Source organism: Paramisgurnus dabryanus, chromosome 5 (genome assembly GCF_030506205.2).
Source record: "Paramisgurnus dabryanus chromosome 5, PD_genome_1.1, whole genome shotgun sequence".
NCBI lineage: Eukaryota > Metazoa > Chordata > Actinopteri > Cypriniformes > Cobitidae > Paramisgurnus > Paramisgurnus dabryanus.
The window spans coordinates 8,311,710-8,372,657 of NC_133341.1; the positions used below are offsets into that span (position 1 = coordinate 8,311,710).

Sequence of the window (60,948 nt, forward strand, 5' to 3'; positions counted from 1 at the left end):
TGAACGCTACAAGCACAGCATACACACAGCAAGTAAAGCATAAACACCATCAATCAGTGAAACTCACCCACAGCACTCTTATAAACTTCACGTGGTTTTTAAACCGCCCTTGCCGCCTGGCCACGACGACCTCGAGAGGGTGGTTGGGCAGTAACTGGACCGCCAATGAGAGTAGGAGGTGGGCATTCACAGGCCCGGCGTGTTGATTTCTCTCCCCTGGCTCACCTGTGCTTCCGTTTCCCCACAGGGCCACTGTTCTATTAGCGAACGGTGCTTCCTACCAAGTGCTCCGTCCGTACTTCCGGTCAACCCGCGGCTCACCCACGCTGTCCTCTCCAGTGGGGCCAGGGACCTCAAAAACACAAAGGAACACACCAAAACAATTCTTCGTACAAGTATTGCTCAGCTAAGTACCGCATCTGTCACTCACGCTTAGTTGTCCACCTGTTATCCGCTACGATCTTGATGGCACTGTGTTCGCTCCTTCTCTGATGAAACTCCTCAATATTCCTTCGTCAACTGACTGTCCCTTTCTGCTCTCTTCCCCAATAGCACGATCCAACCAGCCTGGTCCGTCTGCAAAGCAGCAACACAGCGTAGACAAAGTACACCACAAGCACCCCGTTTGATGTCTACAAAGGTCCTTTTATGCACTGACTCTTCTCCTCGTCAGCCTGTCAGCGACCGCTGTGCAAATTATCCCCACCTGCGCGCAATCAGGCTTAATTTTGACTTCGGGGAAACCCCGGAAATGAAATGTGGAAGACGGGTTCCGCCTGTCGTTCATTCAAAACGTCACCTGTGACATATACCTTACAAAAAAAGATAAAACAATGGCACTAGTATACAGCATGTTAAGATATGTCAGAACAATATGTTTTTTTAATTAAAGCAGCTTTAAAAAAATGCATTTTAGCTTGGGACTAGGATAAGCCCTGTTCAGAAAACCACCCCTAAATGTAAGCATGAACAGCACTAGGCAGGAAATATATTTAGAACAATTGTGATCCTGATTTTTATATTACTAATATTTATTTTATATCTTGCCTTGTTGTTTAAAAGACTCTTACATGACAGGTGCTTTGTAGAAAACATGATTTTTATCTAGGCCAGAGAAAGTTGTAACACTACTAATGTAAAGATCATATATATTTAAAGGGCCTATATTTCGTGGCTAAAAAGCACATTACTTTGTGTATTTGGTGTAATACAATGTGTTTGCATGGTTTGTGGTTAAAAAAAAGCATTATTTTCCACATACCATACATTTTTGTAGCACCTCTTAGTCCTGCCCCACATGGAAAGAACCTATATGTGGATATATGTGCATATATGAAACCTATATGCAGCTTATATGCACATATATGCTGCATATATACAGGATATATGCACATATATAAAAATATATATGCGCATATATGAAACATATATGCAGCTAATATGCGCATATATGCAGCACATATACAGCATATTTGCACATATATAATAATATATATGCACATATATGAAACCTATATGCAGCTAATATGCACATATATGCTGCACATATACAGCATATATGCCCATATATGATAATATATATGCTGCATATATGCGAAATTGAGGTGCATATATGTGCATATACAGGCCATATAGGTCTCCTGTATTGCTTCTTTATATCCACATATGAGCCCTATAAGTTATGTCTCCTATAAAGCAGGATCTTGTCATTTTGTAGCTCATATCTCACTTTGGCAAATGTCATACATGCCCAGCTCATATTTTCTATTATCAAGGCAATAACTTAGAACTAACAAAAAAAAATGCAAGAACTTAAGTATGTGCTAACACATTAAATTTGGGTCACATGTAATTGGCATTTTATGGAATTTAACTACACTCTATGAAAGGATGTGTTAATCCTATTTAACACACTATGTGTCATTCCATCTTGATTTTGAGTTTAAATAAAGAAAAGGGACAAGATGTGTTAAAACAACACAAAGTGTGTTGTCACAAAAATAACACAGAGTTGTGTTAAGTTAAGGACAACACATTAGATGTGTTATTTTAACACATTTGTTTTAGTATGGCAATTACAGGGTGAAAAGTTATGATGTCTGCACGTTTAAAACATTTACAAGGTCTGTCTAGGACATGTATAACAAACTGGTTTACAATTTAACAGCTACTGTTCCAAGCTCTTTAACAGCGACAGTAGCGCAGATGGTAGAGTGAGTTGTCTAATGATCAGAAGGTTGGGTGTTTGAATCCCAACAGTGGCACATGAGATTGCATTTTGTTTTGTGATCGGAAGGTTGGAGGTTTGAATCATGGCTCCTGCAGGTGCAGACTGTCATTGGTTGGACCTTTATTTATGTTTAATTTATTAGCAGCTACAGATTTTAATAATTTTACCAATATATAGGTTAACATACATAATATATATATGTACATATAATATAGGAAAACGGCCAATTTTATATATGTCACATATATGTAAAACCTATATCAAAACCTATATTAAAACATATGTTTATATATGTTTTTTCCATGTGCTTCTGTAACAGGTCGATTTGTGCAAAGCTCATTGTTCTGAGAAAGCGAAGTGTGAACTGATTGGCCAGCTATCCAGTGCGTTGTGATTGGCCAAATACCTCAATTATGTAAATGGAAATGTGACACTCCTTACCATGTTTTGAAAGATAAGCGCCCAAAGCAAAGTGAAAGCAAGGAGATTATATCGTCTTTACTACCCTATCAATACGAGCCTAAATCTGACCCAGAAAACACAGATGGCTAAGCTGATCGATCAACTTTACCAGCCCAATGTGAGCAGAACATTACAGATTGGTAAGGTAAGGATACTAAAAAATAAAACCATGTCTGAATTTGTGATCATAAAAACAACAAACAAGAGCTACTCTGCACTGCACAAAACTCACATTTGAATCATCAGTTGGAAATTCATTAAAAATGAAAACATTGGCTACTTGCTGTGCGTTCACATCGCCATCGGCGACAGCATCAAAGTGGCCGGAAGTCATTCATTTTCAATGAGAGGAAGCCAATCAGAAGGCGGAAACCTCTACTTGAGAGCATCCACTACACTTTTTCTATACATGGATATCAGCTGACGTCACTCACTTGTCATCCGCCATTTTGAGGACCTGAAGTGGTCGCAAAAGAACTAGAAGCTATATATGCTGTGAGCATCAAAATTGCTATTTTAACAACACTAAGAAGGCTCAACACAACATGCTTTTTTGCTCGAAGTATCGCCTGTGTCTCTACATGTGAACTCAAGCATCCTTTCGCAACGAAACACACAGCGTCTACTGGACATGGCGGAAACAACAATACTTCAGCGCGATTGAAAGTTGCACCATCTATCTTTGCGTATACATTAGGGTGTTATACAAATGTTCAAGCCAGTATGACGTCTAACTGCAAGGGCGTGTTTAAACGAGCTCTTATAGGTAGGCTTGTAGGCTTCCCTTTAAAAAGATCACTTTGGATTTGAAACTTTAATTTTTAAAACTTTACAGATCTTTTATGTGCACAGACATCTTTTAACAGTCCAAAATCAAAGGAAAACATAAAATAAGTCATGTTGATGTTAGTCTCACTTTTGATTTTAAAACAGTTATCCTTTCAGGTAAAAATAGTTAAATATACAGAAAACATTTTCAATATTTTTTTTTTAAACATTTTCAACAAACACAATATTAATATTATAGTTTAAAAACACATAAGAGTATAACTCAATATTAAATAGTTAAACAATATTACTATGTTAATTATATAATTCATTTTCAAATGTTTGTGTATCTTTATATGCTTAAGAGCTTGTTATCTATCCTGCCATTGTGTTAAATATTTCAATAGTAAAGAAAGCCTGTTTTCTATTAAAGTAGAACAATAAACCCACTCCATGTCACACCCTAAATCAATGGAACTGATGGTTCAGGAATTAACCGGTCATGAGCAAGCAGACAGATTGCCTTAATTGCCATGACTGTTTCAACGAAAGTGTTGCCGTTTGGAATTAAATGGTAAGCAAGCAATGACATAATTTAGGGCAATCAAACATTAATAAGTGAAGTAGCCACTTAATGGTACAATTCAGTATGTATATGCCAATTCGTGAACCATAAATTAAATTGAGTCATCCTTTCTGAGATGAGATTTCCAGTCAGTCATGCTTCAAACCAGAGACCCTTTCTCATTTTCCATACTCTGTGTAATTCAGTCACCATCATGATTCTGGCTTGTGCAACATCTCCGGTCTACTTTCTTGGCTCTTTTGAGGTTTAGTCTATACCAGCGTTTTTCAAAGTGTGGGGCGTGTGTAGAAATAAGCAGCAGGTGCAGGGCACAGCTTTACAGTGAGGATCCGAGGCGGTTACCCGGCCCCTCAGTGGTGGTAACACAACCATGGCGATAGAATATGGCCTCTCCATTCCATTTTTTTTAGGAAATTAGGTTTACGCAAGAAACCAAGACGCTCCCTTTCAGTCTGTCACTTCAATATCACTTCAAGGACCGACAAAATAGGAATCCTTCCCAAAGTGCGACTGGTGCTGCCCCTTCCAGTGCCCTGTAAGCCTCCCAGTCTCCTGCTATTAGAAGAAGATGGGACAGGGCTTTATGCAGAGAGAGTCGGTCATTGTTGTTGCTTCACAACCTACTTAATGACATTTAGATAAAACTGGGAAACATATCAATTCCAGCAAAAAAAGGGGACACTGTGGAAGAGGCAGCATGGCCAGATCATTGTCCCCAGAGAGGGCAGGTCACCCTCCGATGCAGCAATCGGTATTTGGTCATTGCAGAGAGAGCCAAAGGAAATGACTGGTACACATCGCAATGGTCCAGCCGGTTCCTCCGGTGTCTTTACTGGCTGAGGAGTGTGTGAGGGTCCTTGGAGAGTTGATTCCCTGCAGAAGAAAGCCCTCCCCCCAAGTCACTTCAGTTACTGCCCAAAGCAGTGCGCCCTTGAGAGGGAACAAAGGAACAAGGCAGCAGCACGGGAAACAATAATTTCTTTTAGCCAAACCCATTTCAAACAAAAGTTATCTTGTTATATTATTGTTACCTTATAGTCTCAAGAATACATTCATTCCAGACATGGAAGATACTCTGATTTGAATTTACAAGATATTTATTTTACTAACCTCTGAGTGAGTGACTTGACTGTTTGTAAAAGAGTAAAAGTTACATAAAAGTCTACATAATCAAAACAAAAGTAGTCTAAGCAAAAACACACACCGCTGCTGGTGAAATTGGTCACAAACAACTATAGTATGTGTGAGAATAGAACTGTATTAAAATGCTATTATTAACATTTATAATTGTATTTTGACAGCAGCACAAACTACAATCAAACAATTATGCAATTATATATTATAGCTTATATTTCTGCATCTGTACCTGTGTAGCTAATGGACTTTGGCTTAGTCTAATGTGACAAAGCTGTTCTTACATGTCAGTATAAATCCAAGCAATTTTGGAGAATTACTAAATGTCTTTCTTGTAAGTAAATTAAAAGTCAGCTTTAAGAAAACAGCAGATGTCTATTAACAAAAGCAAAAGTTGGTATGTATGGTTATGTTCTCAATAATACAGGTGTTTGATTGCTCAAGCATTCAGCTCTCTTCATTCAAATAATAGATAAGTGTAGTTATTAGCATAGGCTATATAACAAATGTCTTTAGCATAGATATCTTTACCATGCTTAAAAACGCAATGCAACACAATGTTATTTAAACAACTAAAGTTACATGATATAAATGTGTACCTTGTAAAGTAACATGATATAAATTTGTACCATGTATACTATTTAAATCACGCAGATGATTTGGTGGTGTCAGCAGTCACAGCTATTAATACAGGCTTGTGAACTAACCTGAAAGTCATGCAGGTTGCGGGGGCGCGGAGATGGAGGATGGCTAAAAAGACGAAATAACGTTATAACATCTCGTCTTGTCTCGTTTTGATTGAAAATGAAGAGATATTTTAGCTTAGTTTTTATTTTGTAAACCACTTTTAGTGTTGTTTTTGTTCGTCAACAATATAACATTATACATTTAATTATAGTCCTCGCCACATGAGCAGCATTTTCGTTGCGTCTAGTTTCGTTTTTGTCACATGATAATGATTCGTTGACGACTATATTTAATCATACTTAACATTGATGAAAGCAACACTACTGGAGTCTCGACTGCAACTCCAAGATGGCTATCCTTCCGCAGTGAGAGCATGACTTATTCAAAACTCTGCCCCAACATGAGAAATGCCCAGACACGTGATTCTGACCATCTGTCCGTGCCAAAAGTAATGACCTTATCCAGAAACACACAGGTGGAATGCAATCTTTAAAAGACGCAACTTCACACGTGCAAACAGTTTTATGGAAATTTGCTCTTGTGAAAGGGTTGAAGCATGTAGAGGAACAACCACTACAAGAGCTGCTGCTGTTATGTCACACCAACACCTGAGAAGACTTCTCTTTAAGGCTCTTTTAAATACACTTTTTGTAAAGAGCAGTAAACAAACACTGTCTCCGAAGCGAAAAGCTGAATATAAGCTGCACCTGCTGCCAAATTATATCTACGCTGCGAGGCATGGCAGACAGATGCAAATGCTGCATGACAATGTGCACTGGCTCTTTGTACTGTAGTAATTCTGCCGAGATTCCCAATTGGTTTGTACATACGTTGGTACAACGTACGTTGGTACTGTATGTGGGCTCCAGCACTTCAGAAAGACACACTTATGAGCCGCTGTCAGTGTCTGACTGTATACCCTCGAGAATAAAATCTGACCTACTAGTTTTTTACAACGCTAAGTAAATAGTGAAAATAAAATTAATATCACCTTTCAGATTTGCGTATGTCACTATGATTATACACATTTGAAAATAAAATATGGGCTTGACTCATGGCAGTAGCCAGCTATGAGGTCACCGTTGTCTGGCCTTTAGTTTACTTTTCATATTCTAAAATTTGCATCTGCGTATATAATTCAGTTGGACATCTGGATAGCTTAGTGTGAAATGATGGAGATTGACTCAAGATGCTGTGAGAGGCTGGCAAAGGGTTGTGAGGGCGTGGGTTCCAGTGTTGCCAACAATTTTTAATGAAAAGTATCTAAAGCTTTCTTTGAACGTCACTAAATTTTGCCAGATAACATCTTTACAAAGTTAGCATATCAGTGACGTAAACATGTCATGTTTGCATTATGACAACATTGGCCTTTCAAATCTGTTTTATGTTTCTTTTACTGAACTGTCACAAATTGCATTGTAATACAGCCGAATGTCTAAAAAAGTTTTCTTGTTTGTATATTAACTACTTCTGTTGTAAAAAAAAATACTAAACGTGACCCATTAAAACTCTTTGTTAACATTATGTACCCTAAGTGTAAAATATGGCAAAAAAAAGTTCAGATAAAATACATTAGATTGCATTTGTCAACTCTAAACATCCCATAACCATATAGAGGCTACCGCGTATATCCTACGCAGAACTATAAATCAAGCTTTAGACTTTGAAAACTTTTGGTTTATAAAATAGAGCCCCTGTGGGGATGGAGTGTGTCTTTCTCACCTAGCATCTGTGAATTATCACAGCCGAGATAAGTGTGATGTGGCTTAATAAGTGAACAGGTTACTACCTTTCATCATTTCCTATTGAGACAGCTAAGAAAACATCCCTGGTGGACCACACATTCTTTATCACATCTCCATCCCTGTTGCCCTCTGTCTATATGTGATAATGAGGATACTTTTAGAGTCTACAAATATATTCCTTAAGTGAAGTGGGCCCTATCTTTGTCTTATCAATAAGCTTCCATTAAGTAATCTGGAAAAAGGGGGTTACTTTACATGAAGAAGAGATTTTGAGAGAGAGGAAGGGAGTTTTGTCAATAATAAGTCAGCAGACATCCACAACAGGCTTTGAATCAATATAATAGGTGTTGTCAAATGCAAAAATAAAAATAAATAAACAAAATCTGTGATGTAATATGATATCATGGGAATACGGGTGTGTTTTGCGTAAAGTGTGGATGTACTGAAATGTATAATATCAACTTGTTGACGGGACAAATACATTATTTTTTATGTATTAACAGCTTTACATACGTGCAGATTTATACCGATCTTGGTACCAGTTCTCAGCAGCGACTATAAATGTAAAATCTCACGTTCGTTATGAATTCAAATTCAAATATTGTGCCTTATTATGAAGCATTTCAACACATTGCCTTACTGCAGTGATATCAAACGCTCATTGGCTCTTGCATGCTACATAACAAGTGTGACATTGCCTTCTTTTAGTCGATTGAAATGCATGCCTTGACATAGAGAAGCTGGATTAACGTTATCAGGGATTAATAATTTAAATACTTCTCTGTACTTCATATATTCCACAGAGGACCCCGGCTGCAGGAAAACATTTCAATCAACCAATCAGATTTCAGAAATGTTTGTTTTAAATTTAAGCTTACAACCAGGATTAGATGTTTCTAGACCATTGCTTTTCACTTATCATGTCCCTCTGATTTTAGGGTTAGGGTTGGGGTTTGGGGTGGGTTTAGGTTTTATTTAGAAAAATGTTGTCCTTGGGTCAACACAATATGTTGCCCTGAGGACATCAACCACTTGGCAAAATCAGTTAGAGTGCAGCGGCAACACATCATCATTTTAACTAAATTTGGTACGGCTTTTGAATGTTTGAAATAAACGTATGTTATGCCTTTTATTTCTAACAGCATGATTTTAATAAACTGTTTTGGGTGCTAACTTTATTAGCAGCATAGAATATCTTTTAAATGTTCTTACTATTGTTTCAAAAAACTTCCTACACATTTCTGTCCATCATGTTCCATAATATAAAAAGATTAATTTTGTATAAAAAGGGTTTGGGTTTTGGGTGAGGGATGTAAATGTAGGATCACAACATTCACAAAACCAAACAATGACTGTACATAAATGTTGTGAACATAGAGCTCTGTGCCAAAATGTTTTTTTTTTTACACTACATGTTAAGTAATATTTAAAGTGATTATTCTGATGCAGTTTTTGTAAACAAATGCATGTAACAGTTTTACTATATATTCTATTAAGTTCCCTTTATATTCATTTTTTTATTTATTTAAAAATGTTCTTTGCATGATAGGCTTATATAAACATGTCTTATCATAATGCAGTACGGACTCGGAGAAACCACACATTGCAGTCTGCAAAAGCCCTAAATGTACATGGAGCAGAATGAATGGCAGAAAGAGAAGCAGATGAACTGTTCTTAAATGGGGGAGTCCACACCAAAAGTAGGGTGATGGGCTTCATCTCTTTCTCAAATGGGAGGGGGAGTGGCTACATTTGACCAGCTTCAATATAAGCCTTTTGTATGGAGCTCTAAGGAGCCCAAACGTTTTTGTGGCACAACTACCAACACCTACACCTCCTCATCGACCACAAGAGAGAAAAATAATTCTTTATCTGCACTCTCCTGATTTCATTTTTTTTTATTCTGCAATCTTTAAATCGTTTGCTTTTCCAGTAAAGAGGCCTTTAGGCAAAAAACAAAAAACAAAAAAAGATGATCTCTCTGTTCTCATTGATATTGGTTTTCTTTGCATTTGCTGAAGCAGAAGGTAAGAACCATTTATGATCCTATGTGCATTAACAGAATTTGTGCATTTGATGAGTACAGCCTATATATAATCTAATATTACTAGACTAGAATAGAATAGAATAGAATAGAATAGAATAGAATAGAATAGAATAGAATAGAATAGAATAGAATAGAATAGTGTAATGTAATATAATGTAATGTAATGTGATGTGATGTAATATAATTAGCATAACTCTAGAAATGCATAGAAACTGCTCTACAAAAAGTCATAAATCTGGTAAGAATAAAGTATTGTTTAAAATATTAATTATTAGATTACTTACTGTAGATGTATGAATGTAATAACTGTAGAATGTAATAAGGTCTTATGTCCAATTACACTACAGAAAAAATAGGATTTAATTGTAATATTACACTATTCATATGTAAAATTGTGCAAGACTCCGCCCCCCTCCGCACACATACCCCCAAACTTTAAACACTACAAACTTTCAAAGGTCTAAGCCAACAGACACAGATCATTTAAGCATTTTTAGTTGATGACAGTGGGTATGTGAGCTACCAATAAACATTCAAACCTGTACTGCTGACCATATCTGTGTGCAGATGCAATACCCTTTGCTCTAAGCAAAATGTTTTTGGTCTTTTCATCCAGGAGATTAGTGGTGATGACAGCTTGTGCTGAGAAACCACAAAGTGGACCTTTACACCCCACTTACAGCTGTAATTTTGAAACTGTGGCCGTTGCCAGATCCACTGATTTAAAGTCACGGTAGCTACAGTAAGGCCACTTAATGTACTGTACTGTATGTAGTCTGACAGGAACTAGAGTAATATTAACTGCCCCTGACACTGCAAGGAGCCCCTTGCTGATCAGAGTCCAATTACTTTTTTTCCTAATAGGTTGTAAAATCAGCTGTAAAGTCGCTTACATTGGGCTAGGGCTAGGTCTGGGCTGGGGCTGAGGGAGAAGAGGTGTGAAAGGAGTGAAAGTTTTCTATAGTCTGGGGCTTTTAGTGGTTGCTCAAGACAGATCTGATTCATGGGTACTCTGTTAAGGCCATAATGCAACCATTAGTCATCCTTGGCTGAGTATAGGGGTGTGCTTGAGGAAGAGAATGGGTGTGAGTGTGATGGGAGATAGAAAGAAAGACAGAGAGAGGGAAAGAGAGACAGACAACTCTACATTTCAGTGTTATGAGCGTAACGGTTTTGAGATGGGGAGTGAAGCATCTGTGTGCAATAACTCATATTTATGCATCATGCTGACCGCTTACTCAGCAAAGTTTAGGAAGTAGAGTTAAGCCATCAAGATTGCCAGACAAATTTGGTTAAAGGAGTGAATACACAAGGCATGTACAGTATACACAGATGTGGTGGGCTAGTCAATGTTTTGTGTATCTCACACAGAGATACACAAAACATAGTGTTTTTGCATTGACAGTTTTTTTTTTGCAGCACAGACAGTTTTGAAAGATGCACTCAAGATATGAATGGGTGCTAAACATATGTAGTACATTACCTTTTTGAATGAGTTTATGTCAATTTAAAGCAGCCTATCTTTTTGTTTACTTTACAGGTGTTTCTAATCACATTATTACACAATGTTTTCTCCAAAGCACCTTCCAGTGCAGTGCATTCAAGCTGTAAATTTCTTAGCAATGTGTGTGTTCCCTGTGATTTGAACCCATGACTTTTCTGTTACTAACACAATGCTACCGTATACCAACTGAGCTACAGGAACATAAATGTACTGCTGCTTTTCGTCCTTTGAAACCATTTCTTTATTTACAATTGTCCATAATAGATTACAAAATGTACAGAATAATATGAATGTTATCTTGAAATCCTTGTATTAATGTAATCTGTCCTGCCTTACAGCAAATCATTGTCGTTGGTGATAGGGTAAGGGACACTGAAATATTTAAACCACCACGGTGCTACCATTTTCTGAGGCAAGAGCAAACAATTTCTCTTTATTTGCCTAGGAACGGAAATAATGTGTGGGTGGAGATGGGGGAAGGGTACCACTGGGGTTAGTGGGAAAAGAGTATATGGTCAAGGTTACGGCTTTGTGGTTTTTGGGTTGAAATTTAAGAGTTTAAGCCAAACTGATGCAAAATCCCACTGTTCATTTTAGTAAAAAAAATGAATATAATGTAATATATATTTTGCCAGAATAGAGAGCTCTCTCTCCCTTAACCATTTGTCTCTCTCTAAAAACTGCACTGGCTGTCATCACTTTGAGTCTGCTTAATCTTTGAATGAAAGATTTGTCCAATGTTTCCAGTTTGTATCTTTGACTCTCTCCTAGTGAGTTTATTAGGAAGAAAGAGAGTGAGAGAGTATTCATGTTGTTAAGGAATCTATTAGCTTCTTTAAAATTCAAGAGCTTTTAATAGGTCTTGCAAGAGGGGAATTTCACATTAGTTCAGTCTTATTCTAATCCATCTTTAGCAAGGAATTAAAAGTGAAAAGCACTACAGTTTTAACATTGGATACATGGCAGGGAAAGTTATTGAGGAGAAAGTTTTAGTTTCTTTGACTGTGGGATAAGAGGGTACTGAGGTACTGTAAGGTAAGTTTGAAGGAGAAGGCAAATGCCTTGAGTGCTTGCTAATGATTCACATATCAGGTTCAAACATGTGGAAAAGGTTTTCTTAGTTGGCTTTTCAACTTAGATGGTTTTCCTGGTGGGAAAGGCTTTGGTGGGCTTCAGGCAGACTGCGGTTACAGTATTTATCAGTGTAATGTTTAGTTATATAATAAAACACATGCTATTTAAATGCATAACAGAGCTGATTTCTTATTCAAATTATTACTTTACCAGGCTGTCAGGGCATCACTGATTCATGACATTTACAGTACATCAAAAATTAGGATAGTTGAAGAAAATTAGGGGATCCACCGCTGCAAACAAAATTTAGAACAAACAAGAAGAAAACAAAGAAGAGGATTCAAACATTATGGTGACGAAACTGCTTCACAGCTTTTTTGTTCTTGGAAAAAGTGAAAATTAAAGAAGAAAATATGAAAACACCTTACTATTGCCTTGGCATAATTGTTTTTAGTGGAGTGTCATGCACTGTATGCGTACTGTACTGTTTTGGACTGCACGTAAGCAGTTTGTGCAGACAACTGCGGACCCTCCTGATGAAGAAAATGAAGTCATAAAGACCGCGCGTGTACACAAACTGCCCTAGTATCCCCCTGTTTCTTGACCTAAATGTGGGTAATGCCATCTTTGAGCTTTCCGGTTCTGACTTCCGGTGAGCCACTAAAGCTAATGGTAGTCTATTGCGAAACACAAGTGTGCTGTTTTGACTGGCTGTTTAATGTTTATTATGAATTCTATGAAGACTGACATAATTTGTGCAGTTAGGGGTTGCCATAATAGCTAATACAAACGCAGTAAATCTCTACAAAACATTTGTTTTAACCCCATGCACAAGAGTGTGTATGTGGCACACATGCATTAATGATCTGTATTTACAAATCCATCCAGGAAAACCTTTCATTGAAACTACCGGTAAACAATAAATAAAACAATTGTTTAAAAACAACTTATATTATGCTGATAAAAATATGCTGATTTAGAGGATTTATTTATTCTACTACTATATATTATTGCAAAAATGCGATTACAGTACAGAATATATACGACATAATCTGCTTAGTTAATGTTTAAAATAGTTTGTAATATGTTTCGCGTGTATTTTTGTTATGTTTTATATCAAAAAGCAAATACTTACAGTCAGCATATAATGTCTCCACCTGCGTAAGAAGCAATGTAATAATATTTTCATAAAACAAAAACAATAATCAGTACATGGAGTAGTTTCATATGTTTATTAGGGTTTGTTCAAATAACTTACAATGTGTTGAAAGATACTGTTTCAGACCGCGAGAAGCTTGACGTGTCGCCAATCGCCATAAACAAATCCATTCAAAATTGCTGTTTAAAAAAAACTCAAACCAGAGGGACAGCTGTGACATTTTAAACCAGCCCCTGAAAAGTTAAAAGCACAAACTCTTGGTAAAATCCATGTACAAACACTTGACTGACTTTCCAATTGTAAAGATACTGGTATGTCTCTGCTTTTATATTTGCGCATTGAAGACCCGTCACCTCCGATCAACAACACAAAATGATTGAATACATCTTTATATATCAAGCCACTTCTAAATTTCATCCTCAAACACGGTTCATACATGGCAGGTGTAGTAAATATTAACTGTTTAAATCATGTTTTATGCATGCTCCAACTACATCCCTCTACCAGCTGGCTATTAAAACGGAAGTCTTGGACCGGAAAGGAAATACGTCACATCACTTACTTCCGCGTTCAAGAAACAGGTGGATACCTTCGGCTTAAAGGAACAGTATGTAAGAAATTTATATCAATTAATCATAAAATGGCCCTGATATGTCTCTAGACATTAAGAAATCATTTTCATTTCAAATACTTATATCACTGACAACAGTGGTCTGGCCAGGATATTGTCCTTTAAAAAGTGGAGTTGCAGCCCTCAACTGATGTTTATGTTGTCATTTTGTGTGGTTGCCACCAGTTGTGTGATTGCAGTACCAGTTTTAGCCACAAGTTGTGTGATTGCAGTACCAGTTTTAGCCACAAGTTGTGTGATTGCAGTACCAGTTTTGGCCACAATCCTATACTGTTCCTTTAAGGGTCCACTTACACTATCCAATCATGCCCTGGCTGGGCTCAGGCGCGTAATGCAGTGTGATTAAAGAGATGTCAATTGCGTGAACACTTACCTTCATCTGCCTTCATTAAAGCCTTATGATGCACACAGCAAGGTTACGTGAATGTATAAGCTGTATACGCGACAGCTCAGATAAAGTGCTGATTACGCCGTAGGTTACGCGTTAGTTTTCATATATACTTCTGTGTCATCGTCGGCGTCAACGTGCAAACACGCATGCAGACCGCTGGTAGGCAGTTTCCATGCCTGTAACCACAGTAGCAGCCCAACCATCAATGAAGAAGCAATTTGACGAGTTTAACCCACAAACGAAGAAACAGCAACTTGTTGTGTATGTTTTAAGACCAGCAGTGAAGGAAATAAATAAACAGCGACTTATGTTGCAGTTTGAGTTAAATCACTCCTCAACTTGGCCCATCTTTGTTCTCACCATCGGAAACTGAAATACCTATGACACAGTTTTTTTACCTGACAGGAGGGGTCCTAGTGGAAGCACAGCGCTTGCAGTCCGCATAGAACTGACACACTTTAAAAAATTTGGTGAGGTACACGTCAGGCCATGCAGAGCTGTGCTCAGGCTATGAATAACCTACGGCGTAGAGCTTACGCACAACTATAAATCGGGCTGTACACGTCAGGCTACGCAGAGCTAGGCTCAGACTACGGATAACCTATGGCATAGCCACAACATATACTTAAAGGCACACCGGGGAACTTTTTGGCCACTAGGGGGCGCTAGACATGTATTTTTCACGCCTAGCGCCCCTAGAGGCCACAAGTGCCGCAGCACTGTCGCAAAGGAAAAGAACTGGCCAACCTTAAAACTTAAAACTAAACCTTTAAAACGCTAAACCTTTAAAACGCTAAACGATCAACATTTTGAGGCATCAGGGAGAATTGCAGTCATGTTACAACTTTCTGATGAGGAACTCGTGGCAGAAGCCATTTCTCAATCTGAAGGTTGCAGCCTCCGGATGTCGTATTTCTAAGCTGCATAAGTCATCAAGACAAGTCATATTTCAGAATATTAACAATTATAAAGTTGACTATTATACTTAGTTAATCGTAAATTGTTGCAGTATGCTTATGACTTGCGAATGTAATGCTCAGTTTATCTTAATAAACCAGGCTTGATGACGTATGCAGCCTGCATATTTGACCTCAGGAGGCTGCAGCCTTCCAATTGAGAAACGACCAGAAGTATTTCCTTGCCTTTTTCGAAACAAATATTGTGGCATCGCCCCTCTCTCCCTCGCCACCAGGATTTTCCACAATGGCGCTCGTTTTCCTCTCTTTTGTGTGAAAATTGTCGCTCCAAATACAAGTAAACCGATGTGTTTAGGTCTGCCGCTTTGTTATACGTCACGCGAATGACAGCGGAACGCAGCAAATGAGGAAGAGAGAAAGGCTCGGATCTGATTGGTGAATGAATAGGGTTTGGTTTTACACTGTGTGAGTTTGAGCAAGTTTGACTGCAATAGCATCCTGTATTGTAATGTAAATACCATAGACAGTAAAAGAAAGGTAAATACGTGAACACGTGAATGCAGCATCTGAGTACAGGGAAATTTATGCAAGATAATCGCCGTCATTTATAAAGAAGATCGCATTTATGTATGAATCAAGATCGTGAGTTTATATTAAAACTTGCGTTAAAGGAGAATCAAACCTGGGTCACCCATGTCATAGGTCCGTGACACTAACACAGTGCCACAGAGTCACATAAAAGAAGTTGCTCTCTACACTCCTTAAGTAGCCTCCAGCTAAATTCACGTAAAAAAAAATTGTATTGAGGAAGTTGAGGAAGTGACGTATGCCGTAAAGCAGGCGAATTTTGCAGTTTTTTTGTGCTCTGGTTACTACACGAAACCCTAAGTTTTAAAGTACGAGTAAAAGCAGTAGACATGTATGGTAGACATGTCATTCAACCTATTTAAAGTCGATGTACTATCACAAGGGTCTTGAAAATTTATTATGAAGGTTGAAAAACTACATGGTGTCGCTTTAAGCATGAATATAAATTGGACTAGGGGAAAAGGGAGGTGGGACAATCGCGCTGTTGCATGGTTTGGTTGGGTTAGCCCTAATGTAAGTGCAACTTTAAAGACAGTAATTGAATTACAGTGGCACATAATGTGATTTTTTAGACAAATTCTGTACCTCAAAATCAAATGTCAATCAGTAGTTGTTGACTTAGAATCAAAATACATAAGGGAAAAATTATCTTTAAAATTAAAATGTAATGGGACAAATTAGGGAGCACAGACTTTTTAATATTAATGAAGGTGGTAAACATCTTTAATTTTATATGTGAACACACTAGGACATACAATACTAGATCGTCTGTTTATTCTTAATAAGTAAATCTCAACACAAAAACCTTAACAAAAAATGTATGCCTGGACAAACATTTATATAACACTTTTAACAGACCTATGGCCATACAAAGCACTTTACAAGTTTGCCTTACATTCACCCATTCATACACTGACAGCAGCGTCAGCCATGCAAGAAGCCGCAGGGTCAGGTGTCTCGCTCAAGGACACCTCGACACTTGGTCAGGTGGAGCCGGGAATTGAACCACCAACCTTCCGGTTTGTAAGCAATCTACATGGACCACTGAGCCACTGCCGAACCGTTTACACTTAAGCATTTAGTAAACGCTTTTGTCCAAAGCGAATTACAAAGATTAGGAAACAATAAAGCGATGTGTCATAGGGAGGCAATAGCACAAAAGGTGCTTATAACAAGATACAAGTTTTCACTATTTCTAAAAAAAGCAGTGGTGGACGAATTACACAAATCATTTACTTGAGTAAAAGTAAAGATACCCAGGGTAAAATTTTACTCAAGTTAAAGTAGAAGTACTTGCTTAAAATTTTTACTTGAGTAAAAGTACAAAAGTATCTGCCTTAAAATGTACTTAAGTACAAAAGTACTGTGATTTATTATGTCTGTATCATATTGTCACGAAATTTAAATTATGTGAAAAAACTCTCTTGGCTCACTAATCTATTAATAGAAGGACATTAATTATTCAGACACTGATGTCTATTAAAATTATCATAAGCCTAAAACCTTAAAGCCAAACAATTCCTTTAGCACCAAATGAAATAACAGGATTTGAGAGCAGTAAGTCTCATTTCAAGATTTATTTGTTAAATAATTTAACAGTTTAAGTGTAGTAAAAACTTGAATTAAGCACAGGTTCTTTTACTATCTGGAGGTTGATGGAGCTTACTTTCCAGGTTTCTTTTCCTTGATGATGTTACAGTAACATACCTTTTAATGTTGGCTACCATGCTTTCTCTGCAAAAGAAAAGATTCAGACATTAAATACATATCTAGAAACCAGTCTCCCTTCCTTTGGCAAATACAAAAAGCCTTACAGAATATAATTTAATAAACATTTAATGTGCTTTAGCATGTCATATGTATATTGTAATACATAAATAAATGTATTAATATATTTGGAAGCAAAACTTTTGAAAATATTAGTTATAATATGTAGTATAAGGACCACTCCAATCCACCTGCCTGTTTAAGCAAAATACACTGCATGGCTAGTCAAAATGTCATTTATATTTTACAACAGTGTTGATAGCGATTGATTGTCATTTCACAATAACACAGCACTATACGGCTAAAAATAGCTTCAGCCTGCATAGCTTAAAATTCCTTCATGATAACATCGTATATATTTTAACTACACAATGAAACAGTTTTCTGCAAGCTACTGTTAAGATTACTCCTTTAAAAATATAACCAGAATAAAAATGGCTTACCTCTACGCGTTTCCTTAGATTTGAAGGAGTATTCTTGTAAAAAGAAATAGCACAGTTTCGAGGCAGGCTGAGAAGACACGAAGGACTCGTTCTTCTATTTCAAGGACTTAAAAAACTCGCGTAAATAAGGCCATTGTTGTTGTGGCGGGTCAAGTCATTTCCTCCGTTGTTTTTTTAATGCAGTTTTATTCTCCAAACGATACGCTGGCTGCTGCACTCGTTTAGCTTTCGTGAACCCGCGCGGCAACCAAAACAAGTTCAAAGGCGCATGCTGTACCCTGATTGGTGGTTTGACGCATCACGTGTGCGTTTTTTTTTTTTTTTTTTGCAGCTTTATTTTATCCAGTTAAGTTTTTTATCCACTGATAAATAAAAAGGAACGGCCAAATTTTCAAAATGTAGTAGAGTAAAAAGTAAGATATTTGACTTTAAAATGTAGTAAAGTAAAAGTAAAAGTCTCCCAAAATAAAAGTACTTGAGTAAAGTACAGATACGCCAAAAAACTACTTAAGTACAGTAACGAATTACATTTACTTCGTTACTGTCCACCACTGAAAAAAAGAGAAAATAAATGGTTAGTTTAAGTCTTGAAGATACAACGTCCCATATGAGTGGAATGAAAACATTGTGTAAATGGTTGTGTAATAATTAATAAACAATCTTATCCAATAAGACATTCAATACTTAGACACCCTTGTGAGAAATCTCAATTTGCTTCTTTCAGATCATGAATCAAGGGTCACGGTCTATGCCAACAGGGGCGACAACATTACTCTGCCTTGTCACCTGGAAAGCATGACCCCTATATTCGGAAGCAGAATCAGGTGGAGCAAGGTTGAAGATGACAGTTCAGAAGCTGATGTACTTATCGACTTGGGAATCCACTCGAAGACCTATGGAGATTTCCTGGACCGTGTTTACCTGCTGAAGGCAGATGATAGTGATGCATCCTTGGTCATCACTGATTTAGATGTGAAAGATTACGGCACGTACAAATGTGAGATTGAGAACGGCTTGCATGACAAAGTCATTGAAGTTGACCTCAAATTACAAGGTAACTTAATTTTGTTTTTGCACGGTTTCATATATAAGCCTGTTGTAGTAGATTTATTTAGGAGACACTTTAAAATGACGTGCAATTAAATCAAAACCTTTAAATATTGGCTCATCTATATTTCCCGCATGTCTTTGCTCTGGCTGTTTTGAACAGACATCAAAAACACCACACAACATGGTGGTGTGGTGCATTCCAATCCAATGCATGCATTTCAACTGTGAGTTTGGTGTCATATACAAACATATCACAAGCTCAACTCCAATTTAGGGCTTTTAATCTGAAGACAATCTTCTTGTCACTGCCATTTACGTATTCTCCAGTTACATCCTGTAGTTCTTGCTCTTGGCTAAGACCACCATTGTAGACCTGGTTTTAGAAAAAAATGGGAATCTTTATACAGAGAAGTGAGATGCATGAGCATAATAAACAAGGCTGACACAACTGGCTGTTGTAAATATTGAAACATAGAAGTAGAACAAAATCTGCAAGTAGTTTTCTCTTCCTTTGAAAACAGTTACTTATGGAGCTGCACCGTGTAACTTTTAAACTAAGCAAAGAAGCAATGTGAAAAGATAATAGGTTTTTATTAATATCACTCTTTTTTATTTCTTGATGCTTCATAACATGATTCCATTAAAGCAGTGCAATGTTAAACTTTCCTTTACTTTTTTCACAGGGGTTGTTTTCCCATACTCGCCTCGCCTGGGGCGTTACAATCTCAACTTCAGTGATGCCCAGGCTGTGTGTCTGGAGCAGGATGCTGTTTTGGCCTCCTTTGAGCAGCTCTATGAGGCATGGAAAGGTGGTCTGGATTGGTGCAATGCTGGCTGGCTTAGTGATGGAACTGTGCAGTATCCAATCACCAAACCCAGAGAGCCGTGCGGAGGATCGAAGTTAATATCTGGACTGATAAGCTATGGCCGGCAGCACAAGTCCAATAGTCGCTATGATGTGTTCTGCTTCACAGCCGGGCTTACAGGTGAGTTAAACAACTGACCTTTCTAATTTCTACTTGCATATGGTGTGCATTTCACAAATTTAATACCCTTCATGTACCCCCTGCATATCAAAGGAAGATTCTACTACCTGATCCAGCCTCAGAAGTTGACCTATGATGAGGCTGTGGAGGCATGCAAAAAAAATGGAGCCGAGATCGCAAAGGTGGGCCATATGTTTGCTGCCTGGAAGGTGCTGGGATACGACCGTTGCGATGCAGGTTGGCTGGCTGATGGTAGCGTTCGTTACCCTATCTCCAGGCCCCGGAAGAACTGCAGTCCCACGGAGGCTGCAGTTCGGTTTGTTGGTTTTCCTGACAAAAAGCAGAAGCTTTATGGTGTTTACTGCTACAAACCTCAGCAGTGAACTTCTGCACTGCACATCAAAGCTTATGAAGGAAGTTTTGCATGAAATAGCCATAACTGTGACACTTATTAGGGATGTAGTAACGACTAGTTTCATACTGTAACATTCTCTATAGCCATTTGCTTATGTCTCATTTACTTTTTATATACAGTCAATTTATACATCATACATATTAACAACGGAATAACAAAAACTGCATTTGTTAGAGACAGTCAACAAAAATAAGTTACAGTCACAATTTCAATAAAAAATGTGTTAAATGAGTTTGTTATATTTTTTTGTGACTTTGCAATATTATATTTAAATTTTACTAAACAGTAGACAAAAGTTGTTCAGACATGCCCAAAATTAAAAGCGGATGCCATTGTAAATGGACCTGACATTTTTTTTTCTTTCTTAATCTAACTGTTTTTTTTTTTCTTTATGATATCAATATATTTTTATTATGTTTACGATTCATGTTGGCTATACATTAAAGGGGTAGTTCACCCAAAAAGGAGAATTATTTTATCATTTCATCACCCTCATTTCAGTACTAAACCTGTATGAGTTTCTATTTTTTTTTTCAAAATAAGATATTTTGATAAATGATGGTAATCACACAGTTGACAGTTACCACTGGCTGACATATTATTTGTTTTTCCTACTATGGAGGTCAATAGGGACTGTTCATTTCTTAAATACCTTCAGTTGTGTGAAAGTTTTGAAAACCATGAGGGTAAGGAAATGATGACAGAATTTTCCATTTTGGGTAAACTATCCATTTAACCAAATACAACCTTTTTGTAAAGTGTAACTATGACCCTTATTTTATACTTATCTGCTTCATATAGTTTATAACCAGTGTTGGGGAAAGTTACTTTTAAAAGTAATGCATTACAATATTAAGTTACTCCCAAAAAAAGTAACTAATTGCGTTACGTAGTTACTTTTCATGTAAAGTAATGCTTATGTTAATTTTTAGTTACTTTTGCGTTACTTTTTCTTGGCTGAGGCTTGAACTCTTTCAGGCCTTGCAGGTGTTTTTTATGACTGAAAAGTTCTGCATTCAGAAATTGCATATTTTATCACAAAAACGTCGAGCTCTGGCCTGCCATCTTAGTTTCTGACTCAAACTGTTCCCACAGAGGCGTGAACGCATAGATTGCATAATGTCACTACGTTTAGTTTAATTCAGTATTTTTTTTTATCGAATTAATTAAACTTAAAAAGTAACTCAAATATCAATGTTTAAAAAGTAAAGCGTTACTTTACTCGTTTCTTCAGAAAAGTAATATTATTACGTAATGCACGTTACTTGTAATGTGTTACCCCCAACACTGTTTATAACTATGTTTGAACTCATACGATTGTGTTTAAATATGTTCCTCCCTGACCATTTCATCACAGTCAGTGGCTGAATTTGTCAAACTGCTAATGATTCAGTGGAATATACTGTTTGGTAGAGAACTGATACACATGAGAATCTTTCAGATTTTAAGACTATCTTGAGCCTTGTAGTTGCTTAAGTGTAAATTACTCCACATACAAGACAATTGCATCTAATGTCAGGCATAGTGTGATGGACTTAAAAGCATAAAATAGATATCTGTTTACCAATTAGTGCAAAATGTATGTCTTGCCACATTGTTTTGATGTACAGTAGGTTAGGGGAGGAAAGACTGTCCACCTGTAACTGAACTGCAAAACCCACAGTGCACATACCTGAGATTTTGCATGAAATATCTTTATTTCCTATTTAAAATGCAGTGTACCATTTCAAAATCAACTGAAAAATAAAAAACAATAAAAATTGAATGACTTTGGATTTATTCACTAAGCAGTGGTTTTAATCTTTCAGTGCATAGCAGGGATTTTGAAGGTCTTGTTGCTGAATGTGCAATGTGTGCTAGTAAAAATTGCCAGCTTGACTCTGGATGCTCTACATTTTCACACTATTTTGACTGAAATAACTTGAAATTTGCTGCATGGGTAGATCTGACAACAGACAGCTACTTTTGTTAGTCCCAGGAAAACAGAGGAAAAAACTTATCAGCATTTATAACCCTTATCCATTTTTGTCGGAGTAAAAGATAATTTCTAAAGAACATTAGAAATCCTTCATATGTTTTGTGCAGAGGTGTATACTACTAAGTATTTTTACTTTCTACATAAAAGTAAATGTTCAAGTTTTTGTATATTTTTTGTGTTTTTCGTCGGAAAACATACATTCCAAAGCACATGATCATGATTTTTACTCCACTACATTTCATAATTTTAAGATTTTTGTTTATATTAAAAATTTAAGTATATTAAACATCAAGTATTTTTTTTTTACTTTTACTTAAGTAAAAAGTCTTACGTTCTTTTACTCAAGAAAGTAAAAGTACACATTTTTTTATGTAATTATGTATTAAATCAATTTTATTATGCAATATAAAAGGAATACACAGCATGATTCTATGCTTTAGAATGTAGTGAAAATATTTTTGTAAAGTAAAGTAAAAAAACAATTCCAAGACAAACACACGGATAAAGCACAGATGCTTGGAAAATTTGACTAAAATACTTAAGTTGTATACACCTCTGTTTCTGTGAATATATTAACTGCATATGTTTCACTTTATTTTGAATAGTCCCACTAGAACTTCTTTCAGATCTATCAGAACCTAAGAGGTTTGCGAAACATGCAGGAAATGCTCCAGTTACGAATAAAAAATGTTCTGTTACTTGCAAATCAGTTCCATTTGTTTAAAATTGTGTCCAAATAATAAATGGGAAACCTATGTGTTAAATGAAAATCAAGCAACAGTATCCACATGTACTGAATTATAATATGCCAGTGAGACACAAAAACATGATGTACATGATGTCTATCGTCTGTGTTTTTCTTTTTACATTGTGACTTTTAACAAGTTATGCAACTAGTGCAATGTAACAATATGTAGTACAGTAATTTTTGGTTGTTTTTAAACCACAGTTGGATAAAATATGGACAAGTCCAACTGCTGGGTTTGTTTGGAATCATTACTGGGTCACAGCAGCTGGATTTGTTAATTGTTTACACAATCATGGGTTATGATTTTCTGCTGTTTCATTGTTGATCGACTTTGCATTGACCACACATAAAAGATCTAATTGTTTTAAAAAAATATTCTGTCTATATTTCCTCACATTGATGTTTCCAATGGTGTGACAAAGATGACAAAGATTTTCTTTCACATACACTGAAAAAACACTTGATTGTTTTTTGTCATGATTCATGGGGTGTAGAACCAATTGCAGATGTTTTAGACACAAAATTTTATTCACAATAACAAAGCCTGTGAGGAGGCAAAACAACTGACAAATCTCACAAGACAGGAAACATGGCTTCACAGGAACAAAACGTACCAGCACAGGACAGCAAACACAAGGGCACTAAGTAGGGGAGTAAAGGAACTGTGCAGGTGAAATGAATGAAACAATAACAAGATAAGTTAACAAAGACGAGACCGGAAATCACATACGCCTTATTCAACATGACACAATGTTGATTCCAAAATGTGGCTGTGAGGGATGAATGTCCAGAGCGTGCGCTTTAAACCTATTGTTTTGTACTGATGCTGTTCATTAAGCCATCAAAACACAGCAAATACATAATTTTAAACAATTTAAAAATATATATATATTTGTAAACAACTTTGGGGGTTCATATGGTTTTACCTCTAACAAAACTTGTACAATGAACTATCATGTGAATGTTAATAGCTTGTTATATCAAGTTAATCACACATTATTACGTCAATGTACTTAATACATGGGACATACTCGTTCTATACAAACTGGAGATGTATACTTAGTAGTCAAAAATTAATGTATTATTGCACTATATTAATATTTTAAAGAAAAGTAAACATGCTTACAACATAAGAAATTAGCGATTAGCCAACAGGATACCCAACAGGCTAATATCCAAAACAGATATTATGTACAAAATGCACTTTTCTCATCTCAAATATGATCATGTGCCCCTCCTAATTTTCTGTGTTGAATGACCAGCTTTATGAAAAAATACAAAAGGTTGAAAGTGCGCAAAATGGACTTCCATATCTCTTAAAGCCTTGGTTTGAAATCAACATGGCAGTGTACTGAATGGGGCATATGGCCTTGTGAAAACAACCGAGACCACGTGGTACCAAACAAAACACTTAGGGGCTGTAAAGATTCTGTGACAAGGAGCAAAAACTATCACAAGAAGGCAGGACCATGACAGTTTTTAACCCATGCTGTGTTAATATTGTACAGAACACGCATTTGGGTTAAAAATTACACAAATCTGGGTTGTTTCAACCGATCTTCTTGGTTATTACAACCCATTGTTGGCTAACAATAACCCAACATTGGGTCATTTTTAACCCAGCAGTGTTCTGTCTAATATTTACAAAGCATGGGTTAAAACAACCCAGCAATTTTTAGAATGCAGGTAACACTTAAGTCTTATTTCAAAAATGAGTTTTTTTCTTGCAGGATTTCTGCAATTTGATGGTACAAATGCCCGAAATTTCTTCCTGTCACATTGTGACCTTGCAGTTTTCCTACCAGGCCTTCCTAACCCCACAGCTGACTTTTGACTAACTTTTGAAACCTTAACCAGATTTATGATCAACTTTCACATTCAAGAATGGTGGCTGTTGCCTCCTTTTTACGTTCCATGGAATTGTGGCAAAGGCTGAAGCTTTAGCTAACCTTATATTCCCAGATGGTTGAACTGTTTGCATGTGCTAACAACTAAATTGTTATTATGTCAAAAAGTTGATGTCAGAATTGTTAACATTGTTCATCACTGTAACAGAATTATTTATTTATGAGAGAGAACCATTGCATCTGCTAATACAGATGCACTCAACATCATTCAATGGTGTCTGGTAAAATCTTTCAGACATTTGAGTTCTTTTGTTAGTAAAACTCCTCCACCTGGTGGTTCACATTAGGCACAGCTGAAGAATTGCATAAATTCACTAAAAATGGAGCTGGTGCACTGCAATTAATTGCTGTGAATTTGTGTTTTATTTATAATATTATTTACATTATATAGATTTTATATCAGTAAAAAAAAATCAATCAAATTTTATATGATCAATACAAAACATGAATTACAGCCCACAAATGAGTATTGTTAACTAGGAGCATCGTGTAAAACTTTTCCCCAAAGTTGCTGCATATCAAAACTGGAAAAAAATAATTCAAAATTTAATAAACTTTGCATTTATGGTGACACATTTCATAGACAATCACATGTTACAAAAAAAAAACAAGTATACCATAAATATATAAAAAGATATGTGCAGTTTCACAACAAAACAAAAACAACTGAAACAACAAGACAACTTACAAAAAAATTCAAAGAACAAATGCATGGGCCTAAACAAATGGATGATCATTATTAATAATTTATGAAGCACAACAAACTGCAGAACCAAAGCTGTTAATGTAAATATTCCTTTGGTCCACTGATACACCCCAAATTTCACCACAATGTTCATATTTCACAAGTAAGTTGCAATTATACTAGTCACATCAATGAAAGTGAGTGACAAAAATTGTGTTCTAACATAATTCATTCTGACAGTGTGCAGTTTGGCTAAGATACATTATATTCTAAGCACATGAGTAAAGCAACAAGAAGACAGAGAGCAGCATAAGAAATAAATTATAGGCATCTTGTTAAAAAGGCATTTGTTCAAGTCTTTTTAAGCATCTCACAAAGTACATTCTCTTCAAAGTAGTATAAAACCATACAAGGAAATCTGTAATTTTTGTTACTAAATTTAAAAATTGGTGAAACAGGATATTCATTGTAAACACTTAAAACAGACATCAAACAGATAAGATAATAAATAATATAAAATCTACATGGCTTTTCATGTCATTGTCATTTAAGTGTTTAAATGCATTGAAATATACTGCTTTTTATGATATCAAAACATGCTAGTTGCATTATTGTACAGTAATTCAGTTTCAATTATATGTGGATTTTGGATTATAAACGCACTTCCAAGTTAAAAACAGAAAGAGTTGGAAGGTAGATCAAACAGTCTTTTGTTTTTTTCAGAGGCCAGCTGAATGTGTGTCCTTTATGCTTTCTGAAAATCATCTCTATAAAAAACTCTTAAAAATATTTTTAAAGGCACTGTTTGATTCCAGTGATATCCCACTCTATGTTGAATGTTGTGTCATCCTTTTCATTTTCATTTCACCTAGCAAGCAGGTCCGTCATAAGCTATCAAAAATATACTGGGAGGACCCTAACATTAAGGTTTCCAACTGTGGTTGCAACTACTGTTGTGTCCGAGGATGTATTGCACCAAAGTAATGGTGTCGTCAGTGTATATCAGCAGACGTTCCTATAGATCTCTTTTGATGGCGATAAAGGCTGTATGTCTGATATCTTCTCGCATAACTCCTTTGAAAGTTGGATGCTAGAAGGAAAAACATGCATTAAAATCACATGTTTTATTGTTTATAAAAAAATCACAGAATAGTTTCTTCATTATTAAAAATGGAAAAAAAGGATTTTTACAGATACTTACGACTTAAGCAGGAAATTCTGGGGAGATCCCATGAACCATCTCCTCTGCAGCGAATTGTGGGAACGTGTCTCTGGATAAAACCATCTTTGCACTGGTACCTGATCAAGGAGTTGATCTCATAGCTTGGACGTGCCTGTCCAAATGTGCGGGCATTATGGACCACAGGTGGCTGACTGCAAGATACTATTTAGAAAGGCAAGAATATCAAACATTAGTAATAGAGTGATTTTTGTTCATGTGGCTCAATTTGTACACTGTAACAAATTAGGTTAAACAATTTCAACTTGTTTTTAAATGTTACATCAACTTTTTAGGTCAAAACTTAAAATGGTATGTTGAATTGACTTGCCAAACCAAGTTTTTTTTTTTTTTTTGCATTTTTACAGTGCATTGCTATGGCAGTGCTTTTGGTAAGGTTGTGGCTTTAATTCCCAGGAAACACACATATCACACTGTCAGAAATAAATAGACAAAAATGGTCCCTAGCTGTAACTGGGGTGGTATCCTTTCAAAAAGCATACAAATGTATACATATTTTGCACTTATTAGGACCTTTGTAAAGGGTCTTGCCCCAGTGACAGCTAGGGACTATTTTTGGACCATTTTTTCTGATAGTGTATGCAATGCAGTGTAATTTGCTTTGGATGAAAGCATAAATGTTTACTATATTGAAGCTTTTGCTTTCATCTTACACAGCCAAAAATGTGCACTCGCATTTACAGTCAGTTGCACAAGTTTGTGTTTCCTCAGAATTCAACCCATGACCTTGACGTTGTTAGTATCTACAAGTTAAGCTGTCAAAACACAACCAAACCTTCAAATATTCTTTATTTCAACATGCTACTGTCAAATGATACAAATGCAGACCTGCCAACCTTGGAAATTTTTTTTGAGTACAGTAGCATCGGCCGAAAGGACAGAACACGGGTTTTAAACATATAATTTAACACATGCACGCGCACATGCACGCACACACACCTCTTGGTAACTTTCAAGGTAACATGCTGCACATTGCACTCACTTTTTTCCCCATCCTGCCATAATCTGCTTTAAAAATAATTATAAATGTGAATAAAATCATGTTTAACTAAATTTGCCTTACATGGTGATTAATAACATTAATGTTAAATACTGTATTCTCCAAAGTTTAGCATGTCTGCACAAACACTGTTAAAAGTGATATTACTGTTAAATAGTGGGAGATGGTTAACCCACAAATGACATTCTGTTATCATTTACTCAACCTCATATTGTGTCTAACCTTCATGATTTCTTTCTTGAGTGAAACACACACAAAACAAATTGAGAAAAATTTTTTTGTTTTCCCTGACTAGCAAAAATACAATGGAGTGGGGACCAGACACTGTGGTTATCAACACTCTTTAAAATAACTTGTGTATCACACAATAAAGAAACTCATAAATGTTTGGATGGTCTGTTCTGTTATGTAAACTATGACTGAATTACATGTTTTAAGTTAACTATACCTTTAAGACAGTATTTTAGAGTTAACACTGCTTTAAATTCAACCATAACTGTGACAGTAATGCTGTTAACTGTATGTCTGTCTGTAATTTATTGTAGCTTTGTTTACAGTACAGTACAGTACGGCATAGTCACCTATCACGTGGGCGCTCGAGACACGAGATATTCTCCATTTATAAAACTTTATTTGATGTGGTTTGTATATGACGTTTTATTTTATTGGCAATTATCAAGAGCGCGTTATTTCAGAACGCATTTAATCCGCTTCACTCGGATGTCAGGTGGATTTTCTTCACTGAGAGTGAACTTTCCGTTTTTATTTGACTAAAACTGGATGATCTGCCCCATGGTAAAATCATTGTACTTTTTCTTAAGCGCTCAATTATAAATGATGCTCATTTACAAATCAGAAGTAATGTTAGCGCATCTTGCGGTCAAGTGCACGTTATGAAACGGAGCCCGCGCGACCGTCGACTTCAAAGGATTAAGCTAATGCATTATTTCATTATTTGCACATCCACCCTGACCAGTTTACCTTAGCGGGTCAGACGTCTTGACTTTCCGTTGAAAAAGATGGTAAGAAACTGCGGGTGGAGGAATGAGATCACGCTGGATTTTGTGATTCCATCGATAGCAGACTCTTGTTACTGATTGGCCATACGACTTGTCAATCATCGCCACTTTCTATGTGGTGGACGAGCCCAGTGCTATGATTGGACATATTTTTCTTTTTTCTGTTGCTTCTTTTGAGTACTCCGCGCGGCAAAGGGCGTCATCAGGTTTTTGCGTAGTTTAGAGTGACAAATCGTACCACCGTGCTTTGAGGTCAAAATGAGTACCTGTTACGCAAAATGCGTACAGGTTGGCAGGTCTGCAAATGATAAAAATATTCTACATTACTCAGAAACCAATATCACGCTTACCTGTGCCCTTCTTGCAGGTGAAGGTGAGGTGGTAGTTGCAGGGTACGTCATTCCACTGACCGTCCTCATGCCAGATCATTACCACACAGTCTTCACCAGAAGAGAAGAAACTGTCCGGCTGGTTTGGTCTCCAGTTTTCATATTGCTAAAATATATATATAGCAGATTATTATGACATGCACTAGTTTATTGGTTAAACATAGATTTCTGTCACACTTTGTTACAACAGTATATTTTCGAGCACAAAACGTTTAAGGACATAAACTTAAAATATGGTTTGAATACATTAATTTATTTAATATTGTGATGTGCTGTGTGAATAGCTATGCTGGGTTGTTTCAATGCAATTTTTGGTTATGTAATCTGTCCAATATTTATCCATCATTGGATTAAAAATAAACCAGCATAAATTAAAGTGTACAATATGAAGAGAGAGAGAGAGAGAGAGAGAGAGAGAGAGAGAGAGAGAGAGAGAGAGAGAGAGAGAGAGAGAACATGGCCATCAGCCATAGAAGAATGCAATTAAAAAGCATAAAAAAGAACAAACTAGAAGGAATGAAACTAATAAAACCTACAACGATAAACCTTATGCAATATGCTCGAGTTATATCTAAATAGCTTTAAACCATGACACTGTAAGTGCACTGTAAAGAGTACAATGTAAACAACCGTAATATTACTTTTTACAGCACATTGTACAGCTGATGGTTTCTGAAACCTTGAGCTAAGATCATTGCAGCTAAGACTGGTGTCTATGAGCAAAAGTCTTTCAGCAACCCTGTGGATGTTTTCTGTCTTCAAAGCTTGGTTTGCTTAACATGTCCTGTTATTATACTCTCAAAGAAGGAATGCACATTTCCTGCCTGGCAACTTAAATAAAACACTTTTTTGAACTTCTGGATTCTTCAATGGTAGTTTACACAAAAATGAAAATTTAGCTTTATTACATTTTTTGTATGACCTCTCCTTAGTGTGGAGCACAAAAATAAGTTACAGTAGCTACTCTTACATAAAGTATATTTTGAGTTTTTTTTATTTTATGCTTTCATTAATTTTATTGATGTTTACAACTTTATACATCAACAAAACCATAAATGACCCCGAATACAGGAACCTATACACAGGACTGAACTGTCACAGATTAAGAAACAGACTAATTTTAGGTCTAGATTATCTGTAGCGCAGCCTACTCCAGGTGCTGCACATCCTTTTCTTCCATTACCTGTCCATACCTGTCAGCTTCCTCTGGCCTTTTCCCAGATTTTATTTAGATTATTTAGCTCTTAAGAGAACTTCCACAGATGAAAACTCCTGTCTCCTACCCTCAAGGCTTTCCCCGCCACCACACAAGTGCTGTCATTATCTTTGAAGTGAACCCAGTTAGAACCAAATGCCTTAAGGTGTAATTACCCACTTTCCTGTTCAATGGAGGAACACTTCTGAGAACTAACAATGAGCTTTTTATATGTTTCTTTGTTACTGTGTTCTTCACAGCTATAAATCTTAGTTAATATTTCAAATTGTCTTAATAGTTTTAAGATAAGAATCAAAAAATCTCTCTAAAGCACATGATGTTCAAACATCACAGATGGTACACAAACACAAGATTAATAGTACATCATAATACAAGTCTGTATCACTGCCGTGTTTCGAATTTCAATAGATTATACTACATTAGAAAACATTCGGCTTTTGTAAGATGAAAAAAAATTCTTACCACAACACTACCATCTGTCCACCGGAAATCATTCTCAAACATCTTATCATTCAGACCAATCCACTGGTAATCATGACCAAGGCCTAGAGAAAATGAGAGGAAGTTCAGCCATATTAGGAAATCTGCATCAGTGTTTAGTAGTAAGGAGCATTTATTTGTCTTATGCATTATTCTTCCTGAATCTAGAACTTGGCAAGAATTTGGCTTCTTTTTGCATACTGTCAAATTAAAGTAACTTTTTTAATTTCTTCTGATTGATTCTTTTTAGTTGATAAACTGTGATTTTCACTGCAAAATGACAGATTACTCTTAGCACTTCAGTGTTAATGGGAATGTAAGAAACAGAAAAGGGAATTTGAATAAAACACACACATATTTTATTACCAAATTATAATTCTAACCTACTGTATTCTCGTCATAGATTGCATGAAATTACACTCACGGTTGATGTACTGCTGCTCCTCATGGGTCAGGACACTTGCAAGGTGTGCCCCCTGGATGCGACACTCATGCTCTGCTGTTTCCCAGTTACGCCGATTGGGAATGTATTTGTAGCAGTGACCCTGAAACTTGTGCCAGCCGTAGCTGCATGTTTCCGTGTCTGTAGAAAAAACATGTGTGTGCATTACTGCAAATGTACAGACTGACTTTTTTATTCAAAGTGACCTAATGTGCATTCAAGCTATATGATGAATACTGTATGTTCTGAATCAAACCCACAACCTTTGCACTGCTATTGCAATGTTCTACCAGCTGAGCCCCAGGAACAAATGACTAAAAAGACCTAAAAAATTCAGTTGCCACATGTCCTTTACATTTGGCTTTACAGTATCTGCTCTCATCAATTCAATAAATCAAACCGTCTGTTGGTTCGGTAGTGAAGTTACTTTCTTATTTATTTACTTGCTTATTTGACTTCCCATGTAAACTGAACCTTAGGGTTGAAAGGTGGAACTCCCTTTCATCCTGGTTTTCAACTACATGCCAGTCAAACCAAATCTTTGGATCAAGAGTTACACCCATGTATCCATCAAATAAGAAGCCTACTGCTTTTGCATAAGAATGTTTAAAGGAGTGGTTTTCTCTAGGCATTGATTACTACAAAGGAGGACGTATTGGAATAAAGAAGTTTTAAAAAAGACTACACTTTACCCCACAGACTCGTAAGTTTCAAAGAGAGCACATTATTGATCAAACAGGCTATTGGTCCTGTTTACCATGTATATCACCCTTCATATTGTGTATTATAAACTGATCATCATTTCAAACAATGCCAGAATAAAATCTGCAAATGCTATCATTCACACTGGCTGCTTGTGGCCTGGCCCTGGGCTACTTCTAGTAGGGGGGTGGTAGCTTTGAAATCACTGCAAAAAAGCAGACTTCCCCTTTTGCATATTAATAGAACAAAAAGTACTTGATGTGACACTGTGTTACATTCAAGTAATAAATACATTTTTATTAATAAATAATTATTCTTAATATAAATTAAAACATAAGAATTATGACTTTTGACTGTAAATTCTACTTTTCTGCACTTTCTACCTAAAACTCGCTTGGTGATAAAAGCATTTGTCTGCAGTGTAGACACATTTATGCAGAAGACACTTACAGTACTTGTATCTGCATTGTTGATGCAACTTTTAATAAGTTTAGATTAGGAGCACTCAGCGTACTTGAGAGAATAATCCATTTATAAGTTATGACGTCATTTTGAAACAGATGGCCAGATGCGAGATCGCCATAAAACAGTAAAGGTTAAGTCATTTTGTTATTAGAACGTGTTATTTGACATTTTTAGATATTTTGATTTATATATGACCTTACTAATGTAAAGCTACAGATTAATAATTTCAACTTTGAAAAATGAGGAAAAAGTGATGTTCTTAACAGCTGTGCTCAAAAGAGATAAGAGAAAATGTATCCTCTTAAACTGTGAAAAGTATCATGACTGTTACATCTTATGAATAACATTATCATCTATCAGGAACTAATACATTGTGAGTCAGATTTTAAGTTTATGTCTGTCAAGCACAGGTGAGTATTTACAGTATATTAACAGTGACCTCAGTCCATGATTTGAACATTTAAATGCAGAAATGGTGCATCTCCACAGCCATCTCCATTGCTACAGTAGCATACTGTAAATTGAACTTATAGTTGTTTGTTTATAGTGGAAGGTATCTACAACTTGACACTTAAATAGAAGCTCACCTGGTAGAGCACTGTGCTCCCAACACCAATGTTATATGGTTTGATTCCAAATGCACTGTATGCCAAATACTGTACATGAATGTAATTGTAAATCTTACCTTGCTCACACAGTGCTCCTGTATAACTTGGTAGACATAAACAGGTGTAGGAGTTCAGGCCATCAATACATGTTCCACCATTACGACACGGATTTGAGTGACATTCATCAAAATCTAGTCGAAAAAGTAAAAGTAGATGTTTAATGTAATGTTAAATAATATGCTGGAGTGCATTAGGTTATAACAAGGAAGCATATTGTTAGTGTTTTGTGTAATACTGTCATTGCATACCTCTTTCACAGAGTTCCCCACTGTATCCAGATGGACAGCTGCAGATCTGAGCACCACCCATTTTTAAACAAGAGCCACCATTCAAGCAGACATTATCAGAACAGCTGTGAACACCTACAGTAAGAGAGGTAAGATATAAATGTCATTGTGAACACAAAATAAGAAACATTGTTCTTATTGGTCACTTCCTACCTGGAATGTCAAATGGTGAGCCTTCAACCTCAGAATCTTCTGACGACAGAAATGAAATCTTAGCAGTTGGAGTTAAAGCATCCTCAATCTGACCAGCTGCCTCCTGTGTCCTAGAGGCATTTTCCTTACTTAAAGACTCAGATGTCCAAAGCAAGGGTGAAGTCGTTGCAGTCGACATAATCACTGTCTGAACCTCTTCCGATGACGGCATGATAACTGAAGCCTCCTCCAGGCTGCTTTTAGAGCTAGTGGTCATTTCAGAACCCTCATATTCAGGTCGTGCAGTGGTCACGAGACCTGTGTCTGGTTTAGGTGTAGTTATATTTTCAACTCTTTGACCTTCCAGAATTTTTTCTTCATATATCGCAGCAGAACTTGGAGCATGCGTGACATCTGGTAGTGTGTTCTCTAAACTAGTCTCAGTTTCAGTGTCTAGTTTTGTTGTTGATTCAGTTTTTTGAACGAAATCCGGTATAGACTCTACACTAAAAGGTTCTGATGCTGTTCCATAATCCATGTCATCTGTCCTTCTTTCAGAGAAAAGTGTTGTGTAATCTAAACTATCTGGTGTGTTGGTTGGTTGATCTCTTACCACTGGTATTTGTGTAGTGTTAGGAGATCCTGTAAATGTTGCTATCTCTGTACTGTCATTAAACTTTGATGCAGATATAAGGGGTTTTGGTATGATCGTTGAAATCAGTGGTATTTCTCCATCTGTCCTGAAATTTGTCTGGGGCTCATGTGTAACTGTCATATCAGACAAAGCTTGTTCATATGGCTCCCTATCAGTTACTGTTACTGTTTTAGGCAAAGGCGTTGTTGCTAAGTGAATCACAACATCCGTAGCTATAGATGATGACACTGAAATATATGATAAAGTGGACAAATCTTCCTCTGCTGCTGTTAAAGGGGTTAAATTAGTCAGACCTTCTGTAAACAAGTCACCCGAGCCATCATCTATGGATGAATTTAATGGATTTGTAATACCAGATGTGGAGGTTGTATCTGTGCTTGTTAATTCACTCTCCCCAATTGTCTCATCGGTAGAGGGTTCAATGGTATCTACACCTTTGCTGTCTAGCGGTTCCTCAGTTCCAACTGTTAAATCAGCTGTCACTGCTGTTTTGGTATAAGTAGTAGCAGTGGTCTTAAAATGTTCTGTGGATAAAGTAGCTGCTTGAGATGTCTTGGGGGTTAAACTTAACGTTTTTACACTATAATCCACGGTAGATGTACTGGCTTCAGATAAATCTTCAGTCAGTATTTCCATTGTAGCTTCTGTGGATTCTGTGAAGATTTTACCAACTAGTGAAGATTGGAGTAAGTAAGCACTAGTAGCCTCAGGAGATAGTGTTGCTTGCGCTTCTTCATCTACATATGTTGAACTGCTCTGCAGGATGTCTGGTTCTGATGTTGTTTGTTTAACCAATATCTCTCCTGTTTGATATGTCACATGGAGTTGATTTAACTCAGTGCCCTCTATTCCGGAACCATCTGTTTCTTCTGTCATTATACTTGAGGGTTGTGGCGTCATGACAATTTCCGTATCTCCGATGGCTTCTTCTGTTATAATTGTCGGGGCAAAAGGTGAAGACAGCTCAGAAATAGACACAGCATCTGCATCAATGATTATGTCATCTTTAGTGATAACATCAAGTTTGATGCTATGATCTCTCATACTCTCTGTTACTGTTGAAAACAGTTTATCTTCATCTTTTTCATCTTCTGTAAATATTAAGACAGTGCTTGTTGGAGTTACACCTGTTACTTGCTGGTCAGTAATGTCCTTGTAGAAGACTGATGGTGTGGGGACGGACACAGGACCTTGGGATGTCACTGATATAGGCAATGCAGTGAGGCTGCTTACAATATCAGAAGATGTAATATATGTGTTAGGAGCCGTAAAACTAGTGGATTCTGAGGCTGTTATAGAACCAACAGATGGTTTGTACTCTGTCTGTGCTACGACCGGAGTGCTTGAGGAAAATCTCTGCATTTCAGGTGTGATGGTTTTATGTGAAACCGTTTTGTTTGTATTTTCATCTCCAGTGCTGGCTATCCTGAAGGATGTTGGGCTAATGGTTGTCTCTGTCACCACTGACCTTGAAACCAAAGGTGATGATGTTGCAGGAGTTGTGTCAACACCTGAGCCATCTTCTTCTGCTTCATCGCCCTCTGTTGAGTCCTCTGTTGTATCACCACTGCCATCATCTAAAATTGAAGCTTTAACTGTTATAGTTGGCTCGGTGGAGCTCATGAATGAGGGAAATGGGGATAAAGCGGACTGACTTTCTGTAGTACCAGTGACAGATTCAACGCTGGAGAAACTTGTCTCATCAATTTCCGCCTCATCAGTTCTTACATATTCTTCATATGTTTTGGTTGTTGGTGTTTCTGATATCTTACTAGTAGATTCATCTGGTGACGTAATCTCTTGGTCATCATTTGTGGTTAAAAATGCTGAACCCTCTAAGTTAATATCTGCAGTGATTGGCTGTATGGTAATTTGTCTGTCTGAAAATGAGTAAGCTTTAGATGTGCTTGACAATATTGGAGCAGGTGTTGCAGGTTGAGATGAATGTAAAATACTTTTCTCAGTTTGGGTGAATGTGGTTGAAGATGCTGTATCTTCTGATGGTGTAGCTTGAAAAGGAATTGACTCAAGAACATCTGTTGATATTTCATCACCAGAGCCACCATCAACATTTACTTCACTTTCTGTAAATTCAGTAATTCCATCATTAAAGAGGGCTGTCACTGCTGTCTGAACTACTGTGCTGGACAGCAGTGTCGCTTTAGTAGTGAACAATGTTGAATGGGATGAGCGTTGCTCTGGCATTTTTGTGTGGTTAGTTTCAACAATTTCAGCCTCATCAGTGGCCACAGTATAATTATCATATGTTTTAGTTGATAATGTTAACCTGTCATCCTGATCAAAATCTTTTAGTTGAGTGGCATCAAGGTCAGTTTTTACTATAAAGGCAGTACTAGTTGAAGGAACTGTGGGAGAAGAAGACTGAGCTTTGATAGCTGATGATGAAACATGCATGACAGAGGATACCTGTGTAAACTGATCTCCTGATCCCTCAACATCTGCTGTGCCATCCTCTGCATCTACAAAAGTTGTTTTGTCAGATGACATAAACACTTTGCTTGTGCTTAAATGAGATAAACTGATTGTTAGACTGGGAGTGACTGCTTCTGAACCATCAGTTTCTGAGGATGACAAAATGGATGTTACACTTGTTGCCATCTTCTCTGATATTTGCTCTGCTAGACTAGAGTCTAGAGTAGAAATATGGTGTTTTGTATGTGATTCTGTTGTCTGATCGGCTAGGGTTCCAGGACTTGCTGAGCTAAGTATTGAGACTGTATCTGTTATATCAGATGCTGATTTTGTGATCTCTTGGTCTGATGTGGACGTTGTGACCAATAAGGAACTTCTTGTTGTGAACACTTTACTGAACATATCGGAAGTCTCATCTCCTGAACCATCAATTTCTGTGGATGATTTAACTGATACAAAACTTGATGGTGATAGCACATCTTCTTTTGTCATCATCTCTGATGCATCTGTACTTGTGACAGTGCTTTCAGATAATTTATCATCTAAATGTTCTGTCTGTGCAGAGAAGAACAGAGTCTCTGAAACATCAGCAATGGTGGACTCTGATGGCTTTGCTAAAAGTTCTGTTGCCTCTGTAACAGTACTTGTAGTAATTGAGCTGTGAGATATTTTATAATCTTGACTTGTGACTGTGCTTCCTGTGATCATTGACTCAAAGATACTTGCTGTTAGAGTAGCATCTTGTGTGGAAACAGGCTGCTCTGTATGTGTTTCAGTTGTTTGCTTGCCTGCAGTCTGGGCACTTGTTGAGCTAGGCATTGAGACTGAAGCTGTTGCATTAAATGCTGCTTCTGTGAGTTTGTCTGATTTGGTTGTGGTGAACAATGAAGAACTTGTTGTTGTGCTTCCTGTGCTCAATGGCTCAAAGGTATGTGCTGTTAAAATAGACTCTAGTGTGGACACACGCCGTTTAGTATGTGTTTCAGTTGTTTGACTGTCCATAGTCTCAGCACCTGTTGAGCTTTGAATTGAGACTGTACCTGTTACATTGGATGTTGTTTCTGTGAGTTCTTGGTCTGATTTGGTTGTGGTGAACAATAAAGAATCTGTTGTTGTGAATCCTTTGCTCAGCATTTCAGATGTCGCATCTCCTGAACCGTCCATTTCTGTGGATGATAAAGCTGATGCAAAACTTGATGATAACAGCATATCTTTTGATGTTGTCTCTGATGCAACTGTGCTTGTGACAGTGCTTTTAGGTGATTTCTTATCTATATCTTCTGTCTGTGCAGAGGAGAACAGGATCTCTGAAACATCAACACTAGTGGACTCTGATGGCTTTTCTGATAACTCTGTTGCTTCAGTCAAAGAGCCTGTGGAAAGTGAGCTGTGAGATATTTTGTCATCTTGACTTGTGACTGTGCTTCCTGTGCTCATTGACTCAGATGTACTTGCTGTTAGAGTAGAGTCTTGTGTGGAAATGGGCTGCCTTGTATGTGTTTCCGTTGTCTCATCATCTGTTGTCTGATCACTTATTGAGCTAGGCATTAATACTGAACGTGTTGCATCAGATGCTGCATCTGTGAATTCTTTGTCTGATTTGATTGTGGTCAACAATGAAGAACTTGTTGTCGTGAACCCTTTACTAAGCATCTCAGACGTTGCATCTCCCGAACCCTCAATTTCTGTAGAGAATAGAACGGATGTAAAACTTGATGATGATAACAGCATATCTTTTGATGTTGGCTCTGATGCAACTGTGCTTGTGACAGTGCTTTCAGATAATGTATCATCTAAATGTTCTGTCTGTGCAGAGAAGAACATAGTTTCTGAAACATCAACAACGGTGGACTCTGATGGCTTTGCTGATAACTCTGTTGCTTCAGTCAGAGAGCCTATGGTAACTGAACTGTGAGATATTTCATCATCTTGACCTGTGACTGTGCTTCCTGTGCTCAATGTCTCAGAGGTATGTGCTGTTAGAGTAGAGTCTAGTGTGGACACAGGCTGTTTAGTATGTGTTTCAGTTGTCTGATTGTCCATTGTCTCAGCACCTGTTGAGCTTTGAATTGAGACTGTACCTGTTGCATCGGATGTTGTTTCTGTGAGTTCTTGGTCTGACCTGGTTGTGGTAAACAATGAAGAACTTGTTGTTGTAAACCCTTTACTAAGCATCTCAGACGTCGCATCTCCTGAACCATCAATTTCTGTGGATGATAAAGCTGATGCAAAACTTGATGATGATAGCATATCTTTTGTTGTTGTCTCTGATGCAACTGTGCTTGTGACAGTGCTTTTATATAATTTATCATCTAAATGTTCTGTCTGTGCAGAGGAGAACAGAGTCTCTGAAACATCAACAATGGTGGACTCTGATGGCTTTGCTGGAAACTCTGTTGCTTCTGTCAGAGAGCCAGTGGTAATTGAACTGCGAAATATTTTATCATCTTGACTTGTGACTGTTCTTTCAGTGCTCAATGGCTTAGAAGTACCTGCTGTTAGAGTAGAATCTTTTCTGGACACAGGCTGCCTGGTATGTGTTTCAGTTGTCTGATCATCTGTTGTCTCAGCACCTGTTGAGCTTTGAATTGACACTGTACCTGTTGCATCGGATGTTGTTTCTGTGAGTTCTTGGTCTGACCTGGTTGTGCTAGAAAATGAAGAACCTGTTGTCGTGAACCCTTTACTAAGCATCTCAAACGTCACATTCCCCGAACCATCAATTTCTGTAGAGAATATAACGGATGTAAAACTTGATGATGATAACAGCATATCTTTTGATGTTGTCTCTGATGCAACTGTGCTTGTGACAGTGCTTTTAGATAATTTATCATCTAAATGTTCTGTCTGTGCAGAGGAGAACAGAGTCTCTGAAACATCAACAATGGTGGACTCTGATGGCTGTGCTGATAACTCTGTTACTTCACTCAAAGAGCCTGTGGAAAGTGAGCTGTGAGATATTTTGTCATCTTGACTTGTGACTGTGCTTCCTGTGCTCATTGACTCAGAGGTACTTGCTGTTAGAGTAGAATCTTGTGTGGAAACCGGCTGCCTTGTATGTGTTTCAGTTGTCTCATCATCAGTTGTCTGATCACTTATTGAGCTAGGCATTAATACTGAACGTGTTGCATCGGATGTTGCATCTGTGAGTTCTTTGTCTGATTTGATTGTGGTCAACAATGAAGCATTTGTTGTTGTGAACCCTTTACTAAGCATCTCAGACGTTGCATCTCCCGAACCCTCAATTTCTGTAGAGAATAGAACAGATGTAAAACTTGATGATGATAACAGCATATCTTTTGATGTTGGCTCTGATGCAACTGTGCTTGTGACAGTGCTTTCAGATAATTTATCATCTAAATGTTCTGTCTGTGCAGAGAAGAACATAGTTTCTGAAACATCAACAATGGTGGACTCTGATGGCTTTGCTGATAACTCTGTTGCTTCAGTCAGAGAGCCTGTGGTAACTGAACTTTGAGATATTTCATAATCTTGACCTGTGACTGTGCTTCCTGTGCTCAATGTCTCAGAGGAATGTGCTGTTAGAGTAGAGTCTAGTGTGGACACAGGCTGTTTAGTATGTGTTTCAGTTGTCTGATTGTCCATTGTCTCAGCACCTGTTGAGCTTTGAATTGAGACTGTACCTGTTGCATCAGATGTTGTTTCTGTGAGTTCTTGGTCTGACCTGGTTGTGGTAAACAATGAAGAACTTGTTGTTGTAAACCCTTTACTAAGCATCTCAGAAGTCGCATCACCCGAACCATCAATTTCTGTGGATGATAAAGCTGATGCAAAACTTGATGATGATAGCATATCTTTTGTTGTTGTCTCTGATGCAACTGTGCTTGTGACAGTGCTTTTATATAATTTATCATCTAAATGTTCTGTCTGTGCAGTGGAGAACAGAGTCTCTGAAACATCAACAATGGTGGACTCTGATGGCTTTGCTGGAAACTCTGTTGCTTCTGTCAGAGAGCCAGTGGTAATTGAACTGCGAAATATTTTATCATCTTGACTTGTGACTGTTCTTTCAGTGCTCAATGGCTTAGAAGTACCTGCTGTTAGAGTAGAATCCTTTCTGGACACAGGCTGCCTGGTATGTGTTTCAGTTGTCTGATCGTCTGTTGTCTCAGCACCTGTTGAGCTTTGAATTGACACTGTACCTGTTGTATCGGATGTTGTTTCTGCGAGTTCTTGGTCTGATCTAGTTGAGGTGAACAATAAAGAATCTGTTGTTGTGAACCCTTTGCTAAGCATCTCAAATGTCGCATCTCCTGAACCATCCATTTCTGTGGATGATAAAGCTGATGCAAAACTTGATGATGATAGCATATATTCTGTTGTTGGCTCTGATGCAACTGTGCTTGTGACAGCGCTTTCAGATGATTTCTTATCTATATCTTCTGTCTGTGCAGAGAAGAACAGAGTCTCTGAAACATCAACAATGGTGGATTCTGATGGCTTTGCTGATAACTCTGCTGCTTCAGTTAAAGAGCTTGTGGAAAATGAGCTGTGAGATATTTTATCATCTTGACTTGTGACTGTGCTTTCTATGCTTTTTGACTCAGAGGTACTTGCTGTTAGAGTAGAGTCTAGTGTGGACACAGGCTGCCTGGTATGTGTTTCAGTTGTCTGATAGTCTGCAGTCTGGGCACTTGCTGAGCTAGGCATTGATACTGAACCTGTTGCATCGGGTGCTGCATCTGTGAGTTCTTTGTCTGATTTGGTTGTGGTGAACAATGAAGAACTTGTTGTTGTGAACTCTTTACTAAGCATCTCAGATGTTGCATCTCCTGAACCATCAATTTCTGTAGAAAATAGAACTGATGTAAAACTTGATGATGATAGCATATCTTTTGATGTTGTCTCTGATGTAACTGTGTTTGTGGCAGTGATTTTAGATGAAGTATTATCTAATTGTTCTGTCTGTGCAGAAGAGAACAGAGTCTCTGAAACATCAACAATGATGGACTCTGATGGCTTTGCTGATAACTCTGTTGCTTCAGTCAGAGAGCCTGTGGTAATTGAGCTGTGCGATATTTCATCATATTGACTTGTGACTGTGCTTCCTGTGCTCAATGGCTTAGAGGTACCTGCTGTTAGAGTAGAGCCTTGTGTGGACACAGGCTGCCTGGTATGTATTTCATTTGTCTGATCGTATGTTGTCTCAGCACCTGTTGAGCTTTGAATTGAGACTGTACCTGTTGCATCAGATGTTGTTTCTGTGAGTTCTTGGTCTGATCTGGTTGTGGTGAACAATAAAGAATCTGTTGTTGTGAAGCCTTTGCTAAGCATCTCAGACGTCGCATCTCCTGAACCGTCCATTTCTGTGGATGATAAAGCTGATGCAAAACTTGATGATGATAGCATATCATTTGATGTTGTCTCTGATGCAACTGTACTTGTGACAGTGCTTTTAGGTGATTTCTTATCTATATCTTCTGTCTGTGCAGAGGAGAACAGGATCTCTGAAACATCAACAATGGTGGACTCTGATGGCTTTGCTGATAACTCTGTTACTTCAGTCAAAGAGCCTGTGGAAAGTGAGCTGTGAGATATTTTATCATCTTGACTTGTGACTGTGCTTTCTGTGCTTATTGACTCAGAGGTACTTGCTGTTAGAGTAGAGTCTAGTGTGGACACAGGCGGCCTGGTATGTGTTTCAGTTGTCTGATCATCTGCAGTCTGGGCACTTGTTGAGCTAGGCATTGATACTGAACCTGTTGCTTCGGATGCTGCATCTGTGAGTTCTTTGTCTGATTTGGTTGTGGTGAACAATGAAGAACTTGTTGTCGTGAATCCTTTACTAAGCATCTCAGAGGGTGCATCTCCTGAACCGTCAATTTCTGTTGAAATTAGAATTGATGTAAAACTTGATGATGATGATAGCATGTCTTGTGATGTTGTCTCTGATTTGCTTTCAGATAATTTCTCCTCAAAATGTTCTGTCTGTGCAGAGGAGAACAGAGTCTGTGAAACATCAGCAATGGTGGACTCTGATGGCTTTGCTGATAACTCTGTTGCTTCAGTCAGAGAGCCTGTGGTAACTGAGCTGTGAGATATTTCATCATATTGACTTGTGACTGTGCGTCCTGTGCTCAATGGCTTAGAGGTACCTGCTGTTAGAGTAGAGTCTTGTGTTGACACAGGCTGCCTGGTATGTGTCTCAGTTGTCTGATCGTATGTTGTCTCAGCACCTGTTGAGCTTTGAATTGAGACTGTACCTGTTGCATCAGATGTTGTTTCTGTGAGTTCTTGGTCTGATCTGGTTGTGGTGAACAATAAAGAATCTGTTGTTGTGAAGCCTTTGCTAAGCATCTCAGATGTCACATCTCCTGAACCGTCCATTTCTGTGGATGATAAAGCTGATGCAAAACTTGATGATGATAGAATATAATTTGATGTTGTCTCTGATGAAACTGTGCTTGTGACAGTGCTTTTAGTTGATTTCTTATCTATATCGTCTGTCTGTGCAGAGGAGAACAGGATCTCTGAAACATCAACAATGGTGGACTCTGATGGCTTTGCTGATAACTCTGTTACTTCAGTCAAAGAGCCTGTGGAAAGTGAGCTGTGAGATATTTTATCATCTTGACTTGTGACTGTGCTTTCTGTGCTTATTGACTTAGAGGTACTTGCTGTTAGAGTAGAGTCTAGTGTGGACACAGGCTGCCTGGTATGTGTTTCAGTTGTCTGATCGTCTGCAGTCTGGGCACTTCTTGAGCTAGGCATTGATACTGAACCTGTTGCATCGAATGCTGCATCTGTGAGTTCTTTGTCTGATTTGGTTGTGGTGAACAATGAAGAACTTATTGTTGTGAACCCTTTACTAAGCATCTCAGATGTCACATCTCCTGAACCATCAATTTCTGTAGATAATCGAACTGATGTAAAACTTGATGATGAAAGCATATCTTTTGATGTTGTCTCTGATGCAACTGTGCTTGTGACAGTGATTTTAGATATTGTATCATCTAATTGTTCTGTATGTGCTGAGGAGAACAGAGTCTCTGAAACATCAACAATGGTGGACTCTGATGGCTTTGCTGAAAGCTTTGTTGCCTCTATGACAGTACTTGTGGTAATTGAACTGTGAGATATTTTATCATCTTGACTTGTGACTGTGCTTTCTGTCCTTACTGACTCAGAGGTACTTGCTGTAAGAGTAGAGTCTAGTGTGGACACAGGCGGCCTTGTATGTGTTTCAGTTGTCTGATCGTCTGCAGTCTGGGCACTTGTTGAGCTAGGCATTGATACTGAACCTTGTGCATCGGATGCTGCATCTGTGAGTTCTTTTTCTGATTTGGTTGTGGTGAACAATGAAGAACTTGTTGTTGTGAACCCTTTACTAAGCATCTCAGATGTCACATCTCCTGAACCATCAATTTCTGTAGAGAATCGAACTGATGTAAAACTTGATGATGATAGCAAATCTTTTGATGTTGTCTCTGATGCAACTGTGCTTGTGACAGTAATTTTAGATATTGTATCATCTAATTGTTCTGTATGTGCTGAGGAAAACAGAGTCTCTGAAACATCAACAATGGTGGACTCTGATGGCTTTGCTGAAAGCTCTGTTGCCTCTGTGACAGTACTTGTGGTAATTGAACTGTGAGATATTTTATCATCTTGACTTGTGACTGTGCTTCCTGTCCTTACTGACTCAGAGGTACTTGCTGTTTGAGTAGAGTCTAGTGTGGACACAGGCTGCCTGGTATGTGTTTCAGTTGTCTGATCGTCTGCAGTCTGGGCACTTGTTGAGCTAGGCATTGATACTGAACCTGTTGCACCGAATGCTGCATCTGTGAGTTCTTTGTCTGATTTTGTTGTGGTGAACAATAAAGAACTTGTTGTTGTGAACCCTTTACTAAGAATCTCAGATGTCTCATCTCCTGAACCATCCATTTCTGTAGAGAATAGAACTGATTTAAAACTTGATGATGATAGCATATCTTTTGATGTTGCCTCTGATGCAACTGTGCTTGTGACAGTGCTTTTAGATAATTTATCATCTAATTGTTCTGTCTGTGCAGAGGCGAACAGAGTCTCTGAAACATCAACAATGGTGCCATCTGATGTCTTTGCTGATAACTCTGTTGCTTCTATCAGAGAGCCTGTGGTAACTGAGCTGTGAGAAATTTTATAATCTTGACTTGTGACTGTGCTTCCTGTGCTCATTGACTCAGGGGTACTTGCTGTTAGAGTAGAGTCTAGTGTTGACACAGGCTGTCTGGTATATGTTTCAGTTGTCTGATTGTCTGTTGAGCTAAGCATTGAGACTAAATCTTTTGCGTCCGATGCTGTTTCTGTGAGTTTTTGGTCTGATCTGGTTGTGGTGAACAATAAAGAATCTGTTGTCGTGAACCCTTTGCTAAGCATGTCAGTCGTCGCATCTCCTGAACCGTCCATTTCTGTGGATGATAAAGCTGATGCAAAACTTGATGGTAATAAAACATATGTTTTTGTCATCATCTCTGATGTATATGTGGTTGTGACAGCACTTTCAGATGATTTGTTATTTAAATCTGCTGTATGTGCAGAAGAGAACACATTGTCTGAAACATCAGCAATGGTGGACTCTGATGGCTTTGCTAATAACTCTGTTGTTTCTGCCAGAGAGCCTGTGGTAACTGAGCTGTGAGATATTTTATCATCTTGACTTGTGACTGTGCTTCCTGTGATCAATGGCTTAGAGGTACTTGCTGTTAGAGTAGATTCTTGTGTGGACACAGGCTGCCAGGTATGTGTTTCAATTGTCTGATAGTCTGCAGTCTGGGCACTTGTTGAGCTAGGCATTGATACCGAACCTGTTGCATTGGATGTTGTTTTTGTGAAGTCTTGATCTAATTTGGTTGTGGTGAACAATGAAGAACTTGTTGTTGTGAACCCTTTACTAAGCATCTCAGACGTCGCATCTCCCGGACCATCAATTTCTGTAGAGAATAGAACTGATGTAAAACTTGATGATGATAGCATATCTCTTGCTGTCATTTCTGATGTAAATGTGCTTGTGATTGCACTTTCAGATAATTTCTCATCTAAATGTTCTGTCTGTGCAGAGGAAAACAGGGTCTCTGAAACATCAACAATGGTGGACTCTGATGGCTTTGCTGATAGCTCTGTTGCCTCTGTCTCAGTCCCTCTTGTAAATGAACTGGGAGACATTTCATCTAGACTTGTGACTGTGCTTCCTGTGCTCAAGAGTTCAACAGTTTGCACTTTGAGAGTAGAGTCTAGAGTAGAAAAAGGCTGTATGGTATGTGTTTCAGTTGTCTGATCGTCTGGGGTCTGAGCCCTTGTTGAGCTGGGTATCAAGACTGAAACTGTTGCATCAGATTCTGATTTTGTGAGTTCTTTGTCTGATTTGGTTGTAGTCAACAATGAAGAACTTGTTGTGATTTTTTTACTAAATATTTCAGAGGTCTCCTCTGAACTGTCAATTTCTGTGGATGATTGAACTGATGCATAACTTGATGGTGACATCACAGTCTTTGTTGTCATCTCTGATGGAACTGTGCTTGGGACAGTGCTGGCAGATAATTTCTCATCTACATGTTCTGTCTGTGCAGAAGTGAACAAAGTCTCTTTCACAGAGAAGTGTTTTTCGGTAGAGAATGAAATGCTTGGAGTTCCTTTCACTTTGAGAGTCTCTTCCTCACTGATTGCCAAGGGAGTGGATACTGGAGTAGAGTCTACTACTGTTGATCCTTGGCCAAATTTATTTTCTGGATCAAGGGTTGTGGTGAACAAGGGAGAAACCATGTAAAGTCCTGAAACTGATATTCCTTGAGGTGTTTTACCAGCTTCTACTAATGAACTATCAAATTCAAAAGTTGTTTCCTCTTCTTTGGTATGGGTCAAGTTGTGTTTAACATGGGACTCTCTTCCAAATGTATCTCCTCTAACTTCTAACACTACATTTTTGGGCTGAAGTGTCACCTCATAATTTCCATTTATGAATCTCAGATCTGGAGCCATACTGATAGGTAGAGGGGAAATGAAGTCATCATCCTCGGGTACCTCAGGTTCGACCATGCGCTGTGATGACTGAAACTCAAAAGTCACCGGACTTTGACTAACTGTTAAGAAAAAGACAAAAACATTTATTCAAACACATAAATTCTTAATCAAACCACATACAAAGAGAGTCTGTGTGCATTTTAATAACAGCTAAGCAGAGTGATAGGAAATGTCTGAATATTAACTATTTCCAGGGACAATTTTAGCCATTTCTAGAGGAAATCACTCACCCCTCCCCCAGACAAACAAGATCATGCAATATTAGCAATGCAATACGCAGCGCCTGAAAATAGTCCCTTGCTATTTAAAGTAACCAAGAGGACTATTTTCGGGGCAGTGCGTAAAATCACTTCGATTGCTGCAGCCATTTAACAGCAGCAAAGTCCTTGATTAATACCCCAGAATGAGAGTATAGTTCCTAGCCATATCTATCAAGAAAATCACAACTTTTAATTTTCCGTCGCTCTTAGTACATGATGATCAGCTAAATTGATTCCAAAAGGAGTAAAAATCTAATGTTTAACTGTAGGGAAGCTGAAAAAATTAGCATTCTTTAAAAAAAGTGGAGTGTCCCTTTAAGTTTGGATTGCGTTTTCACCCCAAGTTTAAAATTAGGGAAGTCTAAAGATAGCTTTAGTCCGAATATGGATCTTTAATGCATATCTGTATCTGAATATGTGAACTGAACTACAGCCTAAAACTTGAACGAAAATTCTGTTTTGCAAAAAACGCAAGTTTTTAGACCTAGTTCATGTTTAATGAACTAGGTGTAAAAATGTCCTTTGAAGTTGACGAAGCCACAACACTACACTGGGAACAATTAACCTAAAACAATTGGTCTTTTCATTACACGCTACAACAGACTTCTCTTAAACTGATCTTTTACTCTATGTTTCCTTGCTTTAGCTGTGTCAGAGCAAACACAGACATCCTGTTCCTTCATAAACAGGACAGATTGCTGTAAACTAAAGCCGTTCAGATCTACCAAATAATCTACTTACAGCAACATTAGCCATATCAGTTACACATCCCACACAACTACTGATATGCCCAGGACATACAGGCATGTCTGATTCAGGGTTGGACAGGGACCAATACATCCCACATGCTGAATCTATGCAGATTAGTGGCTAAAATCTAAAACACCTCCAGTGGTTCACATAAACTGACACCTGGTTAAGGTAACAGATGTATGGACATGTAAACGTCCTCCACCACCAGTTTACAGGCACAGAATGGCAAAGTTTCCAGTGTCAATTTATGCATCTTTTTAAAATGGCCATCAAATAAAAACGAGCTGGAGCATGCTCAGAAAAATGACAGAGCCAAGGGCTAAAGGCAGGCACAAATATGCTTTTGTGCCTAAATCATAACCGTACCTCATCATGTCATTATCATTATTATACCATTGTCTTTTTCCTATGATTATTTTAAGGTACTCCATTCACTACCAGTATCTGATTGCTCAGCTGGGCTCGAAACAAAATACACTCTGCTTAAGAAATGACATCAGCCATGTTGCAGTGTCCAGACCTCAGTACCCTAGCAGACCTCTATATTTATTCTGGTAAGAGTCCAAGGTTTTATTCTGCCAAGTGTGCACTCACTACAAAGAATAGTGGGAAAATAGATTTGTTAGGGCATTCCCTCATAAACAGGTCATAGAAATGGATTCATATCATCTGTGTTGGGACCAGATGCTGGTTAACAGACCATCATTAACACATCAGACCAGCCAACTAATGCTATGTAGGTAATGATTTCAATATCACAGTGCTAAGCCAATAGTATGTTGTACTTATGTTTTCAAAAGGCTTATCTCTAGGCAAGGTGGACACATCTGTTTCCATTAGAAGAATCTTAAACAGCATGGAAACAGGAATATTTTGGAAAGTGCAAAACAAAAGCTTCGTTCAAAATATAAAAAAACCCATACTTAACATACAATAAAAACATACTTAACAAAATGCATGTGGTTTCATTTTGTGTGTATTACATATACTGCAACAATTTCAAGCAGGTGATTTCATAAATATGTTTGCTCATACATGATGCACAAACTGATGCTGAAATTAGGCTATATGCTTACTGCTGCATACCTTTCTCTATCTTTATGTATATACAGTATATAATGTTCAGGACCCTGGACAGTACTGTAAACACTACTGTGATATATTGAGGTATAGTCAGAATCTAATGGGAACTATGGCCATTATTTTGTTTTCTGTAAAAGAAATACATTTACTTGTCGGACCATGGATGATGTTTTGACAGTTCTGTTTAACTATTAAAAGTGCAATGTATAACTTTTAGAAGGATTTCTTGACAGAAATGTAATATAAAATACATAACTATATTATCAGGCCTGGGTTGTTTCAACTCGAAATGTAGGGTTGTTTTAACCCATTGTTGGGTCAAATATAAAAATGTTCTGGATTCATTTCAACTCAGCTGCTGGGCTCATCCCTTTTGACCCATCGCTGGGTTGAAAATAACCCTTTTTTAGTGTAGTTAAATTAGATTCTCTTACTACTAACGCATGAGTAGTAAAGAATTGATTTGTACTTGTTCCTAAGATACTAACGACTCAAAGGTAAATAATCAAATTAAAATTATCAAATTCTGATTACAATACAGCTCCATTACCTTGTACTACATTTTGTAATATTCAAATAGTCCAAATGTAGTGAAAAAAGTACCTGATTTGAGATGTCTGGCCTCTGTGATGGTGTCCTTGGCCTCTGTTAGTGTCTCCTTGGGTGTCTCTAAAGCGTCTGAAGCCGCTTTCTCGTGTGATGTTGCATGATCAGAAGGCGAAGGTGTTCCTGTCACTGTTCGGTCAGGAACTTCAGATCCATTAGAGGTCACTGTAGGTTCAGTTTCTTGGCTGGTGAATGTCTGTGCGAACAGATGAGGTGAGGGTTCTGCCATAACTTTGCCTTCAATGAAATTGTCGTCATACTCAGAGAACACAGTAGACTTAGCACTCTCAAAAAAAGTTGTCTCTGTCATTATATCCATAACGGCTTCTGTGGTAGCGGGGACAGCAGTTGTAGGTTCTTCGAGGACTACATCGCCACGAACATCTTTTACTACATCTTTTACTTTTTCATCAATCGTCTGAGTTTCAAAATCACTAATATCAAAATCTGAAAGTGTTGATGAGAAACTTTCCTCTGATTTGACACCGACTGTGGGTGTTTTGAAAGATTCCAGATTGTTAGAAACAGGGCTTGTCTTTGGTGGTGCCATGCTTGTAGAAAACATATAAGGGGGATCTGTTGGGGCCTGACCATCAGAAACGTTTGTAAAAAACTGGTCATCATCAGAAGCATCCGTCTGGACTGTGGTCTCTGTAGTGAGGGTGGGCTCCACAGTGGTAGCATTAATGACCGTGACATCCACCCAAGAGGACTGGTTGAATAAAAACTTAAAACCTAAAACAGAAAATATGCTGTTATAGTATGTTCACAATTTTTAGCACTACAGACCCTGAAATATGAGTAGATCAGATGGATGGAAACCATGCAACACATCTAGTAATATAATATAAGAATGATTAAAAAAATAAAATAAACAAAATCTCTTTATTTTTTGTCAAATAGTAAAAGACAAAAAAAATCTTTTAATTTTAAATTTTTAGGTTTAATCAGCTAGGATTAGTCATTTCAACTGTGTTGACTAGTGATGAGTTGCTGTAACTTATCAAATCAAGTTGAATTTGCTTAGGTTAAGTCAATTTTATTTTATAAATTACAATACAGTTAAGTCATTCCCAACCAGCCTTTTTTGTGATTTTTAAAAAAGTTTTAAAAAGCCTTCCAGGAAAGTTTTCTTCTGAAAATATATAAACATACAAATATATCAAATGAAAGAACAGAACCTCTGTTTTCAAACAAACAATAAACAAACAAAACGGGGAAAAAATATTTCGTCATATTTATATTTTTTTCTTTGTTCATAAACTCTTAAATATTGGTATTTTTCTTGAGTAATCTAGAGCGAGGAATGCGATGCTTCACGTTTGGTGGGTACACAGCCTAAGGCATAGTTTAACATTTATAGTATTATTGTGATCAGCCTATTATGACTTTTTTTCCTTGTTGCTAAAGCAAGTGGATGCTTTAAAATGTGCAACTCTCAGATAACAATTGCCGTTACACCCTTGGGTAATAAAGTGTTTTACATTTTTGACTATAAAAAAAAAAACATTTGAAGGAAAATAAGGGCTTGGTCAGTATTAAAAGCTTTGTACAAACAGCTCTTTCATTGTATGCAATGTCTGGCTTTAAAAAAGTAAAGTTTAACTGTTGATAGAACATCCGTTTAACTCATTTGTACCGTCACACTACAGCCAAGCATTATTGTGTTAACTGAATTTCCTTCATATAAACAGCTTACATGATCCTAATGGATGTTTAGCTCTGTCAACCTTATGTGTTCACTAAATAAAAATCTCAAACTAAAAAGCATAATCTTCAAAGGTTTCTGTAATAAAACAGGCCAACAGCCAAAGCTCCAGCTGTTCTGGATTATGCCCTATTTAGCACTGTCAGCCATGAGGTGTCTTTTCCTTTTCGGAAAAAAAAGTGGCTTATCCACGTAATCTATTGTCTGGCTGCTTTGGAACATGAATATGCTTACGTGTGAATTTCTATAGTTTAGCCTTAAGCCGATTCAGACTGGCACACTTATACCAGCAGGGGAAATGCATTTCTATTATGTGTATGTATAACATCATTTGTTTTACTAGCCTTTCTGACTGGCTAATGCAGATATATTACAGTGGCTCAGTCTTAAAACATAGTGGGCGTGCTAGCATTTTAAGAAATGTTATGGTTTCCAACAAATTCGTGTCATAGTTGTTTTACAAAAATCTATTTAAAGGTTTAAAACAAATGATTGAATGGGCTTGTGATACTCAGATTTGCTGTCTAGACATCTCAGTAGGTTAAAATACACACTGTTAACATTCCACTTGTAACATGCAAACAAACATGAGAATCAACCCACTATGTAAGAGAAGATATTTAGGGTATATTTACACAACAACAATTGTACTTAAAAGTTTGCGTGCACACTACAAAACTGTCATCTATTCCCACAGATCTGTCAAAAAAATCGACTTAAAACAATGCATTGTGTGTGCAAGGCCAGTAGTTGGCGATTGTAAAGAAGCACTACACACCCGCACACACATACTTTTACAGAACGATGAATACAAACAAAAAAGATGGTGAAAGCATCAAGAAATTGTATTACTACTTTGTGACCCTAAACTATATAGCGCCAACATTTCGTAAACTTAGTTTTAAAAGTTGTGTCTTGAATAGCACAAACACAGTCCTGTAGGCCGCCCAACAATGTTGTTATGGTTGTCAAATCAAGCATGCCTTTACACTAAACTCTGATAATATACATGCGCATGACGTAACCGTTTTAACAAATTTTTACACAAAAATTATATCCTTTAAAAAACCTGCTTTGCATTTTTAGGACTCCAATACGCCATTGTGGTGTAAAAGAACAGCCAAAACATATAAAGTTACTAGTTTTTGATTGATAACGTTGTCATGTTAACATAGACTAAATGGCCATTTAACGGACGATAACTATAACTAACTTTAAAAAAAAAATTATATTATAAAGAATAACGGAGTTCACACCACAACTATAACTATAAAGATACAAGGAGCGATATTTTTTTGATCACTTTCTAAGCATTTTTTTGACAGCCAAAACTATTTAAATTTAAAGGGGACATATTATGAAAATCATACTTTTTCCATGTTTTAGTGCTATAATTGGGTCCCCAGTGCTTCTATCAACCTAGAAAATGTGAAAAAGATCTACCCAGTAATTTAGTTTTGGTAAATCATTCTCTGCAAGCATGTGAAAAAATAGGTCACTGAAATTTGGCTCCCCCTGTGATGTCACAAGGGGATAATACCGCCCCTTAATCTGCACTATCCAACCATGGCACTGCCATTTAGTGCAGAGATCAGCTCATTCGCATTCTAAAAAGACACACCCAAAACATTTTTGCACACACTTACAAACTGGCAATTTTAATATGATAAAATAATAAATCATCTATATGGTATTTTGAGCTGGAACTTCACATGTGTACTCTGGGGACACCAAAGATTTATTTCACATCTTAAAAAAGTATTGTGAAATGTACTCTTTAAAGTGCACGCGTATTTTAAATGGCAGATGGCACTGTGGAGAAGCTCATTGCTGAGGTCCATAGCATAAAATTACCTCAGGTGTCTAGCGGTGTTGGAGTTGCAGTGAAATTGGCTTCATAATGTGTTTATTCTACTACACTGACTACACTAAAGGTAAGATATTAATAAGTTTTGATAAGTTTTAAGGACGTCTGCTGGTTATAGCCGCTAAAAAATGCAAAAAGAACAGCACATCTAAACATTTAATGACATGTAAACAATTACACACATTTTTAATGTGCAATATTAGTTAATGCCATTGAAGGGAAATGATTTGCGCGAGAACTGTGACTTAAAAGTTATCGTTATTGTCCGGTGGTGCAGACGCTAATAGGCCTGTAGTTATCATTATAGTTAACGTTATGGTTATCGTTAAAGTGTGAATGGCCCTTAACATTCACACTCGTTACAGGCACACAAACGTGATAATCAACCCACCATGTAAGAGAAGCCATTTAAACAGCACTCAATCCCACAAGGATCAGAGAGGATTTACAGAGTTGAAAGTGAACTAAACAAAAAGAGAGGTCACAGTTTTTAGTGTAGAGTGAACCCCAGGTCCATTACTTATCACAGCAGTTGATGGCTGTCATTCTGGGTGAGTGCCCTGACTGGCAGGGGGTAGGTCATCTAAATTAGCCTCAGCTGAAAAGATAACTCCCCATCCGGGTCAGGGGTTAGTGAGACCCACTGAATTTAGAGCTCTCTCCTTTATCCACATGTCTGGTCAGATAAGCGCTGGTGCGAATGACAGGAAGTAAGGAGATGACAGCAGAAAGATGTGGAAAAAAGCAGGTAATACCTACTTTTCTTTCTTTCTATGCTCTAAGAAAACATTTACACCTGGTACTAAGATGTTTTTTGGTCGGTCAGATCACAAGTGGACATTTACACTTGGTGTTTTAAACTGTCTCTTTTGTCCATTTTTGACTGCTTCTGTCCTGATTACAAGGGAATGATCTATGGGCGAATCATTCAACCATGATCAAAAGAAATTACACGCACTTTAAGTTGTCACGCACTACTATTATGTCAGAGTAACGCTGCGTGGTGTTAGTAAGCATGTTGTACAACATACTATGTACGGCATAGGGCTTTCTCAGATATTCACACGTAAATTGAAACAGAAATAAAAGAGGCGGATAGCAGCTGCTTTAGTTTAATCAATGATAGCCTAAAGACCATACTGGACGACGCTGAAGCTGTGTTTCCATTACCCTTTGAATTGCACAAATTGACACTGCATATTGAAAATATTACCAGTGGAAACACATTTTCATTGGCTGTGTTTCCATTGGCTTTATAACTCACGTTATGCGACGTCAACGTATGCGACGTTTAACAGGATCATGCCCCTTCTGGGCGTTAACTACTGAATTTCAAATTTTTTACCATTGTCGCTTGGGGTTGGTTTTAGAACGACTTTTTGTCACATAAAATTATATCCTAACCCAACTCTAACCCCAAGCGACAATGGTTTAAAAATCAGAACACAAAAAGTATAAACCAAGACAGACATCCTAACCCAAACCTGAACTCTAATCCCAAGCAACAATGGTTTAAAACTCAGAACACAAAAACTATAAACCAATACTTAAACTGACATCCAAACCCGAATTCTAACCCCAACCCCAAGCGACAATGGTTTAAAAATTGGAAAAAAATGTAGTAGTAACTGTTCAGAAGCGGCATGATCCTGCCGATTGTCGCATACGTTCACGTCGCATAACGTGACGGCATCACCTTCCAGGATGTGACGCTGAGGGATTAGCATGAAACTAACAGAGTTGCCATTTCGTCGATATAGTGTGCGAAGGATGCCTCTATGCGTCTTTATACTGACGCTGAGGCGTTTGAACATTCTTCCGATTTTGACGCCTTAGAAATGAGAATGTGTTGGTATTTGTTGTAGTCCAAGAAAAGTGATTTACATTAGAGACGATAACTTGCGTCATAATTTACGTTGGGCTATGTACCTTTTACATATTGTTAACATGTACTAATACACACCTTCACACCAAAGGAAATGTAAAATCGTGAATCGGACTATTGGTGCTCTTTAAAGTCAGGACTGATAAGAAAACATTGTGTTTGTTACATTGCACATTAGATTTATAGGCGGAAAGGAGCCGGTCTTTTGTGGCTGTTCAAGCACATTCGACCACAAGAGCTTCTACACCCCAAAAGCAATCCGATCGAATGCTTTTTTTGACTACCTCGAAAGTGGACGAGCTAAAATCGTTTCACATCACATTTACACCCGTATTTACCATCGACCACTTGTGTTCTGATCTACTAAAATGCATCTTAATATCAGGTGTAAACAGGGTCTCATCTTAAAACTACATTTATGTTTGAGAACGGTTTGTCTCGTTGCATAATATTGTGTTAATGAGGTCATCTATGCTGATGGAAATACTAGAACATTTCTCTTTGAACTGCAAGTACCTGTAAACACCAAAGGCAAAGTCTGACAAGAATCTGTCATTTTAGCAGTTGCAGTTGTAGCTATTAAACACTTCAGTGGCATAACGGACCTCAGAACATTATAAAACCAAGCCCAGTTTGGTTTCCTAGGAAACAGGCGGCAGCCCAAAATGCAGAAGAGTGAGGTCAGTGAATCACTTGAGAGTGAGCTACCCTCATGTAAACTTTTCCATCCTCAGCCTAAAACAACCAAAATTAAGAAAAAGTGGTTTACTCTACTGTATTAAATTTTCTGCTTTGTTCTGTTTCCTTTAAAACCCATTCTCAGGAAGTCAGATAAACTTGAAATAGTTTTAAAAGTGCTGTTAGAATGGCTGTTGTCCGATTTCTTGAAACGCTTTACTTATGATACCATAAATTCACAAAGACCACAGGGTAAACTATTTACCTTTGAAACAGTATGCTCCTAACTTCAAATTGGGATCTGGGAAGCCTGTTTGGTTTCGGTGGCGATACATGGTCCGTATTCCCAGCAGACCACCACCACACTTAAGTTTGGGTACAGAGACAGGGTGACGGGCACTGCCATCAGAGAGCCACCCATAATCGCATCGGTCCAGACCCTGTCTCCAGGCGGCGTGAAGTTGACCCGGAGAGGCCAGCACAGCATTCCTGCTTTCACACTCAGCCTTGGCCTCAATAAAAGTCATCTTACGCATGGTGGGGGCAAAGAAAACATTTCCTGAAGCAAATAAAGAAGACCCTATTAGTATTATAATTTTGTTTTGTTAACATGTTAAAACACATTAAGGATGAATTAGATATTAGATCCAGGTATACTTTGACGAGCGTTCAAGCCTTTTAAAGTTTACTCGTCTAATGAGAACAAAATGCAGGTATACAGTACACCATATTCACCACTTGAAGCACTGGGGGGGGGGTGTTGGCAAAATCATAGACACAGTAATAAAAAATAAAACAGAGAAACAATTGTTTTTGCTTAGCCCTGGGTGTTATTTTCCTAAGATGGAACTGAGGTTTTCATGTCATTTACAGAATAACAGTAAAGCCATACCCAGAAGTAAATGAGACATTTTAAACACCACAACATACAAGGGTGTTAATTTCCGAATCCATTTGTCATCCACTCCTGCTGGTTGTTTATTATGCCTTTCTATAACAACACTGAAACGGACACAGCCCACATTTGAGAAAGTCCCCTGAAGTTACAAATCCCTGATGAATTAAATGTTACTTGTAGTGTGTCATCCCATAAATGTTCATACAGTACTTGCGTAGTTAAGCAAACTAAATTAGATTTGAAAAAAACTACAGATTTAAAATGCAAAAGTTTGTATCGTCTCCTTCACTGTTTAACATTGTGGATGTTCTTGGGCAATATGGTTGAAATTCATTTTGATCATGACTGTGGTTTGAAAACTAAATTAAGTGTGTCCACAGAGCACAGACAACAGATAAAGCATTGCTTATAAACTTATCTTCCCACAGAATTGTTGGCCTTTAAAACAAGACTTAAAAAACAACTTGAATAGTAAAACACATACCCTCAAGCTTGTCCACATAGCAGTACACATCAAAAGTTTCAGTGGGGTTACGTGGACCATATGATCTGACACCCGGTTTTTGAAGCAAATTCCCAAAGCAGCCAGGCCTTGGATTAGTGATTGGATATCTACAAATAGATAGACACAATTGAACTACAGTTCATAGAGAAAAAATGTCATTAGTATGAGTATCAATCATTTGTTTAGCTTCTGCAATTTCCTTTTTTATCCGAATGTTTTGTTTAATTTTGCATCGAGCCATTTGTTGAAACAGACATCAGTTAATTTAGGTTGCATGTGTTGCTGCTAACCTCACTGTTTGATCTGCTAACCACCCAGCATCGCATTGGTCAAAACCATCCTCATTAGCTGCTTTCAGTTGTTCTGCTGTTGCGATGGTGGCTCCAATATCCTTACAGGTCTGCACAGCTTCTGCATAGTTCAGACTGTATCTGCTTATATGAGACCTGTAGTGAAACACTACGCCTGTTCAATAAAGAAGAAAACAAAAAATAACAAGTTTCGATTTTATCCATTTACTTTATAAATGCCAATAACATTTAATGTGAGGATAGCACATTGTTTTTTATAATTCCAGTTACTTATAAACAAATTAATAAACCAAGCAGTGTTGGGACATTCATTGAAATGAAGGGACATTCCATCCGCCCCTATAATTGTTTCTTTGAAATCAATTCAAATTAAATGAGTAATGGATCTAATTAAAATCTGAGTGCGTCTTTGGTGAGAGCAGGGTGGTGCTCTGATTCTAAAGCCAAAACAGTTCTGGTTGTCCCATCCCATCCTTTCACATGACCCATACATAAATCATCCCTTCAAACATGCGTCCCAATGTTACAACTTATCCAAGCAGAGGGAAAACATTAAGAGAAGCCAAGTTTATTGGACTGTAAACTTCACTTTTCACACAGTAACATTGATCTGCTAACAACCTAGAAACTCATAACAATTTAAATAATGTGCTTGTGGGTTTCCTCCAATTAACAAGCCCACCAATCATTTACCTATAATTAACTTTGGTTGTGAGCGATCAATTTTCTTTGAGAATTGAGAACATACAACAACTGTGTGTTTCCAAACAGGATTTGACAGGACAGGAGACACATTCTTACCATCAACATCTAAACTGACTGTATCTTGTGTGTCCTCAATTCCAAACATCACTTCACAGCGGTAAGTTCCAGCATCACTGGCCCGAAGTTTTACCATTGTTAAAGAAGCATCCCCGACGTCTTCTGGGTGACTGGGCACAGAAACACGAGTCCGGTATCCTGAACCAATCTTAATAACGCCATTTTGGGCGACAAGAACAGTTGACTCCACATCCCCCTCAATTTTGGTCCATTTGATGCGCAGGTAATCTTTTCCTATGTTGCTAGGTGCAACAGTGGGAATGTTGGAGAAGTGACATGGAAGGGTCACTTTCCCAGATAACAATCCACTGACAGGACCCATCACCATTAATGTGCTAGAGACTGAAAAAAATAACATATATGTATACACAGATGAAGCAAATGAAACCATGTTTCCACTGTAAAAAATTTGCTGTAATTATGCTTGCCAGTATCTTACTGTAGAAGATAAAGACTGAGAATTTAAAGCTAGTTGCCAGTAATACCCAGAAATACTGTGTTTATAACAATTAAGGCAATAATTACTTTATTTCTCTTTATATAATGAAACATATTTTTTTTTTTATACGAAGAACTGATAACCTTAAAGGGGAAAGGATGGACCTGGACATGACTATAAAAAAAGGAAAATCAGCATATACACTGATCAGTAATTTGAGAAATGCTTTGGACAAGTGGGGTTACCCCTGAGGGGTAGCACACCAACATGTTTGTGTGCTTGGCTTCTCAGAGTGATGAAGTCAAGACATCTGTTTGCACCAGACTACCATTGAGCCCTAATTAAAAGGTATACTGTAGGTGCCTGGAAGTAAACCATTAGAGACAGCTGTGAAACAATCGTTTGTGGGAATGTGGGGTTAAAACAGTTTGACCAGATCAAGAGATTCAAGAATATTAAATTCAATTTACAATGAAAGTGTGAAATTGTTGCATGGATTAAGTGCAACAATCCAGAAAGCATTGAATCCTGTATTGCATTACAAGTGAAATTTAATTGATTCCTAAAAAAACCAACAGGAAAACTTAGGCAAGGATAAGCATGCTTGAGTTTGGATATTTCATGTCTCCCTTTCTTTTACACACATGCAACAATCTTGCATGCATAAAATACATTTACATCTGAAGCATTCGGAACATGCAGTGTAATTGGCTATGTTTTTATATAAAAAAAATCATACGATTAGTTGAAAAAGCATTAAAAACTTACCAGGTCCAGTTGTTGTTTGGCATATGCAGATAAACCAAAATATATGTTTTATATTTAGCAACATCTTCTTTCTAGGAGATGAAAAGAAGAGTCATAATCAGTAATTAGATCAATCAAATGTCTTTCTCTGAAATGCAGACTGCACTGAATGACTGACACGTTTGCTATCTATTAAGGCTTAGGTATGCTGATGGACTTCACTCATTTTGGTGAGGCGATGTGGTGGTCGTGTGGAGTGTTTCCACTCAGAGGGTGGGTGGCAAATTTGAGTATTCAGTTGCTTTAATCCCCTGCGGGGGGTGAGACACAAACTTTTGCCAACACTAAGGGGGCTCACGAGACTGCCCACATACCATATGAAGTTAAAAGATTATATAAAACATACAATTTATCCACTTTAAAACACGTCCAGATGACAAATTAATTATGAATCGTTCGTTAATATGCTGCATTAATATCATTAAAACCATTCAGCAACCCTGAGCTCTCAGCGCCGCCGCTTCAGTCAGAAGCGTGCTCGTATCGCTCATGCAGTTATTTCTCTGCTGCCTAAATTAACTCTGCTCTTCAGTGCCTAAATCAATGTAGACTCTATGTGAATGTGATAAACGATTTTAAACATCATTTGCGCCATAACCAGTCACGCCCATTGATGTGCATTTAAAGTCAGCATTAGGATAAAGAATTGAACATCTGTTCGCTTCGTTATGTCATACGATTTATGTGGTAATGTCTACTTCAAATGTTGTGAAAATTAAAAGATAAAAGAAAAAAGAAAGAAAGAAAGAAAGAAAATGTTTCAGTTGAATTTTTGTTTCGTTAACATTTACAACTTCCATCCAATACACTCACTCACACTATGTCATAATTTTATCCTCAAAGTGACTGCATGAAAATGTAGACTACATTATTCAGAAATGACAAAACATGACAGAAATGAGACACGTACCTTTCCTAGAAGTTATAATTCCAAAGAAAATCGAATGCTATAATCCCAACTCACAATGAGCCCACATTAAAATCTTTAGACGTGTCCTGATGTCTGCAAAATTGCGCGTTATTCCTTTCTCCGCTTGAACAATGCCTCTGTGCAGCGCCGTATGGTTCTTCTTCTCGTCAGGACACAATATGGGAAAACTAACAGCAAATTCAAATCCATTTTACACCTAAATAACGTCAGAGATTTAGAGGAGGGGCTCAATGCCACCCGAAAAGTGAGTGGACATCATGTAGAGGGAGGTGCGGGGGAAAGTGCTTGAGTCACACGTCACAGGTGTCCCAACGTGCATAGGCATTTTTAAATACAAAAGACCCA

General features: G+C 37.6%; 2 protein-coding genes across 2 annotated transcripts; one reads left to right on the forward strand and one right to left on the reverse strand.

Annotated features, from left to right (window-relative positions):
- Positions 1-9,393: 9,393 nt before the first annotated feature.
- hapln1a (hyaluronan and proteoglycan link protein 1a) lies at positions 9,394-22,349 on the forward strand. The gene is made up of 4 exons (XM_065266875.2): positions 9,394-9,639; positions 18,858-19,187; positions 19,867-20,169; positions 20,263-22,349. Exons 1-4 carry the CDS (start codon positions 9,585-9,587, stop codon positions 20,550-20,552), a joined length of 978 nt encoding a protein of 325 aa, XP_065122947.2. The 5' UTR covers positions 9,394-9,584; the 3' UTR covers positions 20,553-22,349.
- A 3,208-nt stretch (positions 22,350-25,557) lies between these two features.
- On the reverse strand, positions 25,558-60,738 carry LOC135744688 (uncharacterized). Its single transcript, XM_065263002.2, has 15 exons — positions 60,583-60,738; positions 59,634-59,704; positions 58,406-58,768; positions 57,584-57,758; positions 57,273-57,400; positions 56,156-56,449; positions 49,750-50,487; positions 33,964-47,109; positions 33,772-33,885; positions 33,541-33,654; positions 31,671-31,829; positions 31,229-31,311; positions 29,512-29,656; positions 27,104-27,286; positions 25,558-26,992 (listed from the first exon to the last, which is right to left on the reverse strand). Exons 2-15 carry the CDS (start codon positions 59,695-59,697, stop codon positions 26,895-26,897), a joined length of 15,804 nt encoding a protein of 5,267 aa, XP_065119074.1. The 5' UTR covers positions 59,698-59,704; positions 60,583-60,738; the 3' UTR covers positions 25,558-26,894.
- Positions 60,739-60,948: the final 210 nt, after the last annotated feature.

What these genes read in the sequence shown, in the direction of transcription:
- LOC135744688 (XM_065263002.2), bottom strand. Translation starts at nt 59,697, where the DNA reads ATGTTGCTAAATATAAAACATATATTTTGGTTTATCTGCATATGCCAA. An exon ending in TGGGGAACTCTGTGAAAGAG is followed by an intron (nt 33,655 to 33,771) that starts GTATGCAATGAC and finishes TTTTTCGACTAG; the next exon opens with ATTTTGATGAATGTCACTCA. An exon ending in AGGAGCACTGTGTGAGCAAG is followed by an intron (nt 31,830 to 33,540) that starts GTAAGATTTACA and finishes TTTTTTCTACAG; the next exon opens with ACACGGAAACATGCAGCTAC.
- hapln1a (XM_065266875.2), top strand. Translation starts at nt 9,585, where the DNA reads ATGATCTCTCTGTTCTCATTGATATTGGTTTTCTTTGCATTTGCTGAA. An exon ending in TGCATTTGCTGAAGCAGAAG is followed by an intron (nt 9,640 to 18,857) that starts GTAAGAACCATT and finishes TGCTTCTTTCAG; the next exon opens with ATCATGAATCAAGGGTCACG. An exon ending in AGTTGACCTCAAATTACAAG is followed by an intron (nt 19,188 to 19,866) that starts GTAACTTAATTT and finishes CTTTTTTCACAG; the next exon opens with GGGTTGTTTTCCCATACTCG.